At 54.1% G+C, this 62385-nt stretch overlaps 1 protein-coding gene across 3 annotated transcripts; it reads right to left on the minus strand.

The window, feature by feature from the left end:
• Positions 1-9133: 9133 nt before the first annotated feature.
• Positions 9134-46933, minus strand: SPOP (speckle type BTB/POZ protein). Of its 3 annotated transcripts, XM_054176839.1 has the most exons (11): positions 45934-46232; positions 45115-45163; positions 27585-27737; positions 26743-26864; positions 24586-24737; positions 24342-24469; positions 18444-18621; positions 17469-17524; positions 16220-16342; positions 10427-10569; positions 9134-9482 (listed from the first exon to the last, which is right to left on the minus strand). In XM_054176839.1, exons 3-11 carry the CDS (start codon positions 27660-27662, stop codon positions 9338-9340), a joined length of 1125 nt encoding a protein of 374 aa, XP_054032814.1. In that variant the 5' UTR covers positions 27663-27737; positions 45115-45163; positions 45934-46232; the 3' UTR covers positions 9134-9337. The 3 variants fall into 3 exon arrangements, with proteins under 3 accessions (XP_054032814.1, XP_054032815.1, XP_054032813.1); XM_054176840.1 differs by lacking the exons at positions 45115-45163; positions 45934-46232 and adding an exon at positions 46859-46933; XM_054176838.1 differs by lacking the exon at positions 45115-45163.
• Positions 46934-62385: the final 15452 nt, after the last annotated feature.

The raw sequence follows: 62385 nt of genomic DNA on the forward strand, positions 1-62385 counted from the left end.
CACCTCCAGCCTGAACCTCCCCTGGCACAGCTTGAGACTGTGTCCTCTTGTTCTGGTGCTGCTTGCCTGGCAGAAGAGACCAACCCCCACCTGGCTACAACCTCCCTTCAGGGAGTTGCAGAGAGCAAGAAGGTCTCCCCTGAGCCTCCTCTTCTGCAGGCTAAGCAACCCCAGCTCCCTCAGCCTCTCCTCCCAGGGCTGTGCCCCAGACCCCTCCCCAGCCTCATTGCCCTTCTCTGGGTGTGCCTAAGAGTCTCAATCTCCTTCTGCCTCCCACTTTCTTTTACCCTGTGCAATCCACCTGCTTTGCTGCCCCCCTCAACCATCAGCAGTTTGAAAGTCAACTGTAAGCCACAGGGAGGGGGGAAATGGAATTACCAAGGCAAAAAACCCCATTGCTGGAATGGCAGCCAAGGACCCAAGTGGGCAGCAGGTCAGAGAGAGAGAGAGAAAGAAAAGAAAGACCAAACCATCCCCCTCCCCCTGTAATTAAATGCCTATTAGATTAACCAAGGAAAGCCATTAGAAATCAATGAGTTAAGCAACTCTGCACCACAAGTGCAGGCAGGAGAGCAAGCAAAACTGCCTGGCTGCAGGAGAGAATCACTTTGAGCAAAGCCAAGCTGAACTGCATGGAAGTTGAGGAAGCTTCTTGAAAGGGAGTCTTGAGGAGAAAGAAATCTTTGGCTCCTTCAAGCAAGCCCCCAATAAAAAACCCCAAACCAACCCAAAGCCACAAAAATTAAGGACTAAAAATCAGCAGCAGCAGCAGCAGCAACAACAACAACAACAACAAAGGAGGACAGAGCTTGGTTTTGTCCCTACCAGCAGTTGGAGAAGCAGAACAAAGGCAGAGAGAGTTTCAAAGCCCAGCAGCTCTCCTGACTCTGCTGTTTGTTCTGCTCATAAGCAGACAAGCTGCTGCCTTTCATCTGGAAAGGGGGGAGGGGGGTGGAAAAAAAACCCCCACCACCTCAGCACAATGAGAGAAATACCTCAATAGCATCTCAGGCTGTAATAACAAAGCCCCAAGGGGCAGGCAGCACACACCAAAGAACAAGAGAAATCAAATATTTGGTGTTTAGATCCTCAGGAAGGGAGCTGGGAGCAGGGCAGCCGCGCTGCCTTCCGCCTCCGGAGCAGGGCAAGGGATTGATTGAGGTGTTTCTCCTTCCAGCTTCTCCTCCCTTCACCCAGATGAAGGCTGGGAAGCCTCACAGGTCAGCACACACACACACGCACACAGAGACACACAGAAGAAAAGAGGAATCAAGTATTTGGTGTTTAGATCCTCAGGAAGGGAGCTGGGAGCAGGGCAGCTGCGCTGCCTTCCGCCTCTGGAGCAGGGCAAGGGATTGACTGAGGTGCTTCTCCTTCTACCTTCTCCTCCCCTCACCCAGATGAAGGCTGGGAAGCCTCACAGGTCAGCAGACAGAGACACAAAAGAAAAGAGGAATCAAGTATTTGGTGTCTAGATCCTCAGGAAGAGAGCTGGGAGCAGGGCAGCTGCACTGCCTTCCGCCTCCGGAGCAGGGCAAGGGATTGATTGAGGTGTTTCTCCTTCCAGCTTCTCCTCCCTTCACCCAGATGAAGGCTGGGAAGCCTCACAGGTCAGCAGACAGAGACACAAAAGAAAAGAGGAATCAAGTATTTGGTGTCTAGATCCTCAGGAAGAGAGCTGGGAGCAGGGCAGCTGCACTGCCTTCCACCTGCAGAGCAGGGCAAGGGATTGACTGAGGTGCTTCTCCTTCCAGCCTCTCCTCCCCTCACCCAGATGAAGGCTGGGAAGCCTCACAGGTCAGCACACACACAAAAAGCCCCAAGCAGAGGAAGCAGGAGCAAGGAGGTAATAGGCAGAAGGAAGCAGATGAAAGGCTGAAAGGGGCTCTGGTTAACCCCCTTGGGGGAGCAGGGTGGGGATGAGAAGGAATCGAAGCCGGAGGAGGGAGGGAAGGGAGCGCAGAGGTTTCAACCTGGCTCCGGCCCTGCTGTGCTTCAGCAGAGCTGGTGGGGGGGAAGCCACCAAACCAAACCAAGGAAAACAAAGAAAAAGGCTGTGTGAAATATTGTTTGGCCAAACCTGCCACCCCCCCCTTCCTCGTGGGAATTGAAGTCTCCAACTGTTCAGCTGGCAGGGACACCTCGGCGGCAGCGCCGCACGGCCGCAGATTGCCAGCCGCCTCGAGCTGGCTCTCAGATGTGGGGAGGGGAAGGTGGCAGTGGGAGGTTTATGAACAGTATGCTCCAGCTCTGATGTTGTGATAAGCAGATGGCTGCAGCTCTATCATTTACAGCAGGAGAAAAAAATACAACCCCAACAGACCACCCCCCACCCCCCCCCCCCCAAAAAAGAAAAACCCCAACCCCAACCCCACCCAAGCAAACAAACACACAGCAGGGGAAAGAAGTAATGAGAGGAAATCATTCATTCACCTGCAGCTGGAGGAGAGGCTGAAGGAGTCACCTCCTGCACAGCTTTCATTCTAGACCTTCCCCAACAGCCCTGGCTCTGCAGGCAGGGCTGGGACAGCCAAGCACCAGAACAGATTCTCTTCCTGCAGGTTATCTCCCTGTCTCCAGGGGAAGAGGCTGCCAAATCTGGATCACTCTCCTGGAAGCATCTCCCTACGCCATCCCCCCCCCCCCTCCCTCCAGGAAAGAAGAGGGGAGGGGGAGAAAAAAAGGCTGAGGACAAGCAACATGAACAGCAGTTTGCTGTTGAAGAGCAGTTTGCTTTCCTCTTGGGACAGGCACGAAGCCAGCAGTGTCCCCATGCAGCCCAGCAGGGCTCCCAGGAGGAGCATGAGGAGCAGGGCAGGAGAGGGGATTCTGCCCCTTGACTCTGCTCTGCTGAGACCTCACCTCCAGTCCTGCCTCCAGTTCTGGTGTCCCCAGCACAAGAAGGACACAGAGCTGCTGGAAAGAGTCCAGGGGAGGCCACAAGGATGAGCCAAGGGCTGGAGCAGCTCTGCTGTGAGCACAGGCTGGGGGTGTTCAGGCTGGAGAAGACTCCAGGGACACCTTAGAGCTGGCTGCCAGTACCTGAAGGGATCCTGCAGGAAGGCTGCAGAGACTTTTCCTGAGGGTGTCCAGAGACAGGACAAGGAGGAATGGTTTGAGGCCAAGGGAGAGCAGGGTTAGGCTGGAGCTGAGGAAGAAGTTCTTCAGTCTGAGGGTGGTGAGACTCTGGGAGAGGCTGCCCAGGGAGGCTGTGGCTGCCTCCTGCCTGGAGGTGCTCAAGGCCAGGCTGGATGAAGCCTTGAGCAGCTGAGCCTCATTGAGAGCTGTCCCTGCCCATGGAGGGGAGGTTGGAGCAGATGCTCTCTGAGGTCCCCTTTCCAACCTGAGCCCTTCTGTGATTCCAACACGAACAGAGTTTGCTTTCCAGCACCACTTTGCTTTCTTCTAGTCACAGCTGCTTCCCAGGGCGCCGGCTGAGCCAGGGCCACTCCTCCACCAGTTGGTCACCAACGGGAGGAGGATAAAAGGTCTCCTCCAGGTCTGAGCACTTCAGTAAACAATGCAGCTGCTGCAGAGTAATTAAGACAGCTCTGTGCCACACGGACAGTTACCTGCCAACGGACTTCTCCTGTCTGGCTGCACTTCTAAAAGCCCCCAGCCAGCAGCAGGGTTGGGCTGTGAGAGGGCAGTGTGGGCAGAGCCTGCTCATGACTCAAGTGCTTTGCTTACCTGAGAGGCTAAATCCAACAGAAAACTAATGGATGGGGTTCAGGCAAGAGGTGGAGAAGTGGGAATCTGTCAGCTGCAGAAGGGCTTTCTACTCCACAGCCAGCTGTGTTGTTATGCTGAGAGTCTTGCTGGGGGAAGACAGAGAGGGGGGCAAGGACCCTCTGGTGAGTCACCACTTGATAAAGACAACAGTTGGCTTCAAAACACAGCAGCGTGGGGCTGGAATCCTCCTTCAGACAGGGGACAAGAGGCTGGGAGAGAAGAGGATGAGAAGAACATGAAACAGCAGAGGCAGCAGCCAGACAAAACAAAGAGTCCTCAGCTGTAATCCATTACCTGCCCTACCTGACCATCTTAAGGTCAGCTCAATTTGCCACTGCCCTGGCACTGCATATTTCAATCTCACCTCCCTGGAGAGCTGGGCTAATGATGACATAAATGGATGGTGTCTGCCTTACCCAGGCCTCCTGCCTTGCACCTTAATGTCATCAAACAGATGGTGGCTGAAGACTCTTCTCCCTTCCCAGAGCTAAGCAGGGAAAAGGAAGGAGCAGGGGGTCAGCTTCACACAGCTGTTAATAAACCAAACACTCTTCAGGAGGTCACCAGGACTTGCTGTGGGATGCAAACATGGAGCTGCATGGCAATTTCCATGGAGTCATGGAATCATCTGGGGCTGGAAAGGACCTTTTCAGCTCACCAGCTCCAGGCATTGTTTAAGCCCTAGCATGGTGCTAAACCACAGCCCTCAACACCACATCTCTACCTCCAGGGATGGGGATTCCAGCACCTCCCTGGGGACTCAAGCCCTGGGAGCCTCTTCCAGTGCCTGACAATAACAAACTGTAAAGATATAAAATCCTCTTGGGTCCTACCCAACATTGCTGTGGGTAATTCATTCAAGGTGTATAGCTACATTGGATGGTTTGGGCTGGAAGGGACCACAAGGATCAACCAGTTCCAGCCCCGCTGCCATGGGCAGGGACACCTCCCACCAGCCCAGGGTGCTCAAGGCCTCATCCAGCCTGGCCTTCAACACCTCCAGGCAGGAGGAATCCACAACCTCCCCTGGGCAACCTGTGCCAGGCTCTCCCCACCCTCACTGCCAAGAATCTCTTCCTCATCTCCAGTCTCAGTCTCCCCTCTCCCAGCTCAAAGCCATTGTCCCTCTGCCTGGCACTCCCAGCCCTTGCAGAAGTCCCTCCCCAGCTCTCCTGGAGCCCTCTTTAAATGCTGGAAGGCTGCTCTGAGGTCTCCCTGGAGTCTTCTCTTCTCCAGGCTGAGGAGCCCCAACTCTGGCACCCTGTTCACCATCAGGACACATCTGCTGACCTCATCCCTCCCCCAGCAAGTTGCTCTCCACATGCTGCAGGCTAAGAGCACAGCAGGGAGCAGCACAAGGTGCCAGGGCTGGGGGAGCACAACTGGGGCCAGCAGTCAGAGGAGCTGCAGCCTTCTGCAGCTGGAAGGCTGCTCTAAGGTCTCCCCACAGCCTTCTCTTCTCCAGGTTCAACAACCTCCAGGGAGTGGACGTCCACAACCTCCCTGGACAGCCTATGCCAGAGTCTCACCACCCTCACACTGAAGAACTTCCTCAGCTCCAGCCTACCCCTGCTCTCCCTCAGCTCCAAACCATTCCCCCTTGGCCTGGATCTAGACACCCTCAGGGAAAAGTCTCTCTGCAGCCTTCCTGCAGGATCCCTTCAGCTATTGGAAGGCAGCTCTGAGGTCCCCCTGGAGCAGTCCAGCTGCCACTGCCAAGCACTTCCAGACTCTTTTGTCTTGTGCTTGGGGGTTCTTGGTCAGCTTTAGCTTTTCAGCTGGGCAGGGGGAATGAGCATGACCCTAACCTGCCTCTTGCCCTCTGCTTTAAGATCAAAGTGGTGAAGTTTTCCTACATGTGGACCATAAACAACTTCAGCTTCTGCCGAGAGGAAATGGGGGAGGTCATCAAAAGCTCAACCTTTTCATCTGGAGCCAATGATAAACTCAAATGGTAAGAGACAGAGCAGAGAGGCTCATTCACCCTGCTTGGACACCTGGCTGGAAGAACTGGGGGGTTCCAGAGCACAGCAACTGCTTGCTCCTTGTCCTGCACACATTTCTGCCTTCCCTGCATCTACCACCCATGCACAGGGAGAAGGCTCAGAGGGGACCTCAGAGCTGCCTTCCACTAGCTGAAGGGACCCTGCAGGAAGGCTGCAGAGGGACTTCTCCTGAGGGTGGCTAGAGACAGGCCAAGGGGGAATGGTTTGCAGCTGAGGGAGAGCAGGGTTAGAGTGGAGCTGAGGAAGAAGTTCCTCAGTCTGAGGCTGGTGAGGCTCTGGAAGAAGCTGCCCAGGGAGGCTGTGGCTGCCTCCTCCCTGGAGGTGCTCAAGCCAGGCTGGATAAGGCCTGGAGCAGCTGAGCCTCGTTGAGAGGTGTCCCTGCCCATGGCAGGGAGGTTGGAGTTGATGATCTCTGAGGTGCCTTCCAACCTGAGCCCTTCTGTGATTTCCAGTACCTCAGAGTGGACTTTGGCCACCATCTGTATTTCCTGGGAGGTGTTCAGCCCCATGGCCACCTCTTTGCCTTGCTGCTGCTGTTCAGTGTTCAGCACTTTCTTGAAGCCCCTTTAGTTCCAGGTCCAAGCAGCCCCTCAGTGACCCAGTGAGTGTGACCTGGCCACCTCCAGCTCCCACTAGCCCAGGGGGTGCTCAAGGTCCCATCCTCACACTGAAGGGTGAGGGAGAGAAGGAAGGAAGGAAGGTGAGGGAGAGAAGGAAGGAAGGAAGGTAGGAAGGAAGGTGAGGGAGAGAAGGAAGGAAGGAAGGAAGGTAGGAAGGAAGGTGAGGGAGGGAAGGAAGGTAGGAAGGAAGGTGAGGGAGGGAAGGAAGGTAGGAAGGAAGGTGAGGGAGAGAAGGAAGGAAGGAAGGAAGGTGAGGGAGAGAAGGAAGGAAGGAAGGAAGGTGAGGGAGAGAAGGAAGGAAGGAAGGAAGGAAGGAAGGTGAGGGAGAGAAGGAAGGAAGGAAGGAAGGAAGGTGAGGGAGAGAAGGAAGGAAGGAAGGAAGGTGAGGGAGAGAAGGAAGGAAGGAAGGTGAGGGAGAGAAGGAAGGAAGGAAGGAAGGAAGGTGAGGGAGAGAAGGAAGGAAGGAAGGAAGGAAGGTGAGGGAGAGAAGGAAGGAAGGAAGGAAGGAAGGTGAGGGAGAGGGAAAAGCCTTCAAAGCCAACAGGACAAGAGCCCCACTCAAAGAAGAAAGCCAAAGGATACCAGAGGGTACAAAATAGTCATTATTTATATCTTCCAAAAGAAACCAAAACCAAAACAAAACCTCCCAAAACAACACCAAAACAACCCCCAAAGTCACCATCCACTTGGAAACTTCTTCCCTGCAAGGAGAGTGACTGAGAAAGGAACAGGGCCGGCTCCTGCAGCCAGGGACAAACAGTTGGTAGGAATCAATCAGCAACTCAGGACAGGGACTCTCCACACAGCTTCTCAGCAACCACAAAGTTTGGGCTGCTTTGCTTGGGTTGCTGGGGGCCTCCTCCTGTGCCTTTGGATTGGTTTTCTTTCTGTTTTTATTCTTTTTGTCCATTTTTTGTCCTTTTCCTGTTTTGTCCTTTGCATTTTTTTCCTTTCCTTTTTTTTTCCCCCTCCTTTTCCTTTTTTTCTTCTCATTTTTTCCATTTTTTTTCTTCTCCTTTTTTCCTTTTCCTTTCTCTTATTTTTTCCTTCTCATTTTTTTCCATTTTTTTCCTTTTCATTTTTCCTTTTAATTTCTTTTTTTTTCCTTTAATTTTTTTCTTCTTTTCATTCTTTTTTCTTCTCATTTTTTCCAATTTTTTTCTTCTCTTTTTTCCCTTTTCATTTTTAATTTTTTTCCAATTTTTTTTCTTCTCATATTTTCCTTTCAATTTTTTTTCTTTTTTTTCCCAATTTTTTTCTTTTTTAAATTTTCATTTTCTTCTAATTTTTTTCCATTTTTTTCTTCTGATTTTTTCCTTTTAATTTTTTTCATTTTTCCAATTTTTTTCTTCTATTTCATTTTTATCTTTTTTCCTTTTAATTTTTTCTTCATTTTTTTCCCCAATTTTTTTCTCCTCATTTTTTCCTTTTAACTTTTTCTCTTCATTTTTTCCTTTTAATTTTTTCTTCTCATTTTTTCCCAATTTTTTTCTTCTCATTTTTTCATTTTGTCCTTTTCATTTTGTTCATTTTTTCCAATTTTTCTCTTCTAGTTTTTCATTTTTCTTCTCATTTTTTCTTCTCATTTTTTCATTTTTTTTTTCCAAATTTTTTCTTCTAATTTTTTCCTTTTCATTTTTTCTCTCATTTTTTCCTTTTCATTTTTTCCCAATTTTTTTCTTTTAATTTTTTCCTTTCCTTTTTTTTTAATTCTTTTTTTTTTTCCTTTTCCTTTTTTTCTTTTCATTTTTTCTCCTTTTCATTTTTTTTCTTTCCATTTTTCTCCTTTTCAGTTTTTTTTTTTGGTCAGTTTCTCTCCTTTTCATTTTTTTCTCCATTTTTTCCTTATCATTATTTTTTTTTCTCCTTTTCATGATTTTTTTTTTTCCCAAAAGAAAAAAAAATTAAAAAGGGGGGAAAACAAAGCAAGGGGAAAAAAAATGCCCCCCAAACCCCCCCCTCCCCCCCATTTCCCATGAGATCTAAAAAACAAAACCCACCACCAAGGAACCGTTGCTCTCTGGTCAGCCAGCAAGCCCCAGACCAAGGGGGTTGGATTGTTAAGAGAGTCCTAAATCCAAAGCTTTGCCTTCAAGCCTCTTCACAGCCTCCTCCCACAACACACACACACACACAGAGCCTTCCTCTGGGCCTTCTCCCTTCAACCTCAGCTCAAAAAGTGATGATTTGTTTTGCCTTTTGCTTGGGTTTGGGGTTTGTTTTTTTGCAATTCACATACAAGTGCTACTAAACAGAGATCTTCCTGCTGCTGGGTGGCAAGGAGGAGTTACCCAAACGTCCACTCTTGAGTCTCAGCTGGAAGGACTTCAATTTCCTCCTCTGGTTTTTTTCTTTGCTGTTGTTGTCCTCGATATAAATACTTCTGGAGCTCCCATCAGGGCTATTTCCATTCCAGAACCACACTGGAAATATTTGGTGTGTGTGTGTGTGGGTTTGCTTGGGTCATTTTTCCTTTTAAACCCTCCAATCTTCTTTTCCCCACCCCCCCCAAAAAAAAAAACCAACAGACCCCACCCCAAAGAGCTAAAAATGTCCTCTCGCTCCAGGCATCTGACGACGTTTCGCTCTGGGCTGCCAGACGCAGAGAGATCCTTTTGCTGCCCCAAGTAGCCACTCCTGGCTCCTTCTGGCGCCAACCCCGCACTGAATTGACTCAGCCAAGTCGAAGGGAACACACAGACGATGCAGAGACAGGGATTGGTTAGGTTGAACAGCCCCAGAGCCCCCCAAGGCCCCCACCCTCCCCCCATCTCCCCCAAGTCGCTCGGGCGCTGTTGGCTCAGAGTCCGGCTGGCACGAAGCAGTCTCTTCCCCCCAGCAACAGAGTTAAAAAGCTCCACGGGTTTCGCTGTCTACCTGGTGGTCAAAAGGTGTGGGTTTGGTTTTTGTTGTTTTGACAGCAGCCCAGAGTTGGGTGCTGCTGCTTCCAGAAAAACACGAGGGGGCAGGGGAAGGCCTTTAGGATTGCTTCAGCCGCTTCCGTGGAGGGCCCAGGAAGGGACACTGCGCGGAGGCCAAGGAGCGGTACGCCTCGGCCACCAAGTGGGGATGGGACACCACCATGGACTTCCAGCCTGAGGTCTCCATCACGTCAGAAGCATGACTGGAAAGAAGAGAGAGGGATTCTGAAGTTAGCAGCTGGAGGGAGGGGAAAGGTTTCCAGCCTCTTGGCATGGTGGAGGATCAGAAAGGATTTGGAGAATCGTAGGCTGTTCAGTCTGGAGAAGAGAAGGCTCCCAGGTGACCTCATTGTGGCCTTCCAGGATCTGAAGGGGGCTCCAAGAAGGCTGGGGAGGGACTGCTCAGGATTTCAGGGAGTGATAGGACTGGGGGGAATGGAGTGAAGCTGGAGGTGGGGAGATTCAGATTGGATGTGAGGAGGAAGTTCTTCCCCATGAGAGTGGTGAAGCCCTGGAATGGGTTGTCCAGGGAGGTGGTTGAGGCCCCAGCCCTGGAGGTGTTTAAGCCCAGGCTGGCTGAGGCTCTGGCCAGGCTGATCTAGTGTGGGGTGTCCCTGCCCGTGGCAGGGGGGTTGGAACTGGATGATCCTTGTGGTCCCTTCCAACCCTGACTGATTCTATGATACTGTGGTAGGATGGGTTGGAAGAGATCACAAAGATCATAGAATCAATGAGGCTGGAAAAGACCTCAAAGATCATCAAGTCCAACCTGTCACCCAACACCTCCTGACAACTAAACCATGGCTCCAAGTGCCACATCCAATCCCCTCTTGAACCCCTCCAGGGCTGGGGACTCCACCACCTCCCTGGGCAGCCTGTTCCAGTGCCTGACCACTCTTGCAGCAAAGAAATTGTTCCTCATGTCCAACCTAAACCCTCCCTGGTGCAACTTGAGGCCATTTCCTCTTGTTCTGTCACCTGATACTTGTGAGAAGAGACCAACCCCCACCTCACTCCAACCTCCTTCCAGGGAGCTGCAGAGAGCAAGGAGGTCTCCCCTCAGCCTCCTTTTCTCCACGCTGAGCACCTTCGGCTCTGCAGACCCCTCCCCAGCTCTGCTGCAGCCCTGGCAGGAGATGCAACTCACTAGTTAATGAAGTCCACTGCTTGAGTTTTGAGTTGATCAGCACTGTGGAGGTCAGCCAGGATGAGGATCTCTGCTGCATTCTCCACGGACAGGTTGCTGCACAGGGCATCCTCACACATCACCTTGAGGCGCTCCAGGGCGTACTGCAAGAGACAAAGCACAGCAGAGTGACCCAGGAGAGAACACCCCAGCTGGCCTGATGTGAAGGCTTTTCTCTGGGCTCCTTCACTCTTCAGTACCAAGCTACTCTATCAACCAAGCTGAACACACCTCTTTGCTTTGGCTCTAGCAATGGCAGCTGTTACTCCAAGGCAGTGACCAGCAACCACCAAAGGAAAAGGTGAACCATGATGTGCCCACCCTGAGGAAAGCAATGGAGAGGAAACATACCCACCATGAACTCTCATCCTGGCCTCCTGCTGCTGCAGCCTTTGCTGCTGCTGTGTTCATGCTTTCAAATGAGAATGCCAGGTCACCTGCAGCACTTCCTCCCTCAGTTATCTCAAGGCACAGAATGCTAAAGCCAAACCTTTACTGCATGACAGTGTAAAGCAGGTTCAGTGGGAAGGCTTCTCTAGCCCTGAATGCTCCAGAGGTGTCCCCAGTGAGGTTTAGGCAGTTTGCACTCCACTTCTATGCTATTTCTGACCTAGACTTTAAGATTAGGTAAGTGGGGTGAGAGGACTGCTCAGCATGGTCTGCTCAGATGGAGCTGAGTGTGTGCTTGAGGGCCAAACTGAGGGACCTGATGCAGTGAAGTGCCCACTCCCACCATGGCCTAGAACCAAGGGCTTCACTCTGCTGCAGAAGACAAGGGGCAAGTTGGTCCCCACCTGTAGTGCTGAGGATAAAGTGGTTTAAGAAGCTGAAATCTCCTGGCTGGGAAGGCACTTTTTACAAGGGCTTGTGACAGGAAGAGGGGGAATGGGTTGAAGCTGGAAGAGAGCAGATTTAGACTGGAGAGACTTCTGGCAAGGGCTTGGAGCGACAGGAGGAGAGGCAATGGCTTTGAGCTGAAACAGGGCAGATTGAGGCTGGAGATCAAGAAGAAATTCTTGAGAGTGAGGGTGGGGAGACCCTGGAACAGGTTGCCCAGGGAGGATGTGGATGCCCCCTCCCTGGAGGTGTTCAAGGCCAGGCTGGATGAGGCCTTGAGCAACCTGAGGCTGGTGGGAGGTGTCCCTGCCCACGGCAGGGGGGTTGGAACTGGCTGATCTTGAAGGTCCCTTCCAACCCAAACCATTCCATGACCAGCCATGCTCAAGTGCTGCTGGTTTAGTACTACAAAGTCAAAGCTCCCTGACTCTTGTGACCATCCAGCACAGCATGTCTGCAACACTGGGCCAGCAGCTCTGCTCCAGCTTCACACCCTCAAGAGTTCCTCTCATTCCACTGTGCATTGGCCTCAACACCTTTCAGGTCCAGCCCCTTTAGTTTTGAGGCCATGTTGCTGGTTTGTGCAATCCAAAGGATGTGCTCAGAAGAGTGCAGAGTGCTGTCCTGTACCACCTTTCACAGTCTACTTCCTGCAGCACTTCACTCAGGATTTCAAAGTGCAATCAGCCCAAAGCAACAAAGTGGCCTTGAGCAGACTTCAAGAAGGTCAAGGCTTGGGGAAACCAAACCACTTGTTGTCAAGGCAAAAGAAACCCAACCCCCAAATCTCAGTCTTGCAGGACCAGCAGAGCTGGGAGCTGGGAGACTGAGCTGCTCCTCAAAGTCTTGCTAGGTGGGATCTGGTTATGGGCTTTGGATAAAACCAAGGGAATAGTGCAGCTAGAGAACTTGCAACTGAAAGGCACAGCCTGAAACTATCACATTCTGAATGGCTCTGAATATTCTAGATGCTGTGATTACATTTCAGAGGGATTAGGAGGGTAGCTCTGAGGCAGTTCTGAGTCCTAACATCAGCAGGACCTAAGCTTGAGGAGGGGACATTGAGCCTGGAGATGAGGAAGAAATTCTTTCTAGTGAGGGTGGGGAGGCACTGGAACAGGTTGCCCAGGGGAGGCTGTGGCTGCCCCTTCCCTGGAGCTGTTCAAGGCCAGGTTGGGTGAGGCCTTGAGCAGTCAAGTCTAGTTGAGAGGTGTCCCTGATGGGGGGAATTGGAGCAGATGGTCTCTGAGGTCCCTCCCAACCTAAGCCACTCTTGGATCAGTTTATATGACTGCCTTCAAATGCAGCAAATGATGCCCACAATGATCCCTTTTGTGATCTGGATGCTCTCCCCCACGCACCTACCATTTTCACTCCCATTTTCACTCCACAAAGCTCAGATTCCAATTACAGAGTTGTTGTAAAAGTAGCCCTCCTGGTCTCTCAGGTACCAAGATCTTTTTTTCTCCCTTTCCCCCCTCCCTCTTTTCTTAATTACACTTAAAAAACCACCCCCCAAAAACCAAAGCCCCAAACCACCTTACCTAACAGCACACCGACCCAAGAGGCTGAAACAGCATCTCCTGGGTGTTCAGGAGATGTGCTTTGCTTTGGGTTTGGTCTAATTACATCTTTCCCCCAAGAGACAGCAGGAACTCAGAGAAGAAGCTGTTTCAGTCTCTTGAGTAAACAGTAAATGTTTTATGTGCTCTCATGGAAGGCTTGGGATTTATTTATTTCTTTCCCACACCACTGAGTTTCAAAGAAGACAAAACAACAGCGACAACAAAACCAAACCAAACCAAAGCCAAACCAAAACAAAGCTGCATTAGAAGCCAGGAAACTGCAAAGTGTAAAAGCCTGCTCTGTGCTCAAAGGACTGCTTCTTACTTCCACTTGTCTCAGCTGAAGATGGGATGGGAGCTCTCAGTCAATGCTTTTTAAATATTGAAAGGAAAATGTGTGGCAATGATCCAGATGATCTTTAAGGTCCTCTCCAACCCAAAACCAGGCTGTGCCAAATCAGGCCAAGAATTTCCTTGTGTTATTCCCCACTTTTCATTGGAGCTGCAGTGGCCTAAACCGTGGCCCATGGAGCATTTCACCTCTCCAATCAGCACTTTTGGATGGAGCCCAGGTCTGCAGTGAGAGGGAAGCTGATGGTGGGGGGCGGTGGTTGAGTGGAACAAGGCTTAGCATGCATCCACAGCTTAAAAATCCACCACCCTACGTGGCACCCACAAGAGAATCCAAGGACTGAAGAAGCATGGAGACTGAACTACGCTCTCACCCCTAGAGGTGGTCCCTCCAGGTCAGAGTTGAGGCACAGTGGCAGGGCAGTGTGGAGAATCTTGCACTGCTGCTACCCGTGCTGAACCTGTTCGATGGATAAAGTCAGGACTTTAGTCTCCGAGTGCTGGCAAACTGGCATCTTGCACCAGCACTAAAGTTCACTTTTAAGAGAGAGAGAAAAAAAATAAAGCAAAAGGAAGGGGGAAAAAAAAAACCACCACAAAAAAAAGAACAAAGAAAAAGAAGAAAAATATTTAAAAGGAAAAAATTAGGAAAAAAAAGAAAGGAGGGAAAGGAGAGGAGGGAAAGGAGAGGAGGGAAAGGAGAGGAGGGAAAGGAGAGGAGGGAAAGGAGAGGAGGGAAAGGAGAGGAGGGAAAGGAGAGGAGGGAAAGGAGAGGAGGGAAAGGAGAGGAGGGAAAGGAGAGGAGGGAAAGGAGAGGAGGGAAAGGAGAGGAGGGAAAGGAGAGGAGGGAAAGGAGAGGAGGGAAAGGAGAGGAGGGAAAGGAGAGGAGGGAAAGGAGAGGAGGGAAAGGAGAGGAGGGAAAGGAGAGGAGGGAAAGGAGAGGAGGGAAAGGAGAGGAGGGAAAGGAGAGGAGGGAAAGGAGAGGAGGGAAAGGAGAGGAGGGAAAGGAGAGGAGGGAAAGGAGAGGAGGGAAAGGAGAGGAGGGAAAGGAGAGGAGGGAAAGGAGAGGAGGGAAAGGAGAGGAGGGAAAGGAGAGGAGGGAAAGGAGAGGAGGGAAAGGAGAGGAGGGAAAGGAGAGGAGAGAAAGGAGAGGAGGGAAAGGAGAGGAGGGAAAGGAGAGGAGGGAAAGGAGAGGAGGGAAAGGAGAGGAGGGAAAGGAGAGGAGGGAAAGGAGAGGAGGGAAAGGAGAGGAGAGAAAGGAGAGGAGGGAAAGGAGAGGAGGGAAAGGAGAGGAGGGAAAGGAGAGGAGGGAAAGGAGAGGAGGGAAAGGAGAGGAGGGAAAGGAGAGGAGGGAAAGGAGAGGAGGGAAAGGAGAGGAGGGAAAGGAGAGGAGGGAAAGGAGAGGAGGGAAAGGAGAGGAGGGAAAGGAGAGGAGGGAAAGGAGAGGAGGGAAAGGAGAGGAGGGAAAGGAGAGGAGGGAAAGGAGAGGAGAGAAAGGAGAGGAGAGAAAGGAGAGGAGAGAAAGGAGAGGAGAGAAAGGAGAGGAGAGAAAGGAGAGGAGAGAAAGGAGAGGAGAGAAAGGAGAGGAGAGAAAGGAGAGGAGAGAAAGGAGAGGAGGGAAAGGAGAGGAGAGAAAGGAGAGGAGAGAAAGGAGAGGAGAGAAAGGAGAGGAGAGAAAGGAGAGGAGAGAAAGGAGAGGAGAGAAAGGAGAGGAGAGAAAGGAGAGGAGAGAAAGGAGAGGAGAGAAAGGAGAGGAGAGAAAGGAGAGGAGAGAAAGGAGAGGAGAGAAAGGAGAGGAGAGAAAGGAGAGGAGAGAAAGGAGAGGAGAGAAAGGAGAGGAGAGAAAGGAGAGGAGAGAAAGGAGAGGAGAGAAAGGAGAGGAGAGAAAGGAGAGGAGGAAAAAAGAAGGAAAAAGGAAAAAAGAAGAGAAAGAATAAAAAGTAAAAAAGAAAGAAAAAGGGGGAAAAAAGGAAAAAAAAAAAGGAAATCAAGGTTTGGTTATATATCACAAGTGGTCAGTGGTTAAGGTCAAGCTGGCCAGCTGAGCACTCTCTTCCATCCTTGGTGCTGCAAAGGGAAGGAGGCAGTGGCTGCTGGCTACCAGCAGCCTTCCAGTCAGACCATCCCCAACACCTCCCTGGGCAAGGACCCTGCAAAACCACAGCTGGGTTAGGCAAAAGGGCTTCCTCCAGAGCACCCCTTCTGTGCAGAAACACCAAGGGACTGCCACTGCAAAAAAACACACCCCAACAACAAACCAAAAATGAAACAGCAGGACCTTCCCACTCTTGGCTAGCCATCACTTGAGAGCATCTCTTGAAAGCTGCTGAGATAACCAGGCAGAGCAGAAGGAGGAGCAGGCCCTGCTTGCCAAGACTGAAAACTGCTTTGGAGGTTTGGTTGTAGTCACACTAAGAAAATAGAAGTGAAAACAAACACCACCAGCACCAAAAACAATCAATCATGTCAGGGTCCACCCTGGCATTTGTCTTCTCACTGCCAGCTCTTAGGCTAGGGTTAGGCTGAATCAGAGGTGGCCTCTGTAATGGTAAGAAAATGCTTCCAAATGAGCAGTAGAGAGAGAAAATCCTGGATTGGTCTGTGAGAGATCTACACAGCTGGGAGGATCTAGCAGAGAGGAGAACATCCTGGATTGGTCTGACAGAGATCTACACAGCTGGGAGGATCTAGCAGAGAGGAGAACATCCTGGATTGGTCTGACAGAGATCTACACAGCTGGGAGGATCTAGCAGAGAGGAGAACATCCTGGATTGGTCTGTGACAGAGAGCTCTACACAGCTGGGAGGATCTTCTAGGTCCATCCTAGCTTAGAGGTGTCTCTCCCATGCAGCTTTATCTAGAAGGCACAAGCAAGAGGACTGCCCCAAGCCCGAGGAGCACAGCTGAGGGCAGCCGCCTCCGAGGAGCGCTGCCTTCAAACGAAGCAAGGCACAAATCATTCCTGGCTTCCTCTCAACACCCCCCAAAATCCCAACTGTACCTTGTCAGCAGCTGCCAGCAAGTCATCAGCCATTTTGTCAAGATTTGGTGCCTTCCCAGTGTAAATAAAGCACATCATTTCCTTAAACACTTCAGGCTCCACATCATTGATCTCAACCCGATTCTGCATCAGAAAAACGAAGCTCATTAAGATCCTGACAAGAGGCCAAAGGTTTCTCTCTCCCCAAGCTTGCTTTCAAGTATGGAGAGGCTTGTGGGTTGGTTGGGTGGGGGTTTTCTGGGCTACAAACTGCTCAGAATGTTTTTAACTACTTGGAAAAAAAGAAAGGAAAAAAAAAGGGGGAAACAAAAGAGAAGAAAAGGAAGAAGAAGAAGAAGAGGAGGAAAGAAAGGGAAGAAGAGGAGGAAAGAAAGGGAAGAAGAGGAGGAAAGAAAGGGAAGAAGAGGAGGAAAGAAAGGGAAGAAGAGGAGGAAAGAAAGGGAAGAAGAGGAGGAAAGAAAGGGAAGAAGAGGAGGAAAGAAAGGGAAGAAGAGGAGGAAAGAAAGGGAAGAAGAGGAGGAAAGAAAGGGAAGAAGAGGAGGAAAGAAAGGGAAGAAGAGGAGGAAAGAAAGGGAAGAAGAGGAGGAAAGAAAGGGAAGAAGAGGAGGAAAGAAAGGGAAGAAGAGGAGGAAAGAAAGGGAAGAAGAGGAGGAAAGAAAGGGAAGAAGAGGAGGAAAGAAAGGGAAGAAGAGGAGGAAAGAAAGGGAAGAAGAGGAGGAAAGAAAGGGAAGAAGAGGAGGAAAGAAAGGGAAGAAGAGGAAGAAGAGGAGGAAAGAAAGGGAAGAAGAGGAAGAAGAGGAGGAAAGAAAGGGAAGAAGAGGAAGAAGAGGAGGAAAGAAAGGGAAGAAGAGGAAGAAGAGGAGGAAAGAAAGGGAAGAAGAGGAAGAAGAGGAGGAAAGAAAGGGAAGAAGAGGAAGAAGAGGAGGAAAGAAAGGGAAGAAGAAGAAGAGAACAATGTGGATGGAAGAAGAAAAGGCCTAAGTTGCATTTGACATTCTCCACTTCTCCTCATCCCACCCCAGGCTCTTTCCCCAAGAGTAACAAAGGTAACAATTGCCTCCTTGATCCCTTTCTTCCTCCCTTCAGGACAGCTCAAGCAGAGACCTGCAGCTAACGTGAGAGAGAGAGTTAAAAGGTGACAAGAGTCACAGACACTACCTATAAAGGTTAGCTGACCAGTGATGCTAAGAGTTGACTAGGGAGGGCTATGAAGCTAGCTGGAGAAGTCCTCCTCCCTTCAGGAACTTACCTTCTTGCTCTCTTCCATCTCATGCTCAAACATGGCGCTGAAAACCGGGGAACGCGCTGCGGCGGCGGGGGAGGGAAATGAAACACAGTTAGAGAAGCTCTCCTGCTCCTCAGGAGGAGCTAAGTGCAGCCTGGCAACACCTCTACCACTGGCCTGCTGCCCCCAGGCAGGAGAAAGCCTTCTAGAGCAGATGGGGCAGACTGGGTACTGCTGGGAAAGAAGCACAGGCTGGGACTGGAAAACATTTGTGTGGCTGCTGGAGCTTCCAAGCGGGTGTGGGAGAGGTGGTGATGTCCCTTCATGGAGTGCTAGGGGTTGGAAGGGACCTTCAAGAGCATCCAGTTCCAACCCCCTGCCAAAGCAGGACTCAGAGCATGGTCTGGGCTGGAAGGGACCTTCAAGAGCATCCAGTTCCAACCCCCTGCCAAAGCAGGACTCAGAGCATGGTCTGGGCTGGAAGGGACCTTCAAGATCATCCAGTTCCAACCCCCTGCCATGGGCAGGGACACCTCCCACCAGCCCAGGTGCTCAAGGCCTCATCCAACCTAGCATCACCTAGAGCAGGTCACACAGGAACAGGTCCAGGTGGATTTTGAAAGCCTCTAGAGGTGACTCCAGCAGCTCTCTGGGCAGCCCAAGGTTGAAGAGTACTTGAGTGGTAGGCTGTGTTTCTTGGCTTGACAAGGAAGTATCCCTCTGGAGAAGTGCTAACTTCTCCTTACAGACACTTCAGGAGGACCCTACAGCCACCAAAGGTTCCACCTCCCATCCCTGCTGGCAGGAGGCAGGCAACTGAACCCCGAGCAGGGATTGCCTCTCCCTGTCCCAGCTCACAAACCACCTCTCGACTCCAGCTCGAGGGTTAAAAGAGCTGCAGAAGCCTCCTTTCCAGTCCAAGCACCTCCAAAGCAAAAGCCTCTTGCCATGGTGGCGGTGTCTCCTATCCTGCTAAGGTCCAGCCAGCTCAATACCGACCTGCTAGGATGGCTTTGTGAGCCTTGAACTCCTGGCCTGCAACGCACAGACAGCAGTCCGTGAAGCGCGAGTTCTCCCAGAGTCCTCCCAGCTCATCTGCCAAGCGGCACTCCGGGACCTTCACCATGTTCATGGTGTTCTGGCCAGAGATATTGACAGAGTCCTGCACCACACTCACCTGCAGGGCAAAAGAACAGGGGATTATGGAGGAGAAAAGGGGGAGGCAGAAAGGGGGAGGCAGAAAGGGGGAGGCAGAAAGGGGGAGGCAGAAAGGGGGAGGCAGAAAGGGGGAGGCAGAAAGGGGGAGGCAGAAAGGGGGAGGCAGGGCACCATGGCACCAAGGGCCTCTTCCTAAACACCTCCAGGGATGGGGACTCCACCACCTCCCTGGGCAGCACATCCCAAAGGCCAATCTCTCTTGCTGGGAAGAACTTCTTCCTAACATCCAGCCTGATCCTCCCCTTGTGCAGCTTAAGACTGTGTCCTCTTGTTCTGGTGCTGGGAGAAGAGACCAACCCCCAGCTGGCTCCAGCCTCCCTTCAGGGAGTTGTAGAGAGCAAGAAGGTCTCCCCTGAGCCTCCTCTTCTGCAGGCTAAGCAACCCCAGCTCCCTCAGCCTCTCCTCCCAGGGCTGTGCCCCAGACCCCTCCCCAGCTTTGTTGCCCCTCTCTGGACACCTTCCAGCACCTCAACATCTTTCCTAAACTGAGGAGCCCAGAACTGGACCCAGGACTCAAGGTGTGGCCTAACCAACAACCCAAAGCCTCAGACATTGACACTGCCTAAAGGAGGTTTGATTGGGTGCATTAAGCATGGCCAGCAGGACAAGGGAGGTTTTCCTCCTGGCTCTGCTCTGCCCTGGTGAGGCCACAGCTGGAGTACTGGGGGTTCAGTTCTGGGCTCCCCAGTTCAAGAGAGACAGGGACCTACTGGACAGAGTCCAGCAGAAGCTACAAAGATGCTGAGGGGCCTGGAACATCCCTGTGAGAAGCATCTCTGTGCTGTGGCTCTGGTCAAACCGATCTGGGGGAAAGCATCTCTGCCCATAGCAGCAGGGCTGGAACTGGATGATCCTTGAGGCCCCTTCCAACCCTGCCAATTCTGTGACTCTGGCAAAGGCTGAGAGCCCTGGGGCTGCTGAGCCTGCAGAAGACTGAGAAGAGATCTCCTTGTTTACAGATACTTGAGAGGTGGGTGTGAAGAACAAGGGGCCAGACTCTTTTTCAGCGGGCCAAGGGCACAAACTGCGACTGAGGAAGTTCCATCTGACAGTGAGGAGAAGCTTCTTTGGTGTGAGAGTGCTGGAACCCTAGAGCAGGCTGCCCAGAGAGGTTGTGGAGTCTCCTGCTCTGGAGAGCTTCCAACCCCAACTGAGCACTGTGATCCTGTGTGGCCTTCTCTGGCAGGAGGGGCTGGATTAGATGACCTCCAGACATTCCCTTCCAACCCTTACCATTCTATGAGTCAATGACTGTTTCCAGGGCAGGTGAAGGGAAATGCAGAGCAAACCCTTCAAGCCCAATCCCTGTATGGCTAAAAAAACATCTCCATTTGAAGGGATCCTTTCAAAAGTGCTTTCTGCTCCTCCAGAGTGTCCATCCCCAGCCCTGCATCACACCAGGAGACTCTCTTCTTGAGCACAAACTGAGAGCACTTCTGTGAACTGAATCAGAACTTGATTAAGTGGTTTCTAAGGAAGTGGACCCTTATTGTTCTGCTTTTATAGACACCACCACTGACCTAGTTTACTTTTTTCCCCCCTTCTGTCAACACTCTCAAACCCTTCCCAATCAATAATGCAACACAGCAGCACAAATGAAAACGAAGCACAGGGAGAGCTCCTCCAGCCGAGCGCCGCAGCCGCGCGCGGGCAGAGCCTGACCTCCCCAGGCCCTGCTGCTTCTGCCTCTCCACTTCACAGACCCCCCAGCATGGGGAGGCTCACAAGAGACCCTCTAGAGATCAGCCCAAGCCCCCTGCTAAAGCAGGGCACCCACAGCAGCTTGCCCAGCAGCACAATGGCCAGGGGGGGTTGGAAGCTCTCCACACCAGGAGGCTCCACAACCTCTCTGGGCAGCCTGCTCCAGGGCTCAGCAGCCTCACACCAAACAACTTTCTTCTCCTGTTCAGATGGAGCCTCCTGGGTGCCAGTTTGTGCCCTTTGCCCCTGGTCCTGGGCATCACTGAGCAGAGTCTGGCCCCAGCCTCTTGCCCCCCAGCCTTTAGCTCCTGCTGAGCACTGCTCAGCTCCCCTCTGGGGCTGCTCTTCTCCAGGCTCTCAGCCTTTGCTCCTCACAGAGCTGCTCCAGGCCCCTCAGAATCTTCACTGCCTCTGCTGGACTCTCTCCAGCAGTTCCCTGTCTCTTGAACTGGACTCAGTACTCCAGGTGTGTGCTCCCCAGCTCCAAGAGAGATTTCTTTGAGAGTTCAACACTTCCACCACATGGGAAGATACAATTGACAACAGCTCTGAACAGCAGCCTCCTGCCCAGTGATGAAGCTTTGGGGAAGGCAGAGATTCCTCATTACTTGCTCTGAAGCAGCCAGGGTGAGGCAGGGGCCACAGGCAGCTGTCCTGGCTGATGAGTAACCCACACCAAAGGAACTGCTCAGCACCTGCTCACCACCAGGGCACTGCTGTTAACCACAGCAGATCTCAGACCTTCCTCTGCAGGCTCCAATCAGGGGAGATCAGAGTGACTAAAGCCACCCCACCACGGCACAGAAGGAAGGGAGAAGCTGACTGCCAGGGGAGCTTAGGTGAGCATTTCCTGGATTTGCTGTCAAGCCCAAGCTAAATTTCACTTCTATTAATAGCCAGTGGCCCAAGAAGGGCAACAGACAGAGGAAGCTTCAGGGTTATGTAAAAGAAGGAAATGATGAAGTGAGGGAGGTGACAGAAGCATCTTCAAAGGGCAAAAAAACCCTGCTGACAGCACATACACCAAAGTCTTCAGAAGCCTCCAGTGGGTTCCTGATGGCAGCCACATCTCCTCCCCCCTCTGCTCTGCCCTGCTGAGACCACACCTGGAGTGCTGTGTCCAGTTTGGGCCCCCCAGTTCAAGAAGGACAGGGATCTGCTGGGCTGAGTCCACAGAGGCTTGTGAGGATGATGAAGGGGCTTCACCATCTCTGCTGTGAAGAAAGGCTGAGAGCCCTGGGGCTGTTCAGTCTGGAGAAGAGAAGGCTGAGAGGGGATCTGATCAGTGTCTATAAATGCCTGAGGGGTGGGTGCCAAGGTGAAGGTGCCAGGCTCTTTTTGGTGGTACCCAGTAGCAAGCCAAGGAACCACAGGTATGAGCTGGCTCCACCTCAACAAAGCCCCAGGAAGGGGGAAAAAAAATGAAAGGGGAAAGAAAGCCCCAAAAAGGAAAGAAAAGGAAGGAGAGGGGAGGAAAAAAGGCACCAGGACAAAAACAGAAAGAGGGAGAGGATAAAAAATAGCCACAGGAAGGTAAAAAGGAAAGAGAGGAGATAAAAACCTCTCAACCCCTAAACAAGCTGTTAGAAGCTCTTGCCAGACTGCTTCCAGCCAGCAAACCCTTCCCTTCTGAGATCACTAAACAGAAGCTGCCTTACAGGCTAGGCTGCAGAACAAGCTGAAAGAGGAAGCAGAAGATCTCAGGGCCAGGTGAAGCCAGCAAGTGTTCTCTTGATCCAGAACAAGCCAAGCCACTGAGCTGAAGCTTTTGAAGGGAGTCATTCAGCACAGCTCTGACTGGCTGCCAAGCCTGCTGCTGGGTCTCAGGTTGATCTGCATCTGGCCTCACAAATTCCCTCCTCAGACATTCCCACTTTCACTCCCAGACTGAGTTTTCTGGCTCTTCTGTCACAAAGGGTAACTGCCAGACTTAGGGAGGTGTCAGCCAGGGCACTCTCCTCTTCTCCTCCCACACTGAGCCAAGTGGCAAAGGAAAGGTTCCCCTCGTGATCACTGAAGGATGCTGCTGGTTGAACACCCAACCTTTAGGAGAGGTTTGCCAAGGTCAACATCTGCATGGAGAGAGTCCAGAGGAGGCCACAAGGATGAGCCAAGGGCTGGAGCAGCTCTGCTGTGAGCACAGGCTGAGGGAGCTGGGGCTGTGCAGCCTGGAGAAGACTCCAGGGAGACCTCAGAGCTGCCTTCCAGTATCTGAAAGGATGCTACAGGCAGGCTGCAGAGGGACTTTCCCTGAGGGTGCCTAGAGGCAGGCCAAGGGGGAATGGTTTGCAGTTGAGGGGGAGCAGGGTTAGAGTGGAGCTGAGAAGAAGCTGTGGGGCTGAGGAAGAAGCTGTGGGGCTGTTCAAGGCCAGGTTGGACGAGGCCTTGTGCAGCTGAGTCTAGCTGAGAGCTGTCCCTGCCCATGCTGGGGAGGTTGGAGCAGGTGATCCCTGAAGTCCCTTCCATCCTAAACCATTCTGTGGTTCTATGACAACCAAAGAAACCTGAAAACAAAAAGCACACACACCCCCCTCCCCAAAGCCAGCTACCAACCAGCTCTGAAGCATTTCTTTCCTTCCTGAAAGGAAGCACAATAGAAAGGGGGGGGTGGAAAAAAAGACTCCCATAAAACAACACTGCAGGAGCTCCACAGAGAGAACAACTTGTTCCACCTGACCTCTGGGAAAGAAAATGACAATAATAACAACCATACCAAAGAAATCACAGCTCCAGCAGGTGCTTTGCAGTGAAGAAGACAGTGGAAGAAGACAGTGGATTTACTGAGATGCCATTTGCTCATTAAGGAATCTAAATGAAGCATCCAGTTCCAGAAAGGACTGCAGCTCTGACTGGAGTGAAGTGTTAATGAGGGGAGAATGTGGCAAAGCAGCTGTAGAAAGGTTACAGCCACAATGAAGAGGAAATTAGGGGTTCCTAGGAAGCTCTTTTTTCCTTCCTTGCTCTCTTTTTCTTGGCTGTACAGGCCCAGGGAAGCCAGGAGAGCTCTTCTTTGTTCAGCAGGCAAGTTCCAGAAGGGCCAATTTCCACTGCAGAGCATCTGGAAGATTGGTCATTCCTTGGTTTCCAAGCAGTGATGATCAATTCCTTGCCCCTAACTGTGTCATTTGAGCACTGCCCAGTGACCAGACAATCACAGAGTGGTGTGGGTCAGGAGGGACCTTGAAGATCATCTAGCTCCAAACCCTTCCTGCACCTTCCACTAGCCCAGGTTGCTCAAGGCTTCATCCAACCTGGGCATGAACAGCTCCAGGGAGGGGGCAGCCACAGCCTCCCCTGGGCAACCTGTTCCAGTGCCTCCCCACCCTCACTGGAAAGAATTCCCTCCTCATCATTTGTTGCATTATAAGACAGTCATATAAACTGATCCAAGAGTGGCTTAGGCTGGGAGGGACCTCAGAGACCATCTGCTCCAATCCCCCCATCAGGGACACCTCTCAACTAGACTTGACTGCTCAAGGCATCACTCAACCTGGGCATGAACAGCTCCAGGGAGAGGACACCCACAGCCTCCCCTGGGCAACCTGTGCCAGTGCCTCCCCACCCTCACTGGAAAGAATTTCTTCCTCATCATTTGCTGCCTTATAAGACAGTCATATAAAGGAACCTCAGAGACCATCTGCTCCAATCCCCCCATCAGGGACACCTCTCAACTAGACTTGACTGCTCAAGGCCTCACCCAACCTGGCCTTGAACAGCTCCAGGGAGGAGGCATCCACAGCCTCCCCTGGGCAACCTGTTCCAGTGCCTCCCCACCCTCACTGGAAAGAATTTCCTCCTCATGTACAGTCTCAGCCTGCCCTCTTCCAGCTCAAAGCCATTGCCTCTCACCCTATCACTCCAAGCCCTTGCCAGAAGTCCCTCCCCAGCTGTCTCCAGGCACTGAAAGGCTGCTCCGAGGTCTCCTTGGAGCCTTCTCCACCTTTCAGCTGCTCTTTCAGCTTGCACAGGAAGACTTACCTCACAGAAGAGAGTGAGTTTGTCGTCTGGGAGGAGTCCATTGGCCTCATCCAAGAGGAAATCTCTCCTAATGAACTTTTTGAATCCCCAGTCCTTGCCCTGGACGAATCGATAGGCTCGCTGGCTCTCTGCAAGAGACAGACCCTGCTGAGCGAGCCAGGCCCAAACCAGCCCAGCAGACACAACAACAACAAAGCACAAGGCTGCCTTTTGCTCCTTGCCCTTGCTTTATCTTTTTACACACCCATTGCTTTTGTTTCTTCTCCTTTAGCATTCAGGATGGAGAACTTGAACTTTGCTCGGACTTCACTTTTGGGGCAGCTGACCAGCAACAGGTAGAGGGAGAGATAATCTTTGCTCTCTTCATCCAAGCCCTTGGGGTTGACGCGCAAACACCTGGGGGAGGCAGGCAGCAGAATGAGACGAAAGCAGCAAGGGTTTGGGTGCTCTTGGGGCTGGTTTGAGGCTCACAGCTTGCAGAGGGAGGGCATGGAATTTTCCTCAGAAAGTGTACAGCAAACAAAGTTCTGTTTAACAGCCACTGAGCCACCAGGAAGTAACAGGTAGGCAAACAGAGTGGCCCTGAGCCTTACAGCCTCATGCGGCAAGGCAGACCCAGATGTGCCAAGCAATCAGCGTGGGGGAGGGAAGGGGGGGGGTAGGGGTTAAAGTACTGAAAAGCACCTGGATGGCAACTGGCACACAAGGTGGGGAGAAGGAAACAGCAGAATGGAGGCACTGGGGCTGAGGAATCATGGAATGGGTTGGGTTGGAAGGGACCTTCAAGGTCATCTGGTTTCAACTCCCCTGCCGTGGGCAAGGACACCTCCCACTACAGCAGGTTCCCAAGGCCCCATGCAACCTGGCTTTCAACACTGCCAGGCTTGGAGCCTCCACAGCTCCTCTGGGCAACCTGTGCCAGTGCCTCAGCACCCTCATGGGGAAGAATTTCTTCCTAGTGTCCCATCTAAATCAAACCTCTTCCAGCCTGAAGCCATCACCCCTCAGCCTGTCACTCCAGGCCTTTGCAACAAGTCCCTCCCCAACTCTCCTGCAGCCTCCTTCAAACACTGAGGGGCTGTGCTCTAAGGTCTCCCTAGAGCCTTCTCTTCTCCAGGCTAAACAACCTCCCTCAGCCTGCCTTCACAGCAGAGGTTCTCCACCCTCCAGATCACCTTTCTGACCTCTCCTGGACCCACTCTAGCAGTTCCATGTCCTTGTGCTGGGGGCTCCAGAGCTGGACACACTACTCCAAACACTTGGAGCTTGGGAGATGAAGCTGAACTTTCAGCTCAGGCTGGGTTTGATAACACTGTTAGAGATAATGATGCAAGGAGTGCTTCCAAGGAAGTGCAACAAATGCAGAGATGGAAAAAGGAAGCAACTGAAAGGGTTAATAGAAAGAAGGAATTCTGGAAGGCTGCTGGCTCCTCACAACCAAAGATACTAGGGGCAGAAAGAGACAAACCACTCCTGGGTGAAGCAAAGGTAGGAAGTGCAAGCAGAGGCTAACTCATCAGCACTTCCATGACCTGAAACTTGACACAGAATCTAACCAGCAGCAAAAAACCAAACTAGGCCAAGTGACTAAGAGCTCAAACACACATGGACCAAGAAAATCAGGAAGATCTGGACCTTAGGATGAGACCTGCCCAGCAAAGGTTACAAAGGGAAGTCATTTAATAGCACAAAGCAGCCCAAGGAAAGCACAGGTCTGCCACCCAAAGGATGGGAACACAACATCACACTGAGCTGCTGAGGGGCTGCTTGGACCTAGAACTAAGGAGGTTTCAAGAAAGTGCTGAACACTGAACAGCAGCAGCAAGGCAAAGAGGTGGCCATGGGGCTGAACACCTCCCAGGAAATACAGATGGTGGCCAAAGTCCACTCTGAGGTACTGGAAATCACAGAAGGGCTCAGGTTGGAAGGCACCTCAGAGATCATCAACTCCAACCTCCCTGCCATGGGCAGGGACACCTCTCAACAAGGCTCAGCTGCTCCAGGCCTTATCCAGCCTGACTTGAGCACCTCCAGGGAGGAGGCAGCCACAGCCTCCCTGGGCAGCTTCTTCCAGAGCCTCACCAGCCTCAGACTGAAGAACTTCTTCCTCAGCTCCACTCTAACCCTGCTCTCCCTCAGCTGCAAACCATTCCCCCTTGGCCTGTCTCTAGCCACCCTCAGGAGAAGTCCCTCTGCAGCCTTCCTGCAGGGTCCCTTCAGCTAGTGGAAGGCAGCTCTGAGGTCCCCTCTGAGCCTTCTCCCTGTGCATGGGTGGTAGATGCAGGGAAGGCAGAAATGTGTGCAGGACAAGGAGCAAGCAGTTGCTGTGCTCTGGAACCCCCCAGTTCTTCCAGCCAGGTGTCCAAGCAGGGTGAATGAACCTCTCTGCTCTGTCTCTTACCATTTGAGTTTATCATTGGCTCCAGATGAAAAGGTTGAGCTTTTGATGACCTCCCCCATTTCCTCTCGGCAGAAGCTGAAGTTGTTTATGGTCCACATGTAGGAAAACTTCACCACTTTGATCTTAAAGCAGAGGGCAAGAGGCAGGTTAGGGTCATGCTCATTCCCCCTGCCCAGCTGAAAAGCAAAAGCTGACCAAGAACCCCCAAGCACAAGACAAAAGAGTCTGGAAGTGCTTGGCAGTGGCAGCTGGACTGCTCCAACTTGTCCAACTGCCTCCTCCGAAGTTCTGCCAAGGGCAGAGGGCAACATCCTGCTGGTGCCTTGCTGAATGCTCACCTGACATTGGCTGAAAATTCATAGAATGGGTTGGGTTGGGTTGGGAGGGACCCTCCAGATCAGCCAGTTCCACCCCCCCTGCCTTGGGCAAGGACACCTCCCACTACCCCAGGCTGCTCAAGGCCTCATCCAGCCTGGCCTTCAACACCTCCCGGGAGGGGACATCCACAATCTCCCCTGGGCAACCTGTTCCAGTGTCTCCCCACCCTCACTGGCAGGAATTGCTTCCTAATCTCCAGCCTCAATCTGCCCTCTTCCAGCTCAAAGCCATTGCCTCTCCTCCTGTCACTCCAAGCCCCTGCCAGAAGTCTCTCCCCCACCTTTCTCGTAGCCCCCTTCAGGTACTGGAAGGCTGCTCTAAGGTCTCCCTGGAGCCTTCTTTGCTCCAGGCTGAAGAGATCCCCCCAAAAAAGAATCCAGATTCTGGATTTGCTGTGAGGAAAATTTCTTCCCCCAGGTTCTAGCTGGGTTTGAAAAGAGGAGCTGAGCACCCTGGGGACTCACCTGAGTGTAGCACCAGCTCTCTGCTACAGGCCCACTCGACATCTCTGCCGGAGGAGGAGGACTCGGCACCCTTGACATCGCCAGCTTGGAGACTGAAAGGAAGCTCACAACTCAGCAGAAGAAATTCAGAGCTGATCTTCACCCCTGACAGCCCTAAAAAGAGGAAAAGGAAAGGGGGGAAAAAAAGAGGAAAACAAACAAGAAGAAGCTAAGATCAAAGGAAAAGCAAACTCCCCTCAGGAGCGCTGCTGAATCTCCCAGGACACAAGGGGAACTCGCCATGCCTCCCCCTCCAGCTCCTTCACTATAGGATGTGCCACTGGAAGCTCTTAAAGGTGCTCCCAGGTGTTTGCTGGGCAGAGGATGTGCCACCTCCACTCATCCTGGCACTGAGCAGCTCCCCAGAGAGAGCCCAGCATGTAATTTGCCTTGAGCACAAGCCCTGGGAGGAGAGGCTGAGGGAGCTGGGGTGGCTCAGCCTGCAGAAGAGGAGGCTCAGGGGAGACCTCATTGCTCTCTACAGCTACCTGAAGGGAGGTTGGAGCCAGGAGGGAGTTGGTCTCTTCTCCCAGGCAAGCAGCACCAGAACAAGAGGGCACAGTCTCAAGCTGTGCCAAGGCAAGTTTAGGCTGGAGGTGAGGAGAAAGTTCTTCCCTGAGAGAGTCGTTGGCCATTGGGATGTGCTGCCCAGGGAGGTGGTGGAGTCCCCATCCCTGGAGGTGTTCAAGAGGGGCTTGGATGTGGCACTTGGTGCCATGGTTTAGTCATGAGGTCTGTGGAGCCAGGTTGGACTTGATGATCTTTGAGGCCTCTTCCAAGCTTGGTGATGCTGTGATTGTCTGTAAGGAGCCCCAGACTCAAAGAGGAGACTCCCCACTGGGCTTGGGATTTGCTGCTTTACCCTGAGGCTGCCATTCCAACTCCCTGCTGCAACCTGGGAGAGAGCCTCCAACTCTCAGAGCTGACCAAGCTTTTCACCTGCAAAAGCTGCAGGCAGCAACATGCACAGCAGCTAGAGAAAGCCCAGGCTTCAGAGTGACTCTGTCAGCACCCACAGAATAACCTCCTGTAGCTCAAACCTCTCTCCTGAAGCCTCACTGGGAGAGGAGTTGGGAGGGTGATGATTTCTCTACTTCATGACAAATCCCTCTGGCCAGAAGGAAAGTCTCCTTGCTTTTCCATGCCAGTTCCCAGCTCCTCAGTGCCCAAACTGTCACCCTGCAGAGAACTCAGGGGGTGAAAAGCCCTGCAACACACCTGAATGAAGGCAGCCAGCACTCCAAGCAAGCACCTCTTCAGCAGGAAGGAGGCTTTAAAGCAAAGCAGTGGGACCATAGAATGGGTTTGGGTTGGAAGGGACCTTCAAGACCATCCAGCTCCAACACCTCTGTGCCATGGGCAGGGACACCTCTCACTAGCCCAGGCTGCTCAAGGCCTCACCCAGCCTGGCCTTGAACACCTCCAGGGAGGGAAGAGGCATCCACAACCTTCCTGGACAACCTGTTCCAGTGTCTCACCTCCCTCACTGTCAAGAATTTCTTCCTCATCTGGAGTCTCAATCTCCCCTCTTCCAGCTTCAACCCATTCCCTCTCATCCTATCACTCCGAGCCCTTGCTAAAAGTCCCTTCCTGGTGTTCTTGTAGCCCCCCTTCAGTTACTGGAAGGCTGCTCTGCTCCCCAGAGCCTTCCTTTCTCCAGGCTGAACAGCCCCCACTCTCTCAGCCAGTCCTCATAGGGGAGGTTCTCCACCCCTCTGATCATCTTTGTGGCCTCCTCTGGACCAGCTCCAGCAGCTCCATGTCCCTCTTGTCAACCCATCTGTGACTTCTGAGTCCTGAGCTCTAAAGCAGAGCCCTGAAAACATCCTCAAAGACAAGCTTGGAAAAGAGGATTCCTAACTCTGGCAGCTACCAAAGCACCACAAGCCTTACAGCTTAGCCAATTTCTGTCTGGCAAGGGGCAGTTATCTGCCTGCCTTGCAGGCACAGGACAGCCACTGAAGCAGGAGAGCTCCACTGCTGTCAGCTTGGGGTTTAAAAGGGTAAGGAAAAGACAAAGTTGCTGCCTTGTGATCTGAGTGGCTTTAAATACAAAGGCTGACATTGAGATTCAGTGGAGGAGAAAGGTGAAGCACAGGCTCAGGCTCTTGAGGATTCTGATTCTAAGGCAGAGTCAGGAGTTGTTGAGGTGATGGAAAGCACAGAGAGTATCAGAGCCACTGAATCACTCTGGTTGGAAAAGCCCTGGGAGATCACCAAGCCCAACCATTCCCCAGCTCCAGCAAGGCTGCTGTTAAACCATGGCCCTCAGCACCACGTCTCTGCCCCTTTCAACCACCACCAGGGATGAGGATTCAACCCAGGGACCTCCCTGGGCAGCCTGTGCCAGTCTTTGAGAACCCTTTCAGGCAAGAAGTTTCTTCTAATATCCAACCTAAAGCTCCTCTAGGGGAGCTTGAGGCCATTTCCCCTCCTCCTGCCACTTGTTCCCAGGGTGAAGAGACACAGACACGTGGCTGTAAATCCCACACCTCCAAACAGCAGGACACTGACTGGAAGCACATCAGCATCCATGCACACAGCTGCCCCTGAGCTGCTGTCAGCACAATCTGAGGGCTTGCAGGGCAGGGCTGGATCTGAGGCCCCAGCTGCACAGCAGGCCTCTCCCAAGCCAGGCTCACATCAGCCCCCACTCCAGTTTCTTGCTCTGGACTCAGGTGTGAAGTTCTGCCCACATTCACAAAGCACCTGGGATGGCTCAGGCTGGAAGGGATCTCCCAGATCATCACCTCCAACCTTGCTGCCACAGGCAGGGATGCCTCCCACCCAGGCTCAGCTGCTCAAGGCTTCATCCAACCTGGCCTGCAACACCCCCAGAGGCAGGAGGCAGCCACAAGCTCCCTGGGAAACCTGTTCCAGAGCCTCACCAGCCTCAGACTGAAGAACTTCTTCCTCAGCTCCACTCTAACCCTGCTCTCCCTCAGCTGCAAACCATTCCCCCTTGGCCTGGCTCTAGACACCCTCAGGGGAAGTCCCTCTGCAGCCTGCCTGTAGCATCCTTTCAGATACTGGAAGGCAGCTCTGAGGTCTCCCTGGAGTCTTCTCCAGGCTGCACACCCCCAGCCCCCTCAGCCTGTGCTCACAGCAGAGCTGCTCCAGCCCTTGGCTCATCCTTGTGGCCTCCTCTGGACTCTACCCCTGCTCTCCCTCAGCTGCAAACCATTCCCCCTTGGCCTGCCTCTAGCCACCCTCAGGGAAAGTCTCTCTGCAGCCTTCCTGCAGGATCCCTTCAGCTATTGCAAGGAGTTTTCCCCAGGCTGAACACCCCCTCACAGCAGAGCTGCTCCAGCCCTTGGATCATCCCTGTGGCCTCACCTGGACTTGCTCCAACAGCTCTGTGTCCCTCTTACAAGGGCCACAGAGGCACTCTAGCTGTAAAACATCAGAGAGCTGGGCTGGGTTTCTTTGGGGGTTTCATTTCCTTTATGTGAGCCCATGGAAACAAGGCAAGAAAGAGACACAGGCTCCCAGGAGCTGAGAAGGGAGCTCTTAACCCTGCAGAGCTGCACACTTAGCTCCATGGCAGTTTGTTTCCCAGAGCAAAGCTCAGGGGCAAAGAGCTCCAAGTGAGTGCTCTCAGCTCAAAGTGCTTCACAGACCTCCTTCACTCGCAGTTTGTGCTCTGGGTGTGGAATGAGGACAGGGAGGAGGGGGGGATAAAAAAGGGTTAAGGCTGGGATTTTTAACTCACCCCTGGGAGAGGCAAGGGCCAGAGATGTGCACCTTAGGATCATAGCAGCAGTCAGGGGTGGAAGGGACCACGAGGATCAGCCAGTTCCAACCCCCCTGCCATGGGCAGGGACACCCCACACTAGGTCAGCCTGGCCAGAGCCTCAGCCAGCCTGGCCTTAAACACCTCCAGGGCTGGGGCCTCAACCACCTCCCTGGACAACCCATTCCAGGGCTTCACCACTCTCATGGGGAAGAACTTCCTCCTCATCTCCAGCCTGAATCTCCCCACCTCCAGCTTCATTCCATCCCCCCCAGTCCTATCACTCCCTGAGATCCTGAGCAGTCCCTCCCCAGCCTTCTTGGAGCCCCCTTCAGATCCTGGAAGGCCACAATGAGGTCACCTCAGAGCCTTCTCCTCTCCAGACTGAACAGCCCCAACTCCTTCAGTCTGTCCTCACAGCAGAGCAGCTCCAGCCCTCTGCTCCTCCTCCTGGCCCTGCTCTGGACACCTTCCAGCACCTCCAGATCCCTCTTGCAATAGGGGCTCCAGAGCTGGAGGCAGTGCTCCAGGTGGGGTCTCAGCAGAGTGGAGCAGAGGGGGAGAATCCCCTCCTTGGCCCTGCTGGCCACACTTCTCTTGCTGCAGCCCAGGCTCTGCTTGGCTCTCTGGGCTGCAAGTGCACAGAGAGCTCCTGCTGAGCTTCTCCTCCCCCAGCACCCCCAAGGCTCTCTCCTCAGGGCTGCTTTCCAGCCAGTCCCTGCCCAGCCTGCATTTGTGCCTGGGATTGCCTCCACCCAGCTGCAGGACCCTGCCCTTGGTCTTGTTGACCCTCCTGAGGTTGGCTTGTGCCCAGCTCTGCAGCCTGCCCAGCTCCCTCTGGATGGATCCCTTCCCTCCAGCTGTCTGCTGCCCCACACAGCTTGGTGCCATCAGCAACCCTGCTGAGGCTGCACTCAGTGCCACTGTCCCTGGCACCCACACAGATGCTGAATGGTCCCAGGACTGACCCCTGAGGGACTCTGCTTGTCCCTGGCCTCCCCTGGGACATGGACCCCTGGACAGCCACCCTTTGGCTGCAGCCCTCAAGCCAGTTCTGTATCCATCCAGTGGTCCAGAGTAGTGCAGAGTGAGAACAGTGCCACTCTCCCCCCACCCCCTCAGCTTTCTCTTCTCCAGACTAAAGCTGTACCTAAATGTTGTCTCCATCTTAACATACCTCAAAGAAGCCTTAGAAAGCTTCTGTGGTCTAAGGGCAAGACAAAAACCTGAGGCTGGGATGCTCAGAGGATATTAAACAGCACTGGGTAGCTGTCACTCTCAGCTCTCCTCTCCTCTCCTCCCAGATGGCTCAGACAGGCAGGCAGCAATAAAAGCTAGGACAAGGTGCTAATAGAATTGCTGCACAGCAGCCTGGCATTTGTTATGCTCCCAAAATGGCCCAAAGGGGACAAAAGTTCTGGATTTTAAAGGGGGTTTCTATTATTTGGGAAAGACTTTCCCTCTGCTCTGTCACAACTGCCTACAAATGCTCTGTGAGGCTGTTAAACATAGCTCCAAATAAAACCCAACCCCAGATGAAGAGATTAAACTCCAGCATCTCCCCAGCTCCAAGCTGCAACCAGCCATCACCTGAGGACTGGCATCTGGGGTCATGCCTCTGTACTGGGCACTGGTGAGTGGTTGTCCACCTGTGCTGGGCACTGGGGAGTCCACACCTTGAGAGCTGGGGTCAGTTTTGGGGCCCCTCACTCCAAGAAGGGCATTGAGGGGCTGGAGCAGGGCAACAAAGCTGAGGAAGGGTATTGGGCACTGGTGAGTGGTTGTCCACCTGTGCTGGGCACTGGGGAGTCCACACCTTGAAGAGCTGGGGTCAGTTTTGGGGCTCCTCACTCCAAGAAGGGCATTGAGGGGCTGGAGCAGGGCCAGAGAAGGGCAACAAAGCTGAGGAAGGGTATTGGGCACTGGTGAGTGGTTGTCCATCTGTGCTGGGCACTGGGGAGCCCACATCTTGAAGAGCTGGGGTCAGTTTTGGGGCCCCTCACTCCAAGAAGGGCATTGAGGGGCTGGAGCAGGGCAATGAAGCTGAGGAAGGGTCTGGACTGGGGAGGAGCAGCTGAGGGAACTGGGGTTGTACAGCCTGGGGAAAAGGAGGCTCAGGGGAGACCCTTCTGGCTCTCTAGAACTCCCTGAAAGGAGGCTGGAGCCAGGTGGGGGTTGGTTTCTTCTCCCTAGTAACAAGTGTTGGAAATGGCCTCAAGTTACAGCAGGGGAGGTTTAGGTTGGACATCAGAAGAACCTTCTTGACTGAAAGAGTTCTCAGGACTGGCACAGGCTGCCCAGGGAGGTGGGTTGAATCCCCACCCCTGGAGGCGCCTCAAAGAGGCAGAGACGTGGTGCTGAGAGCCAAAGTTTAGCAGCAGCCTTGGCAGAGTCAGAGAATGGTTGGATTGGATGACTTAGAAGTGCTTTTCCATCCAAAACTCTCTGTGTGACTCTAGATGACACCACAGGTCCTTTTACAGCTGTAGTGACTCCCAAAGACACTGAAGATGCAATATCCATCAAGAGGCAACATCCATCAAGAGGTAATTTCCATCCCTTTCTTCTGCCAGCATCACCAGTAAGGATAAACTGGGCTGCTTGCTTGGCTTGGGAAGCACACCAAAGGGCACCAAAACACATCCTCAGCTGCCTGCCTTACACACTGCCATGTGCTGCTCCACCTTGAAATGCTGATTTGCTCCTCTGGCAGGGCACAACATTAAAGGTATGTGAAGAGGAACCAGAGCTGGCTTCAAGTCGAGCTCCTGAAGCCAGCAGGACAGCCCTCCCCCGGGGTGTTTATTTGTTAACGACCACTTAATGCCTCACCGCTTCACACTTCACTGACAGGGCTGGCACCTGGGAACTAGGAGGGGATCCCAAAGCACTGCAGGCAAAGCTTTGAGGAGACCAGCTTGAAAACAGTCTGGGTATCAAAACTCCTTCTGGCCAGGAGGTCTGGCAGACCTAAAGGTACCGGCAGAAACAATAAGCCACAGGAAACAAAAGCTTCTCTCGTGGTCCCCTGTGCAGTTTGCCTTCCTTGGCTATCCATAGCAGCCAGCACCTGTTCCCTGCACAGGGGTAAGATAAAGCATTGTCCCCTCCTTCACAACCACTTCCAGGTGAAGACCTCTTATCCAAGGAGCAGAGTCAGATCAGCCCTTTTGGAAGCACAGGAAATGCTCCCTTGCCACCTTGTCTGCACACTCACCTCCTGACTTAGCAGCTGCCCCAGCACACCTCAGACCAAATCTGCATCCAGTCCAAACGACTCTGTGAGCAGCAGAGCCCTGGCCTGAGAGAGGAGGGGGTTAGCAGCTCAACAAATAACAAATAACCCCTCTTACCAGACTTTTGCTAAGGCAGGAGGGCAGATTGAGCCTGGAGATGAGGAAGACATTCTTTCCAGTGAGGCTGGGGAGACCCTGGAACTGCTTGGCCAGGGAGGCTGTGGATGCCTCCTCCCTGGAGGTGTGCAATGCCAAGCTGCCAAGCGGGAGGGGGGTTGGAGCTGGCTGATCCTGAAGGTCTCTTCCAACCCAAAGCATTCCATGAATCTATAACCAGCCTGCCAATTTACTTCTCAAGATGAATCAGAAGAAGCCAGAGTTTTAAGAGGCCTAGCTCCAGCTTTGGGCCTCTCACTCCCAGAAGGACATCGAGGGGCTGGAGCAGGGCCACAGAAGAGCAACGAAGCTGAGGAAGGGGCTGGAGAGCAGGGCTGGGGAGGAGCAGCTGAGGTTGTTCAGCCTGGGGAAAGGGAGGCTCAGGGGAGACCCTTCTGGCTCTCTAGAACTCCCTGAAAGGAGCCAGGTGGGGCTTGGTGCCTTCCCCCTGGGAACAAGTGTCAGGAGGAGAGGAAATGGCCTCAAGTTGCACCAGGGGAGGTTTAGGTTGGATACTAGAAGAAACTTCTGGACTGCAAGAGTTCTCAAAGCCTGGCACAGGCTGCCCAGGGAGGTGGTGGAATCCCCACCCCTGGAGGTGGTGCAAAGAGGCAGAGATGTGGTGCTGAGGGCCATGGTTTAGCAGCAGCCTTGGCAGAGGCAGAGAATGGTTGGGACTGGATGATTTTTCAAGGCCCTTCCCTCCAAAGCCATTCTATGGTTCTGTGAAACCAGAACTCCACACCAGGAGAAGTCCAAGCACCTCCATCTGCACTAAAGTTTCCCTCAGCAGAAGGCAACTTCCAAGTCTGTAAAGGAAGCTCTCTGTTTAATTAAGGGCTTCAAAACCTGAGGTGGTTGCTTCTTGGACCAGCAACTCATCAAAGCCCATCCAAGAACAGCACAAAGCTGAGAGAAAAGGGAGCAGGACAAAGATAATTGGAGCAATAAAACAAGAGGCTGAGATATGGAAGCACAGGAAAAGACCATTATCTTCCTGCCTCCTTCAAAGCCTCAGGAAGGACAATGGGAGGTTTGAATTTGCTGCTGCAGAGAGAAGAAAAGGAGAAGGAAAGCAAGGAAAGGCAAGTCAAGGGAAAGGGCAAAGGGGAATTAAGGCTCCCTGATTAAGGGGTGAATTAAAATGAGGAAGTTTGGGGATTTTAATGTGCACATTGAACAGGTGAAAACTCTCTTCCCACTTGGTACACCAGAGAAGCAAGCCATGATGGGCAAAGCTCTCACAGAGGCCCTGCTGACTGCCAAGGGGCACTCACTGCACTGTCTCCTGCATGGCAGGAGACCTTGCCCTGCTCCAACAGCAGGCTGCAAACCAGGCACAGCAGTTACACACAGCTGCCTAATGATCAGCACACTGGTAGAGAGGAGGCTGCACCAAGCCTGCACCAACAGAAACAGGCTCAAGGTTAGAATTCACCACTCAGGGAAGATGAAATCCAGCCTGCCCCTGGAAAGGAAGCCTGCTTTGCCAGAGAGGATTGCCTCTCTGCAACAAAGAGATGGGAACAGTTCTACAAGCAGCAGCAAATCACCAAACTATAAAGGAGTAACACAAGAGAGGGACACACAGACCTAACTGCACCTGAACCAGAGGGAAGAATAAGTTATGCCCCAAAAGCAGATGAAGCCTCTTTAAAGGCCAGGAGTGTGAGCACTGCACCTTCCTCTACCCTCTGTGCTCTTAAACCCAGCACAGAAGGAGCCTTAACCTATCCCATACCCTTGCTGAGTGCCTCCAAAGCTGCTGAGCTCAAGGTCACACATGGGGCTTCATTTCCAGCCTTCCCTCAGGAGAGAAGAGGACAGACTGGAAAAACAACCCCAATCATGGCTGAGAGAACAGGAACCAGCTGGCAGCCAGGGGAAGATCCTTACCAGGACCTGCAGCTTCTCACTGGGGAGACACCAACAAGAGAGAACCTGGGGTCTTAGCATCATAGAATGGGTTAGGCTGGAAGGGATCTTCAAGATCACCTAGTTCCAACTCTCCTGCCATGGCCACCTTCCACCAGGAGCATGTTGCTCAAGGCCTCATCCAACCTGGCCTCCAACACCTCCAGGGAGGAGGCATCTCCAAGCTCCCTGGCCAACCTGTTCCAGTGTCTCACCACTCCTCACACCAAAGGAGCTTCTCAGATGGAACCTCCTGGCTTCCAGTTTGTGCCTCTTGTCCTATCCCCAGGCACCACTGAGCAGAGCTGGCCCCAGCCTCCTGCCCCCCCAGCCTTTAGCTCTTGCTGAGCATTGCTCAGATTCTCTGGGGCTGCTCTTCTCCAGGCTCAGCAACCCCAGGGGCTCTCAGCCTCTCCCCCTCACAGAGCTGCTCCAGGCCCCTCAGGACAAACACACCACTTCTGCTCCTCAGGAAACAACTGCCAGAGAATCAATAAGGTTGGCAAAGACCTCAGAGATGATCAAGTCCAACCTATCACCTCCTGGCTAACTAAACCTGTCCTGACAGCACTTGTCCTGGCAGAACCTCCTGGCTCACACAAGATCTTCAGTTTGGAAAAGAGTTTTGCTCTTGCCTGGGAACTCTTTTAGCTCAGATTCTCCTTCCCAGGCAAATCACAGCAGTGTTTCACAGCTTCACTTTCCCCCTTGGAGTGTGAATTGTTAGCTGCCACTTGCCAGGTAACTCAGTGGCCATTTCAGTGATTTTTGGGGGGGGGGTTTCCCCCCCTCCCCCCCTTTCAAGCCAAATATTTTGCACTTGCATTGCATTCAAGTCATCTTCCAAATGAAAAGGCAGTGCCAGGAGAGCTGCTCTCTCCCACAAAACATCCTGATGTCCTAGGGAAGCCTCTCACTCAGGCAGCAGGCTGGCAGCAGCAGGGATTTGTTTACCTTTCCCTCCCCCCCCTCCTCTCTGCAGGTTGTTCTCTTGTCAGAGCTGCACACTGCTAGGAAACATCTCACACCTCCAAAATCCCACCAGATTCCTGGGGGCTTGAAAATAACTGGAAGCCAAAAGCCCAAGTGGCACAGTGTCTGCTCAGTCAATGAGTGACAACTGAGAATGAAGCAGCTGCATTCTCCAGCCCACTGCAGAGAGAGCTGGTCCCAGAGCCTCCTTAAAGCACTCAAATCACAGAATCAATAAGGTTGGGAAAGACCTCAGAGATCATCAAGTCCCACCTCTCATCCAGCACCATCTGATCAGCTCAACCCTGGCACCAAGGGCCTCAGCCAGGCTCTTCCTAAACACCTCCAGGGATGGGGACTCCACCACCTCCCTGGGCAGCACATCCCAGTGGCCAACAGCTCTCTCTGGGAAGAACTTTCTCCTCACCTCCAGCCTAAACCTCCCCTGGCACAGCTTGAGACTGTGTCCTCTTGTTCTGGGATTGCAAAGCTGATCCCCAGCAAACCACCAGGACTGGAAACCCCCTCCAGAGCCTTTCACCTAGCTCACAAACATCTGGTAGCCTCCACATTACATCTTCCAGTTGCCACCAGGGGTTAATACCTCTAAGAGTTTGTAGCAACCAACTGGAGCTGAAAGTGCAACTTGAACTCCAGGCTGAAGCTCCAGTACCTGGAGCCCTGTGTCCAGCTCTGGAGCCCCCCAACACAAGGAGGACATGGAACTGTTAGAGCAGGTCCAGAGTGGGACATGAAGATAATCAGCAGCACCTCTGCTGTGAAGACAGACTGAGGAAGTTGGGGTTGTTCAGCCTAGGAAAGAGAAGGGTCCTGGGAGAACCTTAAAGCAGCCTTCCAGGACCTGAGGGAGGCTACAGGAAGGCTGGGAAGGGACTTGTTAGGAAGGCACAGAGAGACAGGCTGAGAGGTGAGGGCTTCAAACTGGAAGAAGCTCCATTTAGATTGGACATTAGGAAGAAATTCTTCCCCATGAGGGTGGTGAGGCACTGGAACAGGTTCCCAAAGAAGCTGTAGAGGCTCCAGGCTTGGCAGTGTCCAAAGGGAAGCTGGGTGAGGCCTTGAGCAACCTGCTCCAGTGGAAGGTGTCCCTGCCTGTGGCAGGGGGTGGAACTAGATGATCTTGAAGGTCATTTTGGGGGCCCTGTTACTTTCTTTAGTCTTTCCCCTGACCTTCTCATATATCAACATGAGAAGGACTAAGGAGTGGAAGGAGAAGGGAGTCATATTGCAACCAACTTCCACTTCTAGCCCATCAAGACTTCCCTGCAAGCCCAGCAGCTGTGTTTGCCCTGCCAACCTCACACCAACTTGCAGAAGGCACAAGGAGGGTTTTGCTGGCACCACTTTCATAACCTCCCTCCCCCTTAACATGCAGCCAAACCCCCACAAAACAATCCATCACAGCTGCCCATAAAGCACACTCCTGAGCCTAACCCAATTATGGGGCTCGCCTACAGCCTCATTTGAATAGCCTGACCATCCAAGCCCAAGATTATTGATTTAAGAAGACAAAGAGCAGAGCAAAACTGCAGTGAAGTTGAGAGAGTCTCCTCTGTTCATAGGGGTTCAGTCACCAGGAAAAACGACAGGGCCAGAGGCATTATGAAGTGTCTGGGAGAGAGCAGGCAGAGTGGGAAGCAGGGCAGCAAGGTGCACTCTGTTCACTGCCTCTGAGGTTGGAGTTTGGGTTAGAAATGATCAAATAAATATATACAGAGAGAGGGAGAGAGCTCTCAAAGGAAGTAGCTTGGACACAAGGAGCTGACTTGCTGACTTTTCATTTTAATTAGACATTCTAAGCTGTTGGTGGCATAAGGAGCTACTGAATCTTGGGGGTGGGAAATCAAGAGTGAGATGGAAAAGGAGCTGGAAAGCTCCCAGCAGATCCCTACCTTCAGTCCCCTTTTACACCAACCCCCCCAGCAGATCCCTACCTTCAGTCCCCTTTTACACCAACCCCCCCAGCAGATCCCTACCTTCAGTCCCCTTTTACACCAACCCCCCCAGCAGATCCCTACCTTCAGTCCCCTTTTACACCAACCCCCCCAGCAGATCCCTACCTTCAGTCCCCTTTTAGACCAAACCCCCCCAGCAGATCCCTACCTTCAGTCCCCTTTTACACCAAACCCCCCCAGCAGATCCCTACCTTCAGTCCCCTTTTACATCAACCCCCCCAGCAGATCCCTACCTTCAGTCCCCTTTTACACCAACCCCCCCAGCAGATCCCTACCTTCAGTCCCCTTTTACACCAACCCCCCCAGCAGATCCCTACCTTCAGTCCCCTTTTACACCAACCCCCACCAGCAGATCCCTACCTTCAGTCCCCTTTTACACCACCAAATCTCTCCATAACCACCTCCACAATTTTCTGTGTCCAGCCTCCCAGGAAAAAAACCAAACCCAGCTCTTGGTGCCTTTGATTTCTTTAGATTAACCTCCTTCTGTTCTTCCAGGCCTCTGGGAAGTGGATTAGTTCCCTTTATCTCACCAGGTCCTCATGGAGATTAAGGCACTGACTTCTGGACAGGTCTCTTGCCATGCCCAGATGGCTGGAGAGGGACTTCTGACAAAGGCATGGAGTGGCAGGCTGAAGGGTGATGGCTTCCAGATGGAAGAAGCTGGCCTGAGCCTGCACACTGGGAGGAAACTCCTCCCCCATGAGGGTGGGGAGGCACTGGAACAGGTTGCCCAAAGAAGCTGTGGAGGCTCCAACTCTGGAAGTGCTCAAAGCCAGGCTGGATGGGGGTCTTGAGCAACCTGTTCTAGTAGGAGGTGCCCCTGCCCATGGCAGAAGGGTTAGCACTGGGTGATCTTGAAGGTGCCTTCCAACCCAACCCATCCTCTGATTCTTGCAAACACACTTCTAGAAGTCTCCCAGCTCCCTTCCCCACCCACAGCAGCACTCACTAAGCCACAGGGCCATATTAGCTAAAGAGCCACATCCATCACCTGCTTGCCAAGAACCTGCTGGGGATCACACAAGCTCTAAATCTTTACTCCTGAGCAGCACTCCAGCTTTTATCACAGGGCTGGCAAGGTTGGCATCACCCTAGCCCAGGCACACTGCAGAAGATTCCCAGGCTCCAGCTGAGTATAACCTACTGCAATGGTTGTGCTCCTGCTGCCTGATTAAAAAGGGGATGGTATAAAAGTTAAATGACAGGCACTTGACTTACTGAAGAGCAGAGAGGTCTGCAAGGCAAGAGCAGGACACCTGATGGCAATCTTCAGAGCTCCTGGACTCACAGAGCTGTCAGGGTTGGAAGGGACCTCAAGGCTCAGCCAGCTCCAACCCCCCTGCCATGGGCAGGGGCACCTCACACTGGATCAGACTCTTCACTCTGACAAGCTGCTCTTCTCTTCAGGAAGAAGCATGACCAACATCACAAGCTAACAGGAAATGTGATGACAATCTCCACTGCAGCAGTGAAAGACTCTTCTCTGAATTTCCTTTACTGCCCACAAGTGCTTCTAAGAAATTAATCACTCAGATCCATGTGGTCTGCAAGCACAACTTGCTGAGGTCACATGCTGGTACAAAAGCTGAGCTGAGGCAATGAAGGCACAAGCAGAGTGGTGGCATTTCACAGAATGATTTGGGTTGGAAGGGACCTCAGAGATCATCTACTTCAACCTCCCTGCCATGGGCAGGGACACCTCCCTCTAGTCCAGCTTGCTCCAGGCCTCATCCAGCCTGGCCTTGAACACCTCCAGGGAGGAGGCCTCCATAACTTCCCTGGGCAACCTATTCCAGAGCCTCACCACCCTCAGACTGCAAAAGTTCTCTCTAACCCTGCTCTCCCTCAGCTTCAAACCATTCCCCCTCGGCCTGTCTCTAGCCACCCTCAAGGAGAGTCCCTCTGCAGCCTGCCTGGAGGATTCCTTCAGGTACTGGGAGGCAGCAGATCTGCAAGCTGGGGATTCTCAGCCTGTCCTCTGTGCAACCAAGGCAGATTCTGTGTGAGGTCTTCACTATCAGATGGAGACTTGGAGGGGGAGAGGACACACCACCACTCTCTCCCAGCCACCACAGTTAATCTGCAGGCAGGATTCTAGCCATGTACACTGAAAACTTTTCCATGGATGCAGTCAGTGTCTGCTCCTGCCTCTTTATGCAGCAACTCTTGGGAGGCAGCCAGGCAGCCTCTCTGCACTGCTATAGAGCAACTCCAGCAGACTCAGGGTGTTTGTCTCCACCTGCTCTCCACTCTTGCTGCTCCAAGAGTGTCTCTCAAACCAGGGCTGGCAGCTGAGCTTTTCTTTCAGACACAAAGGCAAATCCACTATTTCAAACCCAAGCTAAAAAAGGAGTTCTGCTGAAGGGAAGAGAAGTGAGGCCTCACTACCTTTAAAATCCAAGCTGAAGAAATCAGCCTTGGGAAGCCTCCCAGAAGCAAACTCCTGCTGCTAGAGACAAGCTGCTGTGGAACAACAGAATGCTTTAGGCTGGAAGAGACCTCCAAGAATACTGAGTCCAACCTTTAACACAACACTACCAAACCCACTGCTAAATCACATCCCTCAGCACCACATCTGCACAGCTTTCAAGCCCTTCAGGGATGAGGACTCCACCACTGCCTTTGGCAGCCTGTTCTAGGCCTTGACAACTATTTTGGGGCAGAAATGTTTTCATCATAGCCAACCTAAACCTCCCCTGGTGCAACATGAGGCTGCTGCTTCTCATCCTGTCACTTGTTACTGGGGAGAAGAGACCAACACCAACCTGGCTCCTTCAGGTCCCTTCCAACCCAAGCCCTTCTATGAATCCATTGGTCTGTGAACAGCATCTACAACACAGGCCAAGAGAAGCTGAACTGAGGTCTCCACATGACATTTTCAACACTATTTTCTCTAGCCAGAGCATCTGAAGTCACCAATATCCTACTGCCTTCTACTATGTCAATGGCCAAAGCAGCATTTTCCACTGAGGAATAGTGTTGGAGTGTTTAATCCTTCCTGGCAGTCCTGACTTGGTAAACTCTGCAGATGTCTCCAAACCCACAGAGCTGCAAGGCCCAGCTGCACCTCACAGAATGCAACAGTGCAGCCCCTGCCTGCAGCCAAACAACTTAACTCCCAGTGTTAAGTGAACTCCCCAAGTCTCATCTGGGCATTTGCTACAGAGCCACTGGGCCTGCCTCTTTTTCAGCCCTGAAAATGTGGAGGAAATAAAGCAAACCAAGAAAACAAACCACAAATGACACTGCAGCTGTGCTAGGGATTGTCTTCAGTTCTCAGCTATGCAAGAGGAAGAGCCTTCCAGAATCTCTCAGCTCCTTCTTTCCAAAACACTGCCACAGAGTTCAGGCCAGGGCCACTTCAGAACATGAAGCCAAGAGATGAAGTTCTGATGCATTTACAGAAGCACCTTCTGACCAACAGCAGCTTCTGTGCTTCCTCAAGGGTACAAATACTATGATCTGATGTCAGCTGGCCCATGCCCATGGGGGGTGTGGATGCCTTGAGCAACCTGGGCTGGTGGGAGGCTGGAGGGGGTTGGAACTGGATGATCTTTTAAGGTCCCTTCCAATCCAAACCACTCTATGAACCCTGTGTTTCTAGAACTTAGATGCCTTGAGCAACCTGGGCTGGTGGGAGGCTGGAGGGGGTTGGAACTGGATGATCTTTTAAGGTCCCTTCCAATCCAAACCACTCTATGAATCCTGTGCTTGTAGAACTTAGATGCCTTGAGCAACCTGGGCTGGTGGGAGGTGCCCCTGCCCATGGCAGGGGGTTGGAACTGGATGATCTTTTAAGGTCCCTTCCAATCCAAACCACTCTATGAATCCTGTGTTTCTAGACCTTGGGACACAGGCTTTATTCAAGAGGTCTCTAGCAGTACAAGATAAAGCAGGAGCAGCTCAGAATCAAGAAGCAACACACTCAAATAAAGGCTGGGGGGGGAGCTTTGGGTTTGTGCTGTTGGGAGGGGTTTTTTGGGTTTGTTTTTTTAAACACATTTTTGTTGCATTTCCTCTCTGTGCTGAGTAGGAAACAGCAGTCAGAGGATGGAGGCACACAGCAAGATCTTACATAATACTCCAACTGTGCAAGGGGGAGGGGGGGGGAGGAAATCAAGCCAGAGCTGGGAGGAGAGAAGGAATTTTACCAAATGACAGGGGCTACTTCCAAGTGTGGAGCTAGGAATGCAATCAATAACACAGCAACAGCTCCTGATCAGATGAGAAACAGAGATCTTGCCCAGCTTGGTGCCCAGTCTGAATGTGCAGGAAGAAATGAAGCAGGTGATTGCCAGCTCCCAGGCCCACAGCGAGCCAGGCAGTGGAAGGGGAAGCCCCACGAGGGCAAGGCTGAGCAGAAGGGTGTGCCAAGAACAAAGCTGCTAAGTCCCTCTCATTGTGGACTGGATTGGTGTCCAGAAAAAAATTCACACAGGGCAACAAAACTCTTGCTCCCAGAACCTACCTAATGCTAGGTCTGGAGGCTGAGCTGCAGTTCAGAGATTAACAGCAGACCTCCTCCCCCCACACTGGTCAGGCTGGCTCAGTGGAAACTCGCCCAGAGAAGACTCCAGCGACTGGAATTGTTTGTAATGTTCACCAGCTCTAATCAACCTAACATTATCATCCTGGGACCTCCTCCACCTTCAACCATCAGCAAATTGTGAGACCAGTTACACAGGAAACAGCAACTCCCAGTGCTCCACTGGGATCTGCACGAGCAGCGATGGTGCTGCTCACCCTGAGCCACGTGTCCAACCCAAACCCCCTTCCATCTTAACTCCCTCCTGGAGCTGGATCAAGGTACAAACCCTGGAGGGGAACACAATTAGCTTCTAACAGTGGGAACTGTCATCAAGTAAATCAGGGTATCCAACTTGACAGCACTTCCTGCAGTGTTATGGGAGGTCCAGTTCTGCCTTGCTGTCCTCTACTGATAAGAGTGACAGGACAACAACTTACAACCCAATCCTGCTCTCAGGCTGTCTTGAGCTTGATACTCATCCACCACAAAGCATCAGGAAGACAAACACCTCTCTTTTTGGTTCAGGTGAGGCCAGAACAAGGGACACAATGAAACCAAACCATTCCAGGGAGGGGGGGCATCTGGTTAGGAAATGTCACTGGAGAAGAATGAAGTCAGTTGGATGTTTTGCTTCACTGCTTTAGGGATCTATATGGAGATATACTTAGATGGAGGTATCTATAGGTATCTACCCATAGATCCCTGCATAGATACCTACCCATAGATCCCTGCATAGATACCTACCCATAGATCCCTGTATAGATATCTACCCATAGATCCCTGCATAGATACCTACCCATAGATCCCTGCATAGATATCTATCTATCTAGATAGATATATAGATATATCTCTAAGCACAAAGGTCTATTTTATATGTCATGATCTAATTCTTCAGACTTTCACAAGGCTTCACAACAAGCCACCCCTGCCACAACCACTCAGAACTCTTAAGGCAAAGGGGAAAGGGACTCACAGAAAAGCCTTCCTTCCAATTATGTCACAAGGATGCTCCAGAATCACAACTGTAAACACATTTAACAAGGCTGAGTTACAGGACAACGACAACAAATCACGCTCCAAGCTGTTATTTCCACACACCACCCCCCCCAACTCCCCCTCCCAAAACTCCTGCCAGGAAAAAAAATGAAATAGCCAATCCCACTTCACAGGCAGCTTGGCAAACGCTGTGGGCATCGTATTTTATGCTGGACAAGCCATCTAGCAGCGATCAGGGGCAATGGTTGTGGCGAGCAGCAGCGCTCTGCTCCCAAACTGCATTAGTGACACATTTCAACCGTGCACGGGAGTTCTTCTGCCTGCCCGTGCTGCATGATGATGCACCACTTCCTTTAAACACCACCACAGGCCCGAGACACGGCTCAGAAAAACACCAGCGGGGATCCCAGGCACCCTGGGGTCTCATCCAGAGGGAGAGCAAGTTCCCTCCTGCTACAGCGCTGTGCCTCGCAGCCCTCCGAGGCGAAGCTGCAGCCTGTCAGCCCTTACTTGGCTGTGCTGTTAGTCATCTCGGTTTGTTCCACTCCAGCCCTCTATTTCCTTTCTCCCACTCGTGTTTCCTCCTCACTCAGTTCCTGGCACCCCACTGAACCTCTCCCCCTGCCTAAGGATCTCCAGCAACCCCTGCGCCAGGCCTTCCCCCAACTTTGCCCCGCCGCACCTCTCCCCCTCCCCACAGGCCCTGCTTCCCGCCCCCCCCACACACACCCCCCCAGCCCAGCTCCCGATCCCTCTTTCCCCTCTCAACTGCTGCCCCCTTCCCCTCATCTCTTACCTCCTGGCCCCACGAGTGACTCTACCTCCGGAGGAAGCCCTGCTCCGAGGCCTGGCAGGCAGCCCCAGAAACCTTATCCCAAGCAGGTGAGGTGGGTGGGGATCGCACCCTGGGACTCTGCCAGCCGCCCCCCCCCCCTCCCTCCCCTCACACTCCGCAACCAGCCCCCCTAGGAGAACACCAGCAGCTGGAGATCACTATTTGGCAGCATGTCTTCCTCCTCCGGCTCCCCCCAGGCCGAGGCAGCGGCTCATTATTCCGCAGGTCCCCGCAGCAGCGCAGTGCGCAGGCGCCGAGCTGCCGAAGGGGCAGGATGTGGCCGTTCCCAGCGCTCCCCTCCCGCCCGCGCACGCGCGCAGCGCCCCCGACGCCGTCGCCGCGGCCTTCCCCCCTTGGCGCCGCCACTGCGCATGCGCGCAGCGCCTCGCTCGGCCCCAAACCCCTCGCTCCGGGCTTCCCCTCTGCGCATGCGCCGACACAGCCAGCCCCGCCTCCAGACCCCGCCCGGCCGCTTCCCCCGGCAGCAGGCTCAGGATCTGGCAGCGCGGCCGCGCCTGCGCCGTGTGCCTTGGGGTCCCCTCCAGTGTGAGGGCTCAGTATTTGGCAAAGGGCTACTCCTGTCGCAGTGCCATTTAAACAGCTCGGCAGCGGCGGAGGAGGAGGGAGGAAGGGAAGGAGGAAAGCGCGGGGGGAGGGGTGGGGGTAAGCCCGTGCGGGTCTCTCACTTTCCAGCCGTGCGGCAGGGCCCGCCGCGGGCACAGAGAGCTGCCCCACACGCCCCAAGCAGGGCGTGTGTGTCTGTGTGGAGGGAAAGACGGCGACGACACTACCTTCCCCCCGCGTCCCTGTGGAGGTTTCCAGTCCTCTCCCAAGTCTGTCTGTTTTTTGGCGTCTTTCTGCCCCCGCACGGCCCCTCCCTCCTCACCTGAGAAGGACACCGCTGCCTGCTGTCCCCTTGCGGGCTCCTCACACTGCCCTAAACTGCCACATCCGGGCTCCGCGCAGCGCCCGCCCCCCCGCCTACGTCACCGGGGAGGGGGCGGGGCGGAGCGAAGCCCGGCGGCGCGCTGCGCATGCGCGCGGGTGGGGAGGGTGCGAGGGAGGCAGAGGTGGGGAAAAAGGGCGGGAAGGGCTCGGGCTGCGCTCCCCTCAGGGCGCTGCGGTGGTCACGGCGAGTGCCGGCCTCGGCTTCCTGTGGGCACCTGGTGTGGCATCAGCCAGCCGTGCGCCCCCGTGGCCAAGCATCACAATAGCCTTTCAGATCGTTGAGGCCAACCCTTGCCCCAGCGCTGCCTGAGCACCGCTAAACCGCAGCCCACAGCACTGCGCCTCCCTGGCTTTGAAACCCCTCCAGGGATGGGGACTCCGCCACTGCCCTGGGCAGCCTGTCCCTGGGCTCGACAACCCTTTCAGTCAAGGAATGGTTCCTGGTGTCCCAAGCTAAACCACCCCTCCTGCAGCTTGAGGCTGATGCCTGGCGTCCTGCCCCTTGTTCCTGGGGAGGACAGACTGAGCCTGGAGGTCTCCTGGGTGCATGAGGAGTGTGGCCAGCAGCTGGTCAAGGGAGGTTGTCCTTCCCATCTGCTCTGCAAGCAGCCAGGGGAACCTCTCTGCCCCCTACACCCTGCCAGCCTTTGAGGTTGCTCCCTTCAAGTCCAGCTCCTCTGGTGCTGTGGTTTGCCCCACACTCAGAGAGTCACAGAATAGGTTGGGTTGGAAGGGAGCCCAAAGCTCAGCCAGTTCCAACCCCCCTGCCACGGGCAGGGACACCTCCCACCAGAGAGTTATGGTTATGGGGGCTGCAGGAACAGCTGGAGCCCTGGGCCCAGCTCTGGGCTCCCCAGGGAACCCCTGGAGAGAGTCCAGAGGAGGCTCCAAAGCTGCTGAGGGGCCTGGAGCAGCTCTGTGAGGAACAGAGGCTGAGAGCCCCTGGGGCTGAGAGCCTGGAGAGGAGCAGCCCCAGAGGGCAGCTGAGCAATGCTCAGCAAGAGCTAAAGGCTGGGGGGCAAGAGGCTGGGGCCAGACTCTGCTCGGTGGTGCCCAGGGATGGGACAAGGGGCACAAACTGGCACCCAGGAGGATTCTCTTGCTGTGGTGGTGTGCTCTGACTTCCACCTTTCCTCCCCAGGCCTTTTAGCTTGCTGGTGTGTAGTGAAAATCCTCCTCCTGTCAGTGTGGTGCAGCTCCCCACACCCCCTGCACAAGGAGAACTCCTGACCAGTTTTGAGGAGCACTGGTGGGCTTTTCTCAAAACATGGCATTTATTTTAGCCTTTTGAGGAAAAGATTAGAAGCCAATCACAGAATTGTCAGGGTTTGGAAGGGACCTCAAGGCTCAGCCAGCTCCAACCCCCCCTGCCATGGGCAGGGACACCTCACACCGCAGCAGGTTGCTCACAGCCACCTCCAGCCTGGCTGCAAACACCTCCAGGGATGAGGCTTCCCTGGGCAACCTGTGCCAGTCTCTCACCACCCTCAAGGGGAAGAACCTCTTCCTAAGATGCTTCATGCCTGTCATTCTGAAGCCTAGCTCACAAGGTGGAGGGAGAGCTTATAGACCTTTCAGTACCGACATGAAGGATATCCACCACGTGGAGCCAGGAGTCTCCATGCTGTCTCTGTTGGGGGTTTGCAAGATCTGAGTAAACAGAGCCCTGAGCAACCTTACCAGACCTCACAGGGTGACCCTGCTTCGAGCAGGTAGGACCAGATGACCTCCTGAACTCCCTTCCCACCCAAATTATCCTGTGATTCCAAGCTCCCACCTACCCCTGGGCTCTTCTCTGCTAATTGGTAATGGTTTGCAAGCCGAAGGGAGCAAAACTTCCCTCATTAGTGGTCCTTCATTACCTAAGTGTTTGCAGAGAAGCTTAGCCAGGCTTTGCTTTCCTGCCAGCTTCAGTCTTGTGGTGGGAGTGAATGAATACACTTGCATGCAGAGTAACCTCACCCCCGAAATAACCAGGTGAGGGGATCACAGCTGCACTTACTCAGCTGAAAGATGCAAACTCTTTTCATCTCCTCTCTCATCCTCTGGGGTGCAAAGTGCTCTTTCTCCTAGCACAGCTGGTCCTGTATGCTGGGAGAATCGTTGCCTGCTGCATTGCAAGCGTCATCTGCAGTGCCCTGGGTTTTCCTGGCAGGTCTCTGGTCCAATTCTTGGAGCCTGCTTCCTTCCTGCGTGGCACAAAGTGCTGCCCGTGGTGCCAGAGCAGCAGGTAACGCTGCCCTGTGGTGAGCAAACGCCACGGGGCTGCCTCTTGGGAGGTGAAGAAGTGGGATTAGCATTCCTTGGACCGGCTGCACGCCTCTCCTGGCAACCTATTTTCCTCCCCTCTGCCCCCTGCCCTGGGGGGGTTTAGATTCCGGCAGCCACCGCGAATTTTCGCTGCTGCCTTTACCCTCTGGCAGTTGAAATGCAAAAGGAAATTACAGCAAGAGGAAATTGCCCAACAAAGAGATTCCCCTCACCCCCCCACCCCCCCCCCTTTTCCTCCTGCAGTAGAGGGCTTGATGCAAGGGGTTTCTAGAAGGAGCAGAAATGTCTCCTTTGAGGCCACCCTGGCCGTGTGTCACAGTAGCACAGTGTCACAGTGTCACCAAGGTTGGAAGAGACCTCAAAGATCATCGAGTCCAAGCTGTCACCACAGACCTCCTGACTAAACCATGGCCCCAAGTGCCACATCCAAGCCCCTCTTGAACACCTCCAGGGATGGGGACTCCACCACCTCCCTGGGCAGCACATCCCAATGGCAAACGACTCTCTCAGGGAAGAACTTTCTCCTCACCTCCAGCCTGAGCCTCCCCTGGCACAGCTTGAGACTGTGTCCTCTTGTTCTGGTGCAGCTTGCCTGGGAGAAGAGCCCAACCCCCACCTGGCTCCAACCTCCCTTCAGGGAGTTGTAGAGGGCAATGAGGTCTCCCCTGAGCCTCCTCTTCTGCAGGCTAAGCAACCCCAGCTCCCTCAGCCTCTCCTCCCAGGGCTGTGCTCCAGACCCCTCCCCAGCCTTGTTGCCCTTCTCTGGACACCTTCAAGTCTCTCAATGTCCTTCTTAAACTGAGGAGCCCAGAACTGGATACAGGACTCCAGGTGTGGCCTCAGCAGTGCTGAGCACAGGGCACAATGACCTCCCTGCTCCTGCTGGCCACACTGTGCCTAGTGCAGGCCAGGATGCCCTTGGCCTTCTTGGCCAGCTGGGCACACTGCTGGCTCCTGTTCAGGCGGCTGTCAGTCAGCACCCCCAGGTCCCTCTCTGCTTGGCAGCAGCAGGCAGGTCAAGCCGCTCCTTCCGCAGCTGATGACGTCCTCCCCATCCAAACCTCTCTCGCTCCCAGCGGGTGGGAAATGAACCTCGGGGCCGGCGAAAATGAAGCTCGAATTGCACCGCGTGAAGAAGCCATTTAGGCTCAGCCCTTGCCCTTCCTCAGCGGCGACCGGCAGCCGAGCTGCCGCCGCTCCCTCGCCCTCCCCTCCTCCTGCCTGCAACCCCAGGCTGGCAGGCGAGGAACGGACAGCTCCCGGGCGCAGGGGCTGGCTGCTGGCTGCTGGCTGCTCGCTGCCGCTGCGTGGGGCCGGGGTGATGCGCTCCTGTCTTGACACTGCTGGGCACGGGGGGAGCACCGACCCTTCAGACGGGGTCCCCTTCGGCTCCAGCCAGATGACACCGGGACAGCTTGTTATCGTGGGGGTGGGTTGCTTTGTTTTGCTCCTCCAGACGCAGCTTTGAAGGTGTTTTGCCTGCGCGTAGGTTTGGGTTTTGTTTGGTTGGGTTTCCTTTCCTCCTTTAGGTGAAACGGATTCAGCTGACGCCCAGCCAGGAGTTGTGTGTGCAAGAATGTTAAGCAGCTCCTGCTTTCCGTTTAATATGCACTCTCCTCTTTGGTTTTAATTATTTTGTTCCTCCTTTTTCCCTTTCAATTTACCTCCTCCCCCCCCCCCCCAAAAAAAAAACCAAAACCCAACCACCCTGGAAAATGTAATTAGAGGGAGGCTGAACCCAGAGAAAGCTGCCAGCGCTTCTCCATCGTGATTAAATGCATCAGCCAGCCCCTCAGTGAGAGCCGGGAAGACTGGAGCCTCATCATTATCTCCCTGTTATCCAGGAAGGAATCTGCAGCACGTACAGGGTGCAGAGTTATTGGAAATGCAGCACTAATTAAAATCTCATCTAGGCTCCTGACGACGGGGAGAGGATGAAAACAGCGATTTCATTAGTCCCTGCCTTCGCTGCCTTTGTTACAAAACCGAGCCCAGGGCTCCCAAACCAACCCCTGGCTCCGCTCGCCGGGGAGGCTTTAATGAGGCTTTTGTGTCTGCAGCGCTCCAGCGCTGGGAGGTGCTGCCTGCCTTCACCTGGCCTCGCAGCAAGGGGACACACCTCTGGGATTCCCACCTGCCCCAGGGAATCGGCGAGGTTGGAAAAGACCTCAGAGATCAGCAAGTCCAACCTGGCAGCCAACACCTCAGGACTAACTCAACCGTGGCTCCAAGGGCCACATCCAAGCCCCCCTTGAACCCCTCCAGGGATGGGGACTCCACCACCTCCCTGGGCAGCACATCCCAAGGGCCAGGCTCTCTTGCTGGGAAGAACTTCTTCCTAGTTAGTCAGGAGATGTTGGGTGCCAGGTTGGACTTGATGATCTCTGAGGTCTTTTCCAACCTTATTGATTTGATGGTGGTGATTCTGACATCCAGCCTGAACCTCCCCTGGCACAGCTTGAGACTGTGTCCTCTTGTTCTGGTGCTGGGTGCCTGGCAGAAGAGACCAACCCCCACCTGGCTCCAACCTCCCTTTAGGGAGTTGGAGAGAGCAATGAGGTCTCCCCTGAGCCTCCTCTCCTGCAGGCTAAGCAACCCCAGCTCCCTCAGCCTCTCCTCCCAGGGCTGTGCTCCAGACCCCCCCCCAGCTTTGTTGCCCTTCTCTGGACACCTTCAAGCGTCTCAAGGTCCTTCTTAAACTGAATGCTGTGGTCTAGTACCAAACAGGAATGGAATTGCTGCTTGGTTTCAGGAAGGGTTTGATTTCCATTTAAGAAGGACCTTGAGACACTTGAAGGTGTCCAGAGAAGGGCAACAAAGCTGGGGAGGGGTCTGGAGCACAGCCCTGGGAGGAGAGGCTGAGGGAGCTGGGGTTGCTTAGCCTGCAGAAGAGGAGGCTCAGGGGAGACCTCATTGCTCTCTCCAGCTCCCTGCAGGGAGGTTGTCACCAGGTAGGGGTTGGGCTCTTCTGCCAGGCACCCAGCACCAGAACAAGAGGACACAGTCTCAAGCTGTGCCAGGGGGAGTTAAGGCTGGAGGGAGGAGAAAGCTCTTCCCAGCAAGAGAGATTGGCCCTTGGGATGTGCTGCCCAGGGAGGTGGTGGAGTCCCCATCCCTGGAGGTGTTCCAGAGGGGCTTGGATGTGGCACTTGGAGCCAGGGTTGAGTTAGTCCTGAGGTGTTGGGTGCCAGGCTGGACTTGCTGATCTCTGAGGTCTTTTCCAACCTCCTTGATTCTGTGAGTCTAACTCCCACCCTCCACAGGAACGCTGTGCTGTAGTCCCAACGAGGAATGGGATCCCTGCTGGGTCTGAGGATGGGTTTGGTTTCAGTTCAAGGCATAAAAAAGGGAATCTTGCTGCTCTGGTTTCGCTGGGGAGCAGTCACATTCGAGTCACAGCCAATTAAAGCTTGACTCCCTCACAGGTTATCCTTCCAGCCTGACTCCTCCATCCTCTGGAACACCTCCTGCTCTCACCAAGCCCGGCACAAAGCCCACGCTGGTATTTATCTTGTCAAAGCTTTGGCACTGGCAGAGCACACCAGAGGACAGCAAGTGCTGGTATGGTCTGTGATGAAAGGAGAAGCTTCTGAGTTCCTGGCTTCTTTGAACCCCATAAGCCTGAGCATCCTCCAGGGGAAGGAAACCGGTGAGCTGTTGCTTTTGCCTCCCTTTGCCTCTCAGTTCAATTTGCAACAGAATAGGAAGCACTCAGCCAGCCAGAGTCCAGCATCCCCCCTTCTCCTCCACTACAAATCCAGCACTCTTCTGTGTTGCTTGGGGCAGGAGGCAAAGTTGACTTTGGAAAGTGTGGAGAAGTGAAGCAGCTTATCCATGAGTTACACACACACACACAAGAAGACCAAAGTGGGAGACTGGTTGCTTCCTCTCTCATAGCAGCACCACAGAAGAGCAAAGGAATTGAAACTCAAAAGGACTCTAACAGCAGGTTGGGTTGGAAAGGACCTTCCAAGGTCACCCAGTCCAACTCCCTGCAGCCAGCACCTCCAGATCCCTCTTGCAGTAGGGGCTCCAGAGCTGGAGGCAGGACTCCAGGTGGGGTCTCCCCAGAGCTGAGCAGAGGGGCAGAATCCCCTCCCTGGCCCTGCTGGCCACACTTCTCTTGCTGCAGCCCAGGCTCTGCTTGGCTCTCTGGGCTGCAAGTGCACACTGAGAGCTCCTGCTGAGCTTCTCCTCCCCCAGCACCCCCAAGTCCCTCTCCTCAGGGCTGCTTTCCAGAAGCTCTCCCCCCCAGCCTCCTTTTCTCCATGCTAAACACCCCCAAGTCCCCTCAGCTGCTCCTCCCCAGCCCTGCTCTCTAGACCCTTCTCTGGACCTGCTCCAGGCCCTCAATGCCCTTCTTGGAGTGAGGGGCCCAAAACTGAGCCCAGTTCTGAAGGTGTGGCCTCCCCAGTGGCCACCTCAGGGGCATGATCCTTCCCCTGCTCCTGCTGGCCACAGCGTGGCTGAGCCAGGCCAGGCTGCTGGTGGCCTTCTTGGCCAGCTGGGCACACCCTGGCTCATCTTCCAGCCAGCTGCTGACCAGGGAAGGAGGTTCCCTGCCTGCAGAGGCTCAGGAAGAGGCACTTGAGAAGCTCAACCTTCCTCCAGGATGTGCCTGAGGAACGAAGCCTTCCCTAGCAAAGCTGCCTTCATCCAAGGGGGCTGCTGGGAGGGCATCTGCTTCCCTCTGCTTGTCAGACACACACCAGACCCCTTTCCAACCTCCCTCCTTAGGGCTGCTTTCCAGCCTGCATTTGTGCCTGGGGTTGCCTCCACCCAGCTGCCCTGCCCTGTGGCCCTGCCTGTAGCAGGACAGCTGGAACTGGATGGTCCTTAAGCTTCCTCCCAGCTGGAGGCCTTCTGTGGTCCTGTGCTCCATGCATTTAGGTCTTGTTGCTGTGATTCAAGCCCTGTGCTCCTGTGCTCCATGCATTTAGGTCTTGTTGCTGTGATCCAAGCCCTGTGCTCCATGCATTTAGGCCTTGTTGCTGTGATTCAAGCCCTGTGTTCCTGTGCTCCATGCATTTAGGCCCTGCTGCTGTGATTCAAGCCCTGTGGTCCTGTGCTCCATGCATTTAGGCCCTGCTGCTGTGATCCAAGCCCTGTGCTCCATGCATTTAGGTCTTGCTGCTGTGATCCAAGCCCTGTGGTCCTGTGCTCCATGCATTTAGGCCTTGTTGCTGTGATCCAAGCCCTGTGCTCCTGTGCTCCATGCATTTAGGCCCTGCTGCTGTGATTCAAGCCCACTTTCATCTGCCAGAAAGCAAACACTGCTTAAGAAAACCACCCCAAAAACCTCTTGACCTCCTTTGGGGGAAGGGGAAAAAACCACCCCCAACCCCAACAACTCTGAGTTGGGAGATTTGAATCGCAGGGAACCTGCTCCTGATGCTGTTTTTGGGGGGGTGTGCAGTGGAAAACTATCTAAGTTAATTTTTGTTGAGGGGAGAGGAGATTAAAATGCACTGTGGTGAGAGAGTGACTCCCTCCTGCCTTTGAGGTGGTGCTTTTGTTTCTCCTCAGAAGCATCTCCCTGGCTTCCCTGATGAGCCTGCTCTTGTTTTCAGTGCTGGTTTGCTTGAAGATGCTTTTGATCCTCTGTTCATTAAAACCTGATCCTGCTGCTTCCCACCAGCCCTAATGGGCTGTGAAATTATTTCTCCCTTTCTCCAAGATGCTGTTAACTCTGCTGGCACCTGCAAGAGCAAGGGGACAGCTCAGAGCAGCTCACAGCCCTGGCCAAAGTCAGCTGCTGCACCAGGAGCAGCTTCTCCTCCACAAACAAGAGCTCACCTTTCAGTGCTACCACCTCAGCCTTCCTTAGGGGAGGAGAAGACTGAAGGTTTGCCTCACCCCTTCTACAGGTATGGAGAGGGGAGGGGATGGGATGGGATAGGGTAGGATAGGATAGGATAGGATAGAATGGAATAGAATAGGATAGGATTAGGGTAGGATAGGATAGGATAGAATAGAATAGGATAGGATAGAATAGAACAGGGTAGAATAGGATAGGATAGGATAGAATGGAATAGAATAGGATAGGGTAGGATAGGATTAGGATAGGATAGGATAGAATAGGATAGGGTAGGATTGGACTAGGATAGAACAGGGTAGAATAGAATAGGATAGGGATAGGATAGGATAGGATAGGATAGGATAGGATAGGATAGAAAGGGATTGGATGTGGCACTTGCTGCCATGATCTAGTAGTCATGAGGTCTTGGGTGACAGGTTGGACTTGATGATCTTTGAGGTCTTTTCCAACCTTATTGATTCTATGATTCAATGAACAGAACAGAATAGAATTAGAGCAGAACAGAAGAGAATAGGATAGAACAGAAGAGAAGAGACTAGAACAGAACAGAGCAAAACAGAATAGAGCAAAACAGAACAGAACAGAACAGGGCAAAACAGAATAGAACAGAACAGGGCAGAACAGAACAGAACAGGGCAAAACAGAACAGAACAGGGCAGAACAGAACAGAACAGGGCAAAACAGAACAGAACAGAACAGGGCAAAACAGAACAGAGCAGAACAGAACAGAATAGAACAAAACAGAATGGAACAGAACAGAGCAAAACAGAACAGAACAGAATAGAACAGAACAGAATAGAACAAACTAGAATAGAATAGAACAGAGCAGAATAGAACAAAAGAGAACAGAATAGAGCAGAATAGAACAAAAGAGAACAGAACAGAATAGAACAGAGCAGAATAGAACAAAAGAGAACAGAATAGAACAGAGCAGAATAGAACAGAACAGAATAGAATCAATAAGGTTGGAAAAGACCTGAGAGCTCAGCAAGTCCAACCTATCACCCAGCCCCTCCTGACTAACTAAACCACGGCAGCAAGTGCCACATCCACTCCCCTCTTGATTGAACAAAAGACTGGAAAAGTGAGGGTGAGATTCCCCCTGTACAAGGGAGCATGACAGTTTGAATGAGCATCAGTGGCTCAAGCAGTGGTGAAGGAAAAAGAGAGGAAACAAATCCAGTAAGGGGCGGGGGGAAGTCTGGGAAGAGGACTGGGGGGGGGGGGTGTAGAATAAAAACTAGAGATGGGTAGATGCAGATTGGATGTCAGGAAGAAGTTCTTCCTCATGAGGGTGGTGAGAGCCTGGCACAGGCTGCCCAGGGAGGTGGTGGAAGCCTCATCCCTGGAGGTGTTTGCAGCCAGGCTGGAGGTGGCTGTGAGCAACCTGCTGCGGTGTGAGGTGTCCCTGGCCATGGCAGGGGGGTTGGAGCTGGCTGAGCCTTGAGCTCCCTTCCAACCCTGACAGCTCTGTGACTCTATAAAAGAGTGAAGTGATGTGGTGAAGGGGTAAGGTGGATATGAATTTGTGGTGGAGACCTTGCAGGGAGCACCCAGCTAAGGCAAAGGCAGGATGCTTTTAAGGGCTCCACGAGAGCTTCTCAATTAGCCATCAGGATTCTTAACGAGGTGACAGCTCAGGCTTGCTCTGGGTTTTGTTTAATGCTGGTGTGCAGAGAGGAGCTCTCAGGATCTGCGCTTTCAACACAATGCTAAACATTAGCTGTCAATGTCCACTTCATTGCAAGGATTGGGGCTTTAATAGGGGCTTGCTGCAGAACCTCCTCACAGGGCTGAAGAGCCTCGTGGGGAGCTAATCAGCTCTCTGGCTTTGCCTCCTCATTAGCTGTGTCCTGCAACGGCTGTCAGGGCATGAAGTCACCACAGCCCAAATGGCAGGAAGGAGCACTCAGATCTTCAGCTCATTTGGAGATGCACTCAGAAAGTTGTTTGCTAGCAGGGTGGTTTCAAACCCAAGCATCCAGAAGTCAGCAGGATCAGCCGGCACCGAGGTTACCCAGGCAATGCTCTGCCCCTGTTGTGCAAGAGGTGTGCTGTGGTTTTTCACTGCATCAGCTCATTGTCGTGGAACAATAGACTCTCCGGGCTTGGAAGAGGCCTTTCACATCATCCACTTCAACCATTACCCCAGCACTGCCTGCTCACCCCTAAACCATGGCCCTCAGCACCATAGCTGCGTGGCTCTGAAACATGTCCAGGCACAGGGCCTGGACCCCTGCCCTGGGCAGCCCTTTTAGGGAAGAAATTGCTCCTCATGTCCAGCCTAAACCTCCCCTTGTGCAACTGCAGGACCCTGCCCTTGGTCTCGTTGACCCTCCTGAGGTTGGCTTGTGCCCAGCTCTGCAGCCTGCCCAGCTCCCTCTGGATGGATCCCTTCCCTCCAGCTGTCTGCTGCCCCACACAGCTTGGTGCCATCAGTAACCCTGCTGAGGCTGCACTCAGTGCCACTGCCCCTGGCACCCACACAGATGCTGAATGGTCCCAGGACTGACCCCTGAGGGACTCTGCTTGTCCCTGGCCTCCACTGACAGGGCTTGGCAGGCACCTCTGGGGATTGTCTACTCCAAGCCCCCTGTCACAGCAGGGTCACCCACAGCAGGCTGCCATCCAGCTGGGTTCTGAATGGCTCCAGAAATGGAGACTCCACCACCCCCTCTGTGGGCAGCCTGCTCTGGAGCTCCACCATCCTCAAAGCACAAACTCCTGCTCCTGTTTGGGTGGATCTTCCCCAGCTCAGGTTTGTGCCCATGACCTCTTCTCCTGCCACTGGGCACCATGTAAGAGAACCCAGCCCCATCCTCTTGCCCCCTGCCCTCTGAGTTTTGCTCAGCACCAAGAAGGTCCTCCCTGAGTCTTCTCTTCTCCAGCCTAAGAAGCCCCAAGGCCCTCAGCCTTTCTCCATCAGAGATGCTCCAGTGCCCTCAGCATCTTTGCTGCTCTTTGCTGTACCCTCCCCAGCAGAGCCCTGTCCTTGAGCTGGGGAGGCCAGAGCTGGCCCCAGCACTGCAGAAGTGGCCTCAGCAGGGCAGGGTAGAGGGGCAATGGCTGAGATGCTCCTGGGCTTGCCACACAGCTCCTCAGGCAGGGGCAGGAGCTGCTCAGCCCAGCTGCTGGTTCCTAATCCTGAGGCAGGGACTTTGCTTTCCCTGCCCCAGCGGCTGCAGGGCTCACGAGCACAGGCTCGCCTCTCAGCCCTCCCGAGGCCTCAGCAGCAAGTGACACCCCCACCCTGAGAGCAGGCTGCAGCAGAGCAGCCTGCAAGATGTGTCTGGAAAGCAGGAGCAGCTCCTCAAAGCCCAGGAGGAGCCAGAGGCAGCCTCTGCCTGGCAGAGGGCGTGCGGTGCTCTGGGTAAGCGCAGCGAGCGGCAGCCCTGCTGCTGGGGGCCACCGGCTCAGCTGCCTGCTCCTGCCGCTGCCCAGAGCCTGCTGGCAGGGAGCCCTGAGGCTGCTGGAGAGGCTTGGGGGTTTTGATTGCCTTGACATTCAGTTTGGGTGGGAAGTGGGCCCTGGGAGGAGAGTTTTCAGCTGTGGATGGGGAGAGGCCGGCACAGGTGGCCCTTGCGTGCCCTCTGTCCCAGGGCAAGACTCCTTTGCTGTCCTCCTCAGGTGCTGGCTGCATGGTGAGGGTTGGAAGGGCTCTCTGGGGAGAGATCAGCCCCTGCTAAAGAAGGGGCACCCTCAGCAGCTTGCCCAGGCTGGCACTGCCCAGGCACATTCAGCTCTCCCCCAAACTCTCTGTGCTTCCCTGAACCACAGCATGCACTGGACTGGAAGGGACTGCCAGAGGTTTGATTTTGTCCAGCCCTGTGCCTGCAGGGAGCACCCCCAGCTAGATCAGGCTGCTCAGAGCCCCAGCAAGCCTGCCCTTGAGAGTCTGCAAGGGTGAGGCTTCCACCAGCCCCCTGGGCAACCCATTCCTGCCCTCCACCACCCCCACAGCAAAGAGCTTCTTCCTGATGGCCACTGGAAACCTCCCCTGCTCCACTTTCAAACCATTGCCCTGCACACTGGCCCTCTCCTGGGGGACCTCCAGGTACTAGAAGGCTGCCCTAAGGTGTCCCTGGAGCCTTCCCTGGCCCTCTCCTGGGGGACCTCCAGGTACTGGAAGGCTGCCCTAAGGTGTCCCTGGAGCCTTCCCTTCTCCAGGCTGAGCAGCCCCAACCCTCTCAGCCTGCCCCCCCCCCAGCAGAGGATCCTCTTTGTGGCCTCCCCTGGCACCACTCCAGCAGCTCCACAGCTTCCCTCTCTGCTGGGGGCCCCAGAGATGGACACAGCACTGCAGGGGAGAGCAGAGCAGAGGGGCAGCCTCCCCTCTCTCCACCTGCTGGCCAGGCTGCTTCTGCTGCAGCCCAGGATGCAGCCAGCCTCCTGTGCTGCCAGTGCCCACTGCTGGCTCAGGGCTTCACTTCATTTGCAAGCTCCAGCCAAGCCTCAGTCCTCCTTCCAAGTGGTGGAAGGCTTCCATGGCTGAGCTGGCTGGCTTTGAGCTTGGGTGGCTTCTCCAGCATCTGCCCTGGGGGCTGCCTGAGGCTGGCTGCTTCTGGAGCAGCTGAAGACCCTGCCAAGGGGCCTGAGCCTACTCCCAGGAGCAAACCCCCCCCCACCTTCCAGCACTGCAGGGCTCTCCTGTCAGCATTCTCCTGGCCAGACACCTCCCCTGCAGCAGTCACTGCCTCAACAAGCACTGGCTGTGCAAGCCCATGAAGCACACAGGCCACAAGCTCCTCAGAGCTCTGGGGGGAAGGCAGGGAAAGGAGAGACACCAAGGCAGCTTACTGACCCAGCTGGGGGGGGGAGGGGGGCTAGAAGCAGGATCCCCTGGGTGCAGAAACACACTGCAGGGAAGGCAAACACTGCAGGCACTGCAGGGCAGGGGGGGAAGGGGGGGAAGCCATATGAGCAGTTTGGCTAATGGGAATGGGATGGGATGGATAGGAATAGAGTGGAATGGATTGGAATGGTATGGTATGGAATGGCATAGGATAGGGCAGGGTAGGATGGAATGGAATGGATAGGAATAGAGTGGAGTAGAATAGGATAGAATGGAATAGGATAGGGATAGGAATAGAATGGGATGGGATGGAATGGATAGGAATAGAGTGGAATAAAATAGGATAGGAATAGAGTGGAACAGAATGGGATGGGATGGGATAGAATGGATAGGAATAGAGTGGAATTGAATAGGATAGAATGGAATGGAATAGGATAGGGATAGGAATAGAATAGAAGAGGATGGAATGGAATGGAATAGAATTAACCAGGTTGGAAAAGACCTCAGAGCTCATCCAGTCCAACCTAGCACCCAGCACCATCTAAGCAGCTCAACCACGGCACCAAGGGCCTCATCCAGGCTCTTCCTAAACCCCTCCTGGCCTGGAACAGCTCCAGGGAGGGCACAGCCACAGCCCCCCCCGGGCAGCCTGTGCCAGGCTCTCCCCAGCCTCCCTGGCAAGGATTGCTTCCTCATCTCCAGTCTCAGTCTCTCCTCTGCAGCTCAAAGCCATTGTCCTCAGCCTGGCACTCCCAGCCCTTGGCAAAGGTCATTCCCAGCTCTCCTGGAGCTCCTTTCAGGTGCTGGAAGGCTGCTCTGAGATCTCCCTGGAGCCTTCTCTTCTCCAGGCTGAGCAGCCTGGCCCCACAGGGGAGGTGCTCCAGGGTGGTGCTGTCTGGTGTGGCTGGGGAGCAGCTGGGTCTGTGCTCTGGGGAGCAGCAGCTGGATGTGTGGAGCAGCAGCTGGATGTGTGGAGCAGCAGCTCCAGGAGGGGACATCCACAACCTCCCTGGGCAACCTGTGCCAGTGTCTCCCCCGCTCACTGCCAAGGATTTCCTCCCCCTCTCCAGTCTCCACCTCCCCTCTGCAGCTCAGCTCCATGCCCCTCCTGCTGGCCCTCCCAGCTCTCCCCAGCAGTCCCTCCCCAGCTCTGTGCAGCCCCCTCCAGGCACTGGAGCAGCCTGAGCCATTGCTGCCAGCCTCTCCCCCCCCAGAGCATCTTCCTCCTTCCCCCTCCCCATCGTTTGGGGCTGTTGCACCATCTGCTGCTGGGGCTCACAGGAGGAGCTGCTAAACCCCAAGGCAGATGAAAGGAGGAGCCCAGCTGCCAGCACCCCCTCCCTGCTGCCAGCACCCCCTCCCTGCTGCCCCCACCCCCTCCCTGCTGCCAGCACCCCCTCCCTGCTGCCCCCATCCCCTCCCTGCTGCCCCCATCCCTCCCCCCACAGCAGCTGCCCCCTCTCAGCCAGCCGGGAAGGCAAACTTCACCTTTCTTAGCTGCTGCATCAGGACCTGGCTCCTGGAGGGGCCCCGAGGCACCAGCACCGCAGCAGCCTGCTCTGCTGGGGAGCCTCAGAGCCTGTGTGCCTCTCCTCACCTCCCTGCAACCAGCCAGAGCCCACAGGGGGGCTCCTGGGAGAGCTGCGGCGGCGATGCCGGCAGGGGCGCAGGGAGCCGCTCGAGCGGCCCCAGGGCCAGGGGCCAGGGCCAGGGGCACCTGCTGGCCTGGGCCCCTGGGCAGTGAGGGCCCTGCTGCTGGCCTCAGAGCCTCCAGGCAGCCCCTGCTGCTGGCCTCAGAGCCTCCAGGCAGCCCCTGCTGCTGGCCTCAGAGCCCCCAGGCAGCCTCTGCTGCTGCCTCAGAGCCTCCAGGCAGCCCCTGCTGGCCTCAGAGCCTCCAGGCAGCCCCTGCTGCTGGCCTCAGAGCCCCCAGGCAGCCTCTGCTGCTGCCTCAGAGCCTCCAGGCAGCCTCTGCTGGCCTCAGAGCCTCCAGGCAGCCTCTGCTGCTGGCCTCAGAGCCTCCAGGCAGCCCCTGCTGCTGGCCTCAGAGCCCCCAGGCAGCCTCTGCTGCTGGCCTCAGAGCCTCCAGGCAGCCCCTGCTGCTGGCCTCAGAGCCCCCAGGCAGCCTCTGCTGGCCTCAGAGCCTCCAGGCAGCCTCTGCTGCTGGCCTCAGAGCCTCCAGGCAGCCTCTGCTGCTGCCTCAGAGCCTCCAGGCAGCCCCTGCTGGCCTCAGAGCCTCCAGGCAGCCCCTGCTGCTGGCCTCAGAGCCCCCAGGCAGCCTCTGCTGCTGCCTCAGAGCCTCCAGGCAGCCTCTGCTGGCCTCAGAGCCTCCAGGCAGCCTCTGCTGCTGGCCTCAGAGCCTCCAGGCAGCCCCTGCTGCTGGCCTCAGAGCCCCCAGGCAGCCCCTGCTGCTGGCCTCAGAGCCTCCAGGCAGCCTCTGCTGCTGGCCTCAGAGCCTCCAGGCAGCCCCTGCTGCTGGCCTCAGAGCCTCCAGGCAGCCTCTGCTGCTGGCCTCAGAGCCTCCAGGCAGCCTCTGCTGCTGGCCTCAGAGCCTCCAGGCAGCCTCTGCTGCTGGCCAGAAAGAGCT

The sequence above is a fragment of the Dryobates pubescens genome, chromosome 36 (genome assembly GCF_014839835.1).
Source record: "Dryobates pubescens isolate bDryPub1 chromosome 36, bDryPub1.pri, whole genome shotgun sequence".
Taxonomy (NCBI): domain Eukaryota; kingdom Metazoa; phylum Chordata; class Aves; order Piciformes; family Picidae; genus Dryobates; species Dryobates pubescens.

Bases quoted from the DNA above. Each gene is read 5' to 3' on its own strand.
- SPOP (XM_054176840.1), bottom strand. From the start codon at position 27,662: ATGTCAAGGGTGCCGAGTCCTCCTCCTCCGGCAGAGATGTCGAGTGGG. The intron at 16,343-17,468 runs GTAAGTTCCTGA...TTTCTGATGCAG, and splicing joins AGATGGAAGAGAGCAAGAAG to AATCGGGTTGAGATCAATGA. The intron at 10,570-16,219 runs GTACAGTTGGGA...TGTCTCTTGCAG, and splicing joins TGCTGGCAGCTGCTGACAAG to TACGCCCTGGAGCGCCTCAA.